The sequence below is a fragment of the Lactuca virosa genome, chromosome 4 (assembly GCF_052849685.1).
Source record: "Lactuca virosa cultivar CGN04683 chromosome 4, Lactuca_virosa_CGN04683_v6, whole genome shotgun sequence".
NCBI lineage: Eukaryota > Viridiplantae > Streptophyta > Magnoliopsida > Asterales > Asteraceae > Lactuca > Lactuca virosa.
Genome location: NC_136429.1, coordinates 11,776,876 through 11,840,477, shown reverse-complemented (window position 1 = coordinate 11,840,477; position 63,602 = coordinate 11,776,876). Strand labels below are relative to the sequence as shown.

Here is a 63,602-nt window from a genome sequence, read left to right as displayed (position 1 = left end):
ATATTATAAACAAGGGGAAAGAAAATATTTCCCAAATAGAAAACAATATAAACAAAAATATCAATCCAAAACAAATTATTGCCCATCGAATAAAAAAGACTGTAAATGTTGGATATGTCAAGAAGAAGGACACAAAGCTTATGAATGCCCGAAAAAGACTAAAAACGAAAAAGAAACAAATATATTAAAAATTGCATACGACCTTGGATACGAACCCATAGAAGATTCAGATATAAATTCAGATATAGATATTTATGCATATACAACTGATTCTGATTAAGATGCAGGTACATAATCCTATGGGAAAAGTATTATTGGGACTAGATAACGAGGGAAACCTCATATCTGACCCATCAAAAGTATACAGTGATATGAAAGTATCACCAAAAGCATACATTGGTATGAAAATACCATCTGAAGTAAACAATGATAAAGTATACAGTGATATGAAAATATCACCAAAAGCATACAGTGATATGAATATATCACCAAAAGCATACATTGATATGAAAATTTTCATATCAAACAATTTTCAGCAATTATTCAGGTACCCAAGAGACGCAGATATTCAATCCACAGATATATTGAAATGGAAGCAATCATGAAGCAAATCAAACACCAGTTCAAACAAAAAGAAGAGCAAGAAGCATCATTAGTCAGACAACTCGAAGCAGTCAGACGAGAAAAAGAACAACTACGACAAACAATACAAATTCTATCATCCCAATCAGTACCTAAAGAAGAAGCAGCTAGCAGTTCAACAACGAAGCAACCAAAAGAAGACATTCAAGAAATTTCATCCGATGATAGTCAGCCACAAACAATGCTCAAGTTAGAAAAACAACCTATAATACGAAATCCAGAAGAATATCCACCATTTCAAGCAGATCAAAATATAAAGAAATGATACGTAATTTTCAACGGAGAAAACAAAGGAGTATATGACAATTGGGGAATTGTCAGTTCATATATTCTTGGAAGAAATATTATTCACAAAAGTTACAAAACAAAAAATGAAGCAGAAGCCGCATACAACGAAGCATACAAAGCAGTAATAAAAGATAACGTAGAATGTTCAAAAACAGTTCTCCTAACACCACAAAAACCTATGACCAGCTTCACACCACAAAAACCTGTATCCATCCCAAGATCTCTTAACCAATTAAATGCAAAAATTGCCCTTGAATCCATTCTATCAACCAAAGAAAAGGAAGCCATGAAAAAACCATCTGCCAAAAAATTCGCTGAATTATGGGATAGCCTCGTTTCCTACACCGAGGTCCATTCTTTAATGGGTTTTTACCCAGTAGCCAGGCGCCCAGGCCCTAAAGCAGTTTTCCTAGCCGATTTATCAGATCCTATGACTTTATGGGATTATTTTATTCATGGGTTCATCGACACCATCTATCTAGAAGACACCAATCTACACTGCATCAGCGAATTCCCTTCTGCTGTGCAAACTATCATCAGAAATTATAAAATACGCTTTGCAAAACAAGAAAGAGGATTATTCATCAAAATGCATTCTAGCTACCCAATTTTTGATGAAGATTCTCAACTAATTGTCCCAAGTATTACTTTTGCAAACATGGGAATAAGCAACGGCTCAAAACCAACAAAAGATGATCTACCCCGTGAATCACCAACACAAGAACATCTAATCTTTGCACTTGCCGGTGTTTATTTAGCATCATCACGCATTGGCAACGGTAAAGATCAAAGGTCAAGAATCAGAGTAAATTATGCTAGTAAAACTTTCATTATCTACTCTTTAACAGACAATGAAATCACTCCGGAAGCAATGAAAGCAATTGAAACATTCGAACAACCCTTCGAAAAATTTTCTCATCAACTGGCTGAATTACCCGATGATATCAAGAAACAACTTTGCAAACATATTATGCATGCTCCAAGACACAATTGCAATCACTGTTCAGAAAACACAGAAGAAACACCATTCATGAAAGATTAACGTCAGCCATGACACAAGCAAACATTATTCAAAAACATGTCTTTTCGGAGGCGGGAGGAATGACGTAAGCAATGACATAAGAAGCCATTATTAAAGAAGACACATTATTGAAGACATGTGGCCTTTCAATATGGAAATGATTTGTTATTATGTGTCGGTAGAATAATAGAATAATTATTAAGTGTATTATTTGATGTAACATAAAGTATGTAAGTCCCTCAATAGTCTAGGGGGCTATAATGTAAATAGGTTTGTCATATTGCAATCAACCGATTGCAATTCTATTATTGTACTCGGCTCCTTTGAGCCTATAAATAGGGCATTTGCCCATATGGAATAAACAAGCTAAGTTTGAGTGTTTAAGATTTGAGTTGATCTCAATCTTCTTCTGTTGAAATAGCTCGTCTATTTCTGAATAGCAGAACCCTAATGACATAAGAAGTCATTATTAAAGAAGACACATTATTGAAGACATGTGGCCTTTCAATATGGAAAGGATTTGTTATTAAGAAAATGGTAAAGTACTATAAAAAAGAAATTAAAATGGAAAAATAGTATTTTTCAAGTTTTTTAGGGACCAAAACAATGAGAATTTTTTGATTTTGAACTTTCCAATTCCATGCAAATTGAAAACTTTTTGGATCCTATCCACAGTTTTTTTTTTTTGCTTTTGCAAACCACAGGGACCAATTATGCAGTTTTGTCTTTTTTTTTTTAAGATTAGTTGTATTAAAAGTTAGATACCGAAAAATAGATTATACTTTCATTTCATTCCATGATGAAATAAATAAATAAATAAAAACCAACCTAAAAATAACCAATTTTCTTCATTCCAAATAAAGGAGTCATTCCATTGATCATTTCTCATATCAAACACAACATTTGGCATATATTCTTTTGAAAGAATTGGAATTTATCAAGGAAATGTATTTGAGACTAAGATATTAGATACAAAATCAAAGCAACCTTAGTCATCATGTTAAATATGCTGAAAATATAATTCAAAAACAAAGGGTATACATAGTCATAAACAACTCTCAAGTTCTTATACTATTCTCAAAAGTGAAAAAGACTATCTCTCATCTCATATCATGATAACTGATGATAAAAACATTAACCTGACTCTAATCCAAAACCAGAAAGGATAAGAGAAACTTACAGTTTGCCATTTGATACAAGAACACATAGGCATGATCTCATCTCATTCAGTCATTCTTCAACAGTGATAAGTTCAAACTCAATAAGTGAAAGATTGCTGTCTTCCTTGACACTAAAAGCAGCTGCATCAGTAATTTCAACACGACCCCATTTGTCCACTGCAAGTCTCATTGACCCTTTGTACATATCAATCTTTGCATTCCTCAAAATCACACTGCTTCCCTCCTTCATAGCATCCACTGCCAATTGTGGATAAGAATCAAATTCCATACCAATATGTTAAGTGATATGATTCTCAAGATCAAAAAAAGAAAAAGATTAGATTTTTACCTTGATCATTTCTAGCAGTGAAGACAATAATTCCAGTTTCATCACCAACTAAACATTCAGCAAGACGCATGTTGTTGCGTCCTTGAGTCCCATTTCGACCTCCTCTTGTCATGATCATCTTTGAACTAACCACTTTTACAGTCAGGTTAAGACCAAAAGCACCAGGGCGAAGTTGGTCAATCTTAGTGAAAGCTGGTTGTTGCTTCGTTTGTTCAGCCATTTTCCCAACAAACCCTACAACAACAAACAAATCATCAATTCAGTTTCAACTTTCAACCTAACTATTGATTGTGGAAACAAGTACTAATGTACTATTAGTAATCGACATCATCAATTGAAAGATGTATGTATGGATACATGCATGAAGCATGAACTAGAAATCTAGAATTACAGCATTCTTTTCTAAATTTAAATGTAACAACCAAATCTTCTTCTTCTGTAATATGTATGTATATCATCACTACATAATAACAAGATTATGACTCTTGTTCGTATCAAAGTGCAATAGCAGACACAGGATAGCGATGAAACGTCAGATACAGCTTTACAAAAACAGATTTTTTGTTGACTTTTTCATGATCAGATTTAGGAGATAATGGAATAAGAATATTTGCAGCTTTAGGCATAACAATCGATTCAAAAGACCGTACACAAATACATGCATGAACTTCAAAACAAATTTAATTTGCTGTTTCAAACGAATTCAACTAGCAGCTTCAACCTCGTCGCTTTTTTAACTTGTGTAAGTCGATCACACAAGATCGGGACCCAATACCAACAGAATGTCAAGGGCGATCGACAACTCCATAGGAATTTGACGGAAAAAAAACAGTAAACTTAGCAATCATAAGTCGACTCTGATTGTACAAATTGCAAATTGGTAAATCATTGCAAGTCGATGAAATCTAATGCCTGTAATTGTACTATGAATCGATGGAAGAAAAGATCGACTGACCTGAGTTGCGAGTATGGATTTTCGTAGAACTTTTACGAGAAAGGGGGTGAAGATCTGTCTGGGGATCGAGATTAATGATCGTGCGAGTGCCAATCGCCTTTTATAATTAGGGTAAACGAACTGGGATCCCCAAATTTCACTTACCAAAAATAAATGCAATAATCTTTTTGATATTTTGTTTAAAACGAATATAATAAGCTTTCAATTTTATATTAACTTTCTATTATTGTCAATTCCTCTTATACAGTTTATTGTATCTATGATATTCCTCATTTGTGGGTAGTCTCTATGGAGAATTAGTGAATTAATTGTTTGGGACATATGTTTGAGAGTTGGTTGTCCATAGCAATGTCTCGGGTGTTTGGAAATGTTTTTTTGAACTCTAAAGTGTTTATTGGCTTATAGTGGTTGTAAAAAAGTTTTTTAAAAAGTATTTGGATTAACTTTTATGATGAAAAAACCAATAAATTAAAAAGTGTTTGGCTTAAAAAATATTTTTAAAGTTGTTTTGGTTAAAAAGCCAAAAACAGTTTCAAAAAACCAAGTTTTAAATGCTTTTTAAAAAGTGTTTTTTGAAGCTAAAGCTAAGCGGAGTGGAGGTCGTCACCGCCCTCGCTAGCGAGCTTGAAACACCGTCCCCTAGCACCCGCTAGGGGGTTGCTAAATGAAAGTCGCTAATTGCTTGGCGAGAGGAGAGAAGGAAGTTTGTTGGATCATGATTGGCTACATCCTCATTCAATGGATCCAACCAAATTTCATTTGAACAATCGATCCATTCAGAACTGGGTTCCAAGCGATATCGCCTTCAAAATCGCCTCATTGCTTCAGGTCTGTCGATTTCTTTCGCTTATCTTCTTCCTTTCATATCCCTAATTGTTCGATTTTTCAATATTTTGAGAAATTACGAATTGAGAATTGCATTCTGATTTTGGGAAATTTCTATGAATTCAATTTGGGGGTCTGAAGGAATTGGATTTGTGTGCGTAGGGTGGGTGCTCTCGGTTTTGACGGGAGCTTTGGGGATCTGATCATATATGGGTCGGTTTATGTAGAGACAAATGGATAGCCCTAGGTTTCGATAAAGAGCAATTTTCTTCTGTTCCCGAATTCAATCCCCATCAACTTTAGCAACAACATTTGGACTCTAATTTGAAGGTATATCCTTATTTTCTCTCTCCATAGATAGTCGTTTGTCTGACTGGAAATATGCTTGAATGTTTTTTCTTCCTCATACCGAGGGTTGATTAGGCTCTCTTCTACAGTGACAATTAAAGCATAAGTCTTTTGAGAAATTGGTAACTTAATGAGTTCTTAAAATGCAAACTCGTATTGTGCAAATGAAAGAAAAGTATGATGCTATATCAAACAAATGAAAGAAAGTATGTTGCTGTTTCTTGCATTTTCAACCTGGGGAGTTTCTATGTGTGAGTGTAGGGATGGAGGGGTTTTTATGTGAATAAACATCATGAAATGGTTAGTAAGGCGGATGCTATTATTGCCTTTTTTGAACAATGCATTTCATCAGAATCCGTTGAGGTTAACCATTATTTGGTTGCAATGCAAAAGATGAACTCAATGCAATTTGGGTTCAGAGACGCGGTGTTGTTCTTCTTCAAAGAAAATCTTCATGTCTTGCACAATTTGGCTGGTTTGCACTACTCTATTGCATGGCTTGGAGTGCCGGTATGCTTTCAATATCCAATCCTTTACAAATGGTAAATTGCTGGAAATAGCTATGTTTCAATTCTAATATGAATTGGGTTGTGTGGGGTTACTGGAAAAATAAACCTGTTATAGAAACATCACCAAATATATATTATTATATTTTTCAACGAAATATGGAAATATGTTGAATAAATGAGATTAATGGTATGGTTTGTAGGCGGATAATGTGATGGAAGCTTTAAATAGCTCGAAGATTTCCTAAATCCACATATAACCAAAAGATTTGGTTTGGCCTTCAAAAAATTTGATTGAGATGATATAAGTATTCAGGTTATGGAAATGTCGTCAGTTGGTGAAAACGAAAGGAAATTATGATTGATCAACAGTTTTGTGAAGCATGGGGCTATTTAGCTTAGTATTGTTTTGAAGGCATCAGTCCTTTGGTTATTTTTATTTCCATACTTTTATATCCATTTTAACTATCTTGAGGTATGATGTTAACAAAATTGTTATCGAATTGTAATTTAGTCGGTCATAAAAACTGATATTTTCTAACTGATATTTTCTAAACAATTCTTTGTATTTGTAAAGTATTCTTTGAATGTAATGGGAGATAGGAACCTACACGTTGTATCTCTGTTTTATTTTTATTATTTTATCTTATTTATACTTGTTAGATTTCTACATTTTGTAAATTGTTATGAACTGATTAAATGAAAAAAATGATTATTTTTATTATTTTATCTTAGTAATTGTTTGTGGTTTAAAAAAATTGTTTAATATTTATGTACAAAAAATATTTATAGATTAAAATAAAGTAATTTAATTAAATTAGAAAAAGAAAAAAAATGGAGTGCTAAGAGTGTTACCACTCCCTACCAAATGCTAAGATTAGGTGCTAAATAGTCAAAAATGATGTGACACTCTATAATCTAACGTGACAAGGTGTTAGGAATGTTACCACTCTTCTTAGTCTAATAGAAAAACTATTCGAAAAGTGCTTTTTAGTTTGAGGAATATTTTTTTTAACTTATTAGTTTTTCAAAAAAACAATAAGTCAATAAGCCTTTTGAAAAGCAATCGCAAACACCCCTTACTATATGTTGGTTTCACTTTAATAAATGACAAAATTACATAAATGGTCCTCGTGGTTGACAAAATCGACCAATTATGGTCCTTATGATGAATTCTTTACATAGATGGTCCCTTTGGTTTCAAAATCTTGCAAAGACAGTCCTTTTAACTAACGGTGTTATCTTTTTCAGTTAAGTTCTATGTGAATTGACATATTTGCCCTTCTTCCATAGGGACCATTTATGTAATTTGTTACTGCCATAGGGACCATTTATGTAATTTTCTATATTATTTATTATTGTTTTTGTTTAATTTAATTATATATTTAAGGATTTAGATTTTTTTTTAAGATTTGTTTAAATATATTGTTTAATGTTATATATATATATATATATATATATATATATATATATATATATACTAGATTATAGTCCGCGTTAAACGCGGGGAACGCATAAAAAAACATATAATTGTCTACAGATATTGCATAATGATTATAAAAAAATATATGGTTATTGGTATTATTGAAATGTGTAGAAAATACATTGAAAACGATAAATATCTATAATCATTGAAGGATCTCTTTGTAGACAACATTTTTTCTTTTATTAGTAGAACGACATTCGTCGTCTCATATAGTTATGATATTGTTATATAATTATAAGCATTTTAATTAGACGTTCCTTCCATAATAAGGTTACCTAATTTAAACATATATTGACAACGAATATACCGTTTTTCCACTACATTAAATATTGACAACTATTTCATTTATTCAAATAAAGTCATATGGTATAATTTATAGAATGTTAAATGTTATATTGATTTAATTTTAGTATATCATCAATGAAGATTTTTTTCTAAATCATGATTGGCTTATTTTAAATTGATTATGAATATAAGTGCTAGCTTTTATGTTTGTTCTTATTTATTTGGTGTTCGCAAAAACTTTGCATTAGTTTTCGCGCAACTTTGAATAATGTTAGTATATCATCAATGTAATTTGGTATATCTTTCAATTATATAAAATATCAAATAATGACATTTCATTACTATTGTGATAATTTAGTTTATATATTGTATTTTTACTAATCTTAACGGTCTTATTTTTTATAATAACCGTAACGCTTTTACTAATTGTACTTTTTACAAATCTCCTAATATCTTATAATTTTTATCTTACTTTATAATTTTTCATAACTATGTTATTTTCAAAATTGACTATCTTAATAGTTTTTTTTTCAATCTATTCAATTTTATATTTCATTGTACAACATCATCGTTTGTATGTATTCTGAAATTTCACTTTAAAAATGTTTAATGTTTACACATTGATATTAAATTTTTTTAATCAACCCGTGTAATAATTATGGAATATATATCTCGTTTTAATTAACATTTACTTCCTTCGTTAAATCAAATTCCTCATTAAACGTATATATTTTTGGAAAGTAATAATTATAATGGGGCAGCATTATCTAAGACGTAAATGCTTGATATACTTTTGGAGGAAAAAAATCAGGATCATTAAAAAAATTTATATAAAGAAAATACAAATTTAAATTTGGTGAAATTATAGATGAAATTACTGGCGAAAATTATTTTGGAGGGAGTTGTATTTTGTAAGGTATAATAATATTACGAAATTCAAAATATGTATATTTGTTGTGTAAATTTATAAATTTTATTGTTACTATATAAAGATAAAAAAGTAGGTTGGTATGATATATAAAAACATAATAATTTCAATGATATTTTAAAACCATGCCAAAATTAACCGGATTCTTATGACATAAAAATTTAAAAAAAAAATCATAATGATCTCTAATATATAAAAGTAACATATTTGTAATTAATGTCAGTTCCCAAGATAGTTAAATTTTGTTTTGTTAAAGGTACGTAATATATTTTCCTATTTATTTGAAAAGGTTCAGAAAAGTAGTTAACTGATTTCATGTAATTTGTGGCAAAGAAAATTGAAACATATGAATACATATATTTGATATAGGAACAAAAAATAATCGAAAAAAATATAAAAAGCAAAAGAAGGTACTGACATTCTAGTGCACAATAGCGAATGTTTGAAGCAGATAATGATGATGGACGTTATAAGCAATAAGAATGATGTTGTAGGAGAAGGTTTGAAGAAAATAAACGATTGAAAATAAGTGTGAGCCGCGGATTCAAGAATGAATCGTATATGTATGTGATAATTTGAATATGATTTTTTGGTATTAATGATTTCCTAATAAAAATAGATTTTATATTAATGGTTTACTAATACAAACAGATTTATATTAATGGTTGATATTAATGCCTTGATTGAAATGGTTTGTTAGTAATATGCTTTTAAAATTGACCATATTAAAATCGTCATAACCGGAAATTCAAGATTTAAAATATGGAAAACTTTTTTTGGAATTAAATACATTCCATTTCAATGAATGTAAGTTATTGTTTGACGATTGGAAAATATTTACTGTAATTAAATACATTCCATATGGGGAAGATGATGTCAACAATTTGATCTAAGGGTGGAAAAAATAAGATTGAAATACAATTAAGGATCCAGATTATCTAAGATGATGTCATAAAGTTTCTCTTTTAATAATATTTAAAGATATATATATATATATATATATATATATATATATATATATATATATATATATACATATTCGTTAACATTTTTTGACGTTTTGATAAAAAAAAAAATTTCTAATCTTTTTGACGTTTTCGTCAAGTATATTTATTAATGTTTTTTGACGTTTTATTGGAATAATTTTCTGTTTTTTTTACGTCATTGGATTTAAATGTAACGTTTTCGAGTTATCTTTTGTTTGTAGACATTTTGTGCATTTTTAAGTTATATAGATTTCGATTAGTCTATGTATAACATGACACCCGTTCAATTTCCGATTATCATATGTATTTCGATTAGTCTATCTATATTAATCCTATTCAAGTTTAACAAACCCTTTTACATTTTTTTTTTACAAAAAATAGTTATAAAAAACTTTACAAAAATAATACTCATACATCATTATATGCTTTATATAGTTAAATATATGAATTAAAAAATAATAATTATATAACCTTATCTATATTAAAATAGAAAGAAAGAAATGAAAACATGATTGTAAGTTAATTAAGTTGCGAATTATAATTACGGTGACTATAAATTCTTCAAAAAATATTAAAAAAGAAAACCTAATAAAAACTTTAAAAAAATATATTAGAACAAAACGTAAAAGAATTAGAAATAATTATTCCAATAGAACATCAAAAACATCAATAAATGTATTTGAAAAAATGTCAAAAAAAAAGGAAAAAAAGAAGAAAAAAAATATTTGAACAAAACGCTATAAAATATTTGTGAAAAAATATAAAGAAAAACATTAAACAACATATTCAAACAAAACTTTAAAAACATCTAAATCCTAAAATATATAAATAAATTAAGTAAAAATAAAAATAAATAATAGAGAAAATTACATAAATGGTCCCTGTGGTAGGAAACATAAATGGTCCCTATGCTGGAAGGGCAAATATGTCATTTCACATAGAACTTAACTGAAAAGGTTAACACCGTTAGCCTAAAGGACCGTCTCTGCAAGATTTTGAAACCACAAGGACCATCTATGTAAAGAATTCATCATAAAGACCGTGATTGGTCGATTTTGTCAACCACGAGGACCATTTTTGTAATTTTGTCTTAATAAATTTGTGTTAGTTTAGTAAGATGTAGTCAAAATAAAACAGAGAGTTATTTATTTGTTAGGAATAGAAAAGTAGATAAATATCTAGCAAAATGTGATGAGAACATAAGATTATTTGAACTTAACTCAAACCGGTATATAATTTGGTTTATCAAATCAAAGTTTATCTTTATCGGTGACAGATTTACAGTAGTGGACGTAGTATAGTTACTGCAGAAGAAAAATTATAAAACTTACGGTTACCCCATAAGACAAATTATAAAACTTAGTATGTTAATGTATGTACTATGTAGGATAAAACACCGAGTTGTCTTCAAAAGTTTTTGGATAAAACACCGAGTTGTCTTCAAAAGTTTTTGGAAAAGTGAAAGAAGATGACGTAGTGATAAGTGTCATTAAGGCTCTTCATTTATAGAAAGTTGAGACCCTTCAATTCGCTTCGGCTCGAGGGAGCGATGCCGCACTCCCTCATGGAACCGCAGTGACACGTAGGCGTCACCTTACTCATTAACACAAAAATGTGGTTTCATACCACATCCAAGGAGTGGTGTCACACTCCTTTAATTATTTTTATTTCTAAATAAATAAGATTTTTAGTTTTAATTAAAAACAAAAGATTTCATTAATTAAAAATAAAAACCATTACATTATTTAAAAAAATCCTAGGAAATTAGAAAATAAAAAACTAGAAAGCTTACAACTTTAAAAAGAAACACACACACATCAAATAATTAAAAATTTGGAAAACAACTACAAATTAATCACGATTAGCGTAACGTTTTTTCACGTCTCCCTTCATTAGCATACCCCCATAGTGACAGAAAGGAGACGAATAAACCGGTTGATCGAGTGAAGGTCTTGGAGTTGTGGTTTTTCTAGTGGGTGTTTTTTCGTTGGTCGGATTTTTGAAGGATGACATTTTTTGTGGGTTTGAAAATAGAGAAGATGGTAAAAAACATCAAATGTTTATGAGTGTTTTTGGTTAATTTGATAATGTATTTATAGTATTGATAAAAAAAATAAAAAATAAAATAATTTTTTTGAAAAATGACCGTTTGCAAACGGTAACCACGAGGACCAATAGGATTGAAGCAAGAAGCGCTTTCCTGGAAGGCCGTAATGCGGCCTAGAGCGCACCTGGACCGCACCCAGGGGGCGGTGTTCGTGATGATGTGCCGGATGGAGTGCGGCTTAGACCGCACCCACTCCGTATGGTCTTATCTTCACAAATACGAGATGAAAATACGTATTTTCCCAAAAAGATACCTACATTGATTGAAATTCAAAATCATGAGAAATGATATGACGATGAAAATTGGAACTCAAGACAAATTAAATCACATATCCACATCTAATTTAGCACCACATATGATTTATCTTAAACTTCAATCAAATTTATTATCTTTCATTATCTTTTTTTCAATGTATTTTTTTTAGGTTTATAAGTTTAAGATTTTTAGTTTTTTTTTCTAAGTGTTTAAGATTTTTTGTTAGACAAAATTGCAAAAATGGTTCCTGTGGTATGCATTTTTTTAAGGTTTTAGTTCAAACCTCGACTTTTTTGGATTGGTGGTCCTTTTAAACTAGTTTACATGCAGTTTTGGTTTTTGTCCAAACTAAAAAGATTATTATACCCTTAATGAATTTAGTTTTCATTTTTCTTTCACTTTTTAAAATTATCATTATTATTAAATATAAAACCGAGCCTACCTCCCTCTCCCTCTCCCCCTCTCTCTCTCTCTCTCTCTCTCTCTCTCTCTCTCTCTCTCTCAATTCGTCTTCCACCTCCACAGCCAAAATAAATTTGGCCTCCAATCAGAAATACGTTCCTCTCATCCCTCCTCTCGCTAGAAACCCCTACACATAAAAATCCGACAATATTGAACGCCTCCCTACTCCGCCACCATCACCTTCGTTTATACAGTCGAAGATGGAGGGGAATCTGCATCTGATTCAACTCAGCGACGACAAATCCACCGGTGACCTGTGTTTCTCCATCGATGGAGTTGAAGTTTGGTTTGGCTGATGAAGGATGAACGACTGATGTTTCAATCAATGGATGGTTATACTACTACGATTTTTGTGATGCTTCGTTCCTAATTTGTTTTGATCCAAAAATCACAAGATCCAAAAATCACACCAGCCACCAGCACCTTCATCCACCTCTATCTCCATACACACAAAATCAGAAAGCCCGATATAACCCATCTACCACTGACCTCAATGCAATCCAGATGAAATCAATGAAAATCCAGGTGAAATTGGACATAGAAATCGACTAAATCGAACATAGAAATCGACAAACTAGAGCCATCTTGACAGAAAACCTTACCCTCTTCAGTTTGCTGGAGGTGGAGGTGAGGATTCAGGTCTTTGAACGTTTGAGAAGAAAGTCTTGGATGCCCTTCTAGTGGCTTGGAATTTAAATAAACAGATAAGGGATTATTGACGAGGATTGTGGTTGGAAGATTGAACCAGGTGCTGAAATTGATTTTAGAGAAGGAGGAGGTTCACCAGCAGAGGGAAGGGAGAGGGACTTCTTGATAGTCACTAAAATGGGTCTTCTTCACCTCGATCTAGTATGTGTATGTGTGTTCATAGTGAAAGTGGGTGAAGATCTTTAAGTTTTTTGTGGGTTAATCCAAGTTGCTAGAATCTGATGTTTAAATGGATTATTTGGATCGTTGGTGGGTTTTCACAGGAGGGGGAGAGAGAGAGAATGTTGATTAATAATAAAACATTAAATTAAGTACAAAAAATATAAAAAAAAATATATCAGAAGGACATTTTAGTCTTTTTAATTTACCGAAGAACCAAAACCACAATCAAACTAGGCCAAAAGGACCATCAATCCAAAAAAGTCCTGGTTTGGACTAAAACCCCCAAAAAAATGCATACCACAGAGACTATTTTTGCAATTTTGTCTTTTTTTTAATGTCATATTATGTTCTTTTTTTCATTAATTCAATGTAATATTTTTTTTATTATTTTGAAGTAATGAGATTTTATGTTTTTTTTTAATTAAAAATGAAGTTTTTATTTAAATTTAATTATTAAAAAAAGTGTGGCACCACTTCTGGTGTGTGGCAAGAAAGCACATTTTTGTTGTAAAAAATGACATGGAGCCTTATATAGCAGTGAAGGAAGTATGGTAAAAATGACATCACTCTCTCGAGCCTTAAAACGTGAGTTTATTTATGAATTATATATCCTAAGTTTGAATCATATTAAGTATGTATATTGTTTTCTAAATCTTTAAAGGTGATAAAATCCCAAATCCAAATCAGTTTGAATCTTTCTTTTTTTGAATCATTGTATATCATTTAGTAAAAACGTTTATCTCCACGACATAACTAACAGTATTTATTTATAAAGATTATTGTAACGTTAACCATCTAGTTAAGTTTGTTGAATTAGCAAGTAAAATTTTTACGCTATATTTTTTCGTATCAAAGTTATTACAATATATTTGAATCATTATTGATAAGTTTCAATAAATGCATAATACTATTTGTGTACGATTCATGTTATGTTAGCGGATATATTTATTATATCTAATGTTGTATTGTTTTATATAATCGGCTCGTTGGCCTTATCTTGAATTAATTTTGTATATATACATTTAATGAATAGAAGATCACTTTTCTTGGAAAATACAAACAATTGCATGGTATCTGAGCTTATCCATCTCCCTATTATATTGCATCGACTAAAACCCTAGTCGACGGCTTCCTTCCCGCCGACCACTCTCTCGTTTCTCTTTTTTCATTACTCATCTGATCTTTTATTCTTCTTTTGATCTCTCAATGTCTGGAAACAATATCTCAGACAAAATCTCTCCCTCTATCAACATCAAACAAGCACTACCTTTAGTTCTTGATTTAGATGAGATAAACTATGATATTTGGCGAGAACTTTTCAAAATCCACTGTATAAGATATGGAGTAGATGATCACCTTCGTCAACCAACATATGCTGGTACACCGCCGACTGACAAGGAGAAAGACAAGGTTGCTACTGGTCGTGTGTACGTTCTTCATGTTCCTTCTTCGTCTCAGTATGATGTCATCTTTACGAAGAGTCTACCTTCTCTGTTGTTTCTTGATTTTAGATCCAGCTTGAACATTCGAGATCCTCCTCTTGTTCTCACTATGGGGTGATGTTAGCGAATATATTTACTATACCTTATGTTATATTGTTTTATATAATCGTCCCATTGGCCCTTATCTTTATGTAATTTTTTATACTCGTTTAATGAATTATTGATCACTTTTATGGGGAAATACAAACAATTGCAATGATCATGTTACACCTAAGTTACCTAATGAGATTACGAGCAACGGGCTCGGTGAAGAGAAATGTGCTATTAAACTATATATATATATATATATATATATATATATATATATATATATATATATATATATATATATATATATATATATATATTGAAAGTAAACTAACGTACTCCTAAATACTACATATGTCTCCTACAAAGACTTGAACCCATTAACCTCTAATTTGAGAGAAAGACAAGGTTGCTACTGGTCATGTGTGCGTTCTTCATGTTCCTTCTTCGTCTCAGTATGATGTCATCTTTACGAAGAGTCTGCCTTCTCTGTTGTTTCTTGATTTTAGATCCAGCTTGAACATTCGAGATCCTCCTCTTGTTCTCACTATGGGGTGATGTTAGCGAATATATTTACTATACCTTATGTTATATTGTTTTATATAATCGGCCCATTGGCCCTTATCTTTATGTAATTATATATATATATATATATATATATATATATATATATATATATATATATATATATATATATATATATATATATATATATATATATAGATATTGAAAGTAAACTAACGTACTCCTAAATACTACATATGTCTCCTACAAAGACTTGAACCCATTAACCTCTAATTTGAGAGAATCTCTCCTTACCGCTAAACCAAAAACATTTTGATGAAACTGTTTTGATGATATGTTCATTTTAGCAATAGAAAGGAGAAATAGAATTGTATCCCTACAATGTTTTGGAAATTGATCTAATCAGTCGTACACTTATTTTTTTGGATTTATAAGGACATAAAGAGACTTTTTTGTATTTAAATAGTCATTTTTGAGAATTCTGAAGGGGTATTCAGTTACTCCTTGACACGTGGACAACCTTTTTGACCCACTTCCTTGAACAACTCTACCTTCAATGCTTTTTTTAGTATTTATTTTATAACTCTGACGACTAGCAATGGATGAACTTGATTCGACATCCAAACTTTCCCACACCGTTTTCCAACAACCACAAGCTTCTTTTGCTTACCGGATGGTTTTGATTTTGTTGATTCAATCAACAAAGGAGAAATATGGCCGATTGAGTTATGGATATATGAGTTGTATGGCATCTGTTTGGTATAAAATGGGGGATCTAAGTCTGGCAATGTAAAAAATATTTAGCCCTAACCTAACCATCCAACCTTGGTTATTATGTTTTGTTTCATCGTTATCGAGAGCCAATCATAACTTCACCTTATCGTGTTCATTAATTTCTCGATATCCGATATCTGTCAAGATTTTATCGGTTCGTAATTCTTCCACCCACAATCTTGCTTCTTCGTCTATCATTGTATAATCCGAATACGATAAGAAACTAGTTTATAAATTTTGCAATTCCATAAAACCAATGGGTTGTGATTATCGGATACCTGGAGCAGCCTATGAACTCCACTTACTGACCAGAGATACAACTCGACTTCTCGACCATGATGATGACAAAGAATGCACATTCTCGAAGAGTGTGTCGGATTCATCAGAGATGAAGGTTTTGTGTTGAGTTGAGGCGCTTCAATATGATATTCAGATTAAACCATCGAACAATCTGATTTTGTGAAATATTTGCTCAATTATATCTAAAAGAATCATTTCCTTCCTCTAAATCAGAACAATCGTCATAAGCTAATGCCAAAAGCTTAGGAGTCGACTTGATTTCATGTGGTTTGGTAACTCAGGTTGTACCCGAGTCATCATCTTCATATTTGATCGGAACTTCAACAAGACGATCAAAATCGCCATTCAACACTCATCAATCTTCCACAAACTAATCAAAAAAAGTAACTCACAGATCATATGTTTATATTGAACAATTAAAGTTTGATTCATCATCTACATGACGATGATCCAAGATCCACCACATTTGTGTAATCATTGGCAGTAGCATATACATGTGGTACTTAGGTTAAAGGGACTAAAACGACGTGTCAAGACTCACTTTATGCCATCATAAAGCCAAAAAATAAGTTTAGGGACTGATTAGGACAATTTCAAAAACATTATAGGTGTACAATGTCATTTCCCTTAAAGAAATTATCCAAAAATACATGAATAAATTAAGTCATTGAAGTAGAGTTTATAAATCATTTTTTTTATGAATCATTATGTTTCTTATGAACCGTTTAGTTTTTACATTACATATAGTGTTTATGTTTTAATCCAATATGAAAATATAGTAATATCATTTGAAAAATTAATAAGACAAAACTGCAACATTGGTCCCTGTGGTATTCAAAAAACTTTGGATAGGGTTCAAACAGTTTCCAACTTTCACCAAATGTCCAAAATCAGGGTTTTTCTGGGTTTTTGGTCTCTGATACACTTGAAAAGTCGATTTACCCTTTTCATTTATTTTTTTTTCTATTTTCTTTATATATTTTGGTATTTAAATAATTAAAAATAAAAAATAAACTTTGGATCGGATCCACCCCTATCCCTCTATCTTTCTCACACACAACTTGTTCTTTAAACACCGTAAAAGGTCCATAAGATTGACTTTGACAAGTGAATATTGACCAATCGGGTATATGTTTTAATATCCTTTCCATCGGAGCTCAAACAGATAGATCTTTATTTCTTATGCATTTCATTATTCATAACATCACAATACCGTTCTCTGTATTCATCGTGTTTTTGAAACATTACAAATTCGTATTCTTCAAATTATTAGATCGCACAAACACACAGCCTCCATCTTTAGTTCATCATTTCAAATCAAATATAAAAAAAATCGGTATGTTCATTCATCGATGTTCTTCACAGAAAAAAAAATCTATTGTTCTTCATATGTTCATCGACTCGAATCCCAAAAATTCACCATCATCCATCATTGAAACCAAGAATAATCAGACTCAATAATACCAGATTCGATAGAGATATGTCATTTCATCTTCATCTTCTGTTTAAAACCTTTAAATCGGACCTTGAAAACCCTAAAACCGGGCCTTGAAATTTGAGAAACACATCGATCTGGTATGAGAAAGACAAGGGGAAAGGTATGGAATAAGAAAGAGACGTCAGGATGTGGGTTGAAATCACATGCGTCGTCGGAGAGGGGTCATTGGTGAGGGAGGCGTGACGGAGTGACTGCTGTTGAAATCGACATTGTTGATGTTACTGTATTAAAATCCTCGGTGGTGCTGGGTTTTTGTTGCAATGAATGTTTGTGTGGGTTTTTGTTATTTTGGATCACTCATTCTTAAATGTATAAGACGGAAATGAGAGACAGAGAGAAAAGGAAGTTGTTTTCCATCTGAGTTTTTTTCATCTGCAAATGATTTGCAGGTGAAAGGTGAAATGAAGAAGACGAGAGAAAGAGAACTAGAGTTAAAGAGAGAAGAAGGGTATAGTGGAGAGAGAAGTCTCTGTGTGTGTGTGTGTGTGAGAGAGAGAGAGAAAGAGAGAACGGTGGGGGGGGGTGGGGGATAATTATTTTTTACTTTTTATTTTTAAATTAAAATTGTATTTTAATAATTATAAAAAATACGAAAAAGAAAATAAAAGGGGATAATCGTCTTTTCAAGTTCTTTTGGACCAAAATCACTGGAATTTCTTGATTTTGGACCTTCTATGCAAATTAAATTTTTTTTGGATCATATTCAAAGTTTTTTGAGTACCACAAGAACAATCTTGCAGTGTTGTCGATAAGTAATTAATGTGAATATTGTGTTCATTCTTGTTTTGGGCCAATCTATATAAATTAAGAGCCCATTTATGATTATTAGTTTATTACATCAAATCAAACTTAAGTTCTTCTGTTGGCTGTAGGCGTGTGCAAAAAAACCGGTTCAGGAACCGAACCGGTCGCTGAACCGGAAACCGGTTTAGGCTTGAACCGGTTCACTTAAGAACCGAATCGCATATGAATCGAACCACCGAATCCGACCAATTCGCCTTTTTTACCCTTGAGACCGGTTTGGAACCGGTTTTTTTATCCGGTTTGCTGAACCGGTTTTCGAGAGTTACCGTTTTTTTGTCTTTTCCTAACGGCTATATAGCCGTTTGAGGCTGATAAGGACCCGATTTTGGCTCTTTTTTGACCATATTAACCATTCCTTATAGTATATATATGTATTAGATGTTTAGGTCTCCACTTTACCTTAACAATTCCTCAAAAAACCTCTCTTAGTTCAAAAAACACTCTTAATTCAAACAATGGATTCGGCTTCCATTGGTATTGGAGATTCATCAAACACTCTTACCGTTGTTAGCATCAAAGAAACAAATAGAAATCCGGCTATTTGGTGCAACTATGATTTGTGTGTAATGTCGAATGGTCTAAAAAAGGCGCGATGCAAGAAATGTGGTGCTTTTTTTAATGAAGAAGGGAATTCGACATTGAAAACTCATATGACCAAAAGATGCCCCGCGGTGAAATTTGGGTCGGGTCATAATCAAACAACAATGGCGAATGATGCAACATTGTGGAGTTACGATTTGGCTAAAGTTCGGGATAGGATGGCGAAGTTCGTGATTCAAGAATGCTTGCCTTTTGACCACTTCGACAACAAACGTTTGACTTCACTCATCCAAGATACTCTCCAACCACGATATTGCCATGTGAGTCGTACTTCTATTAGACGTGATTGTATTGAAATGTGGAAACTTGCAAAAAATGAAATGATTTTAGGATTTCAATCTTTAGAAACCGGTGTGAATTTAACTTGTGATGTTTGGACGGCTCCTCACGGTTCACCGGATGCGTACCTTTGTGTTACCGTTCATTGGATTAATCCAACTAATTGGGTAATGATGAAGCGTACGATTACGTTTGAATTGTTTGAGTACCCGCACACCGGTAGAAATTTATTTAAAATTTTAGATTGTGTGATCAAAACTTATAAAGTTGAAGGAAAGATTTTTTCTATATCTTTTGATAATGCTTCAAACAACACCGTCGCGGTTGGACAACTAAAACTAAAATATAAACCAATTTGCGATGGTGTTTTTTTTCATAGTCGATGTGTTGCACATATCATTAATTTGGTTGTGCAAGATGGACTAACTAGCATTGAAACTATAAAAGATGGTTTCAAAGACATGTTAAAAGATATTTTTAGTTCAAGTAACGCTCGATATCATAATTATATGCAATTTTGTGTCGATATGAATGCCCTCTTTTTAGGTCCGAATTGGGAAAATAATACCCGATGGAACTCCACTTGCAAAATGTTTGAATGTGTCTTACGTCAAAAAGATACTTTAAAAATGTTCCATGACAACCTTGCGGACTGTAACAAGGTTACGGCTTATCCGGAATCAAGTTGGGATACTATCAAACTTGTTACGGACATGTTTGATGTTTTTAAAAAAGCAACTACTTATTTATCGGGGGTTTATTACCCTACAAGTTGTTTAGTTTTAAACCAAATTTTTTTAATGAGTGCAAAAATAAATGAGTTTGAAATGAGGAGCGCAATGTTTGCTAATATGATGAAACCGATGAAAGCAAAGTTAAAAAAATATTTTCAAGAAATGCCTCCCATTATTACTTGTTCCGCCGCTTTGAATCCGACTCTAAATGTTGGGGGGGGGGGGGGGGGTTGAGACTTTAATTGAAAATATTTGTTACGATTTGGGTTTATTGGATGATGACATTGATTATGCATCAAATGAAGTTTCAAAATTTAACAAAGTTTTTCAAAATTTGTTTGAAGTTTATTTAACAAAATATGGTTCAACAAACATTCATGACATGATGCAAAATACGGGGGCATCCGGATCCACTTCTCACCAAAATAACGAAACAATTAGGCTTTATAATACTTTGAGGAATGAAAATTTCAAACTAGCTTGGTCTAACACCCCTAGTAGCGAGCTCGGAAGGTACATTGGTTCCGATTTCTTGTCTCAAATGAGTATTCAAGAGTTTGAAAATTTTGATATTTTGGCTTGGTGGAAAGGAAAGGAAACCCAATTTCCGATTCTAGCCGCTATGGCCCGTGATCTACTAAGCTCCCAAGCTTCTACGGTAGCTTCGGAATCGGCTTTTTCTGTTAGTGGCAGGGTTATATCACCAAGAAGAACAAAACTCACCCCTTTGTCGGTGGAAGTGTGCATTTGCTTGAAATGCTACCTTGATGGTGTGGAACAAATACAAGATGTTGAAGCACTAGAAGGCACATCGTTGCATGCCGAAGCACGAGTACATGAGGAAGAAGTAGCAATGGGAATGTCGGTGCCACTCACCCTAGAAGAGCTCGAGTATGAGAGAGGATTGCGCAACGACATGGCGGATGACGAATAAATACAATGACTACGGACTTGGAATGAAGACTACGACGACAACAATGTTCCCTTTCTGAAGATGTATTAGTATGACGACAACAATGTTTTATATTTGGATGTTTTGTGTTTTTATGTTTGAAGTTGTATTATGTATTTCTAATATAAAAAAAACGAAAAAAAAATGAAAAAAAAGGTTGAAAATTGCTCCAAAAAACGTGTTGATTCAAGTTGAACAATTTTTTTACATACATTATGTTTTTCTACATATACACAAACATAAAATTTAAAACCAAAAAAAAAGTTAATACATGAAAAGATATGTATATTATTGAACAAGAAAAAAAAAAAAAAAACCTTTTGGCAATATGGTCCATATGGACGTGTATGTGTATGTATATCAGTATATATGTAAGGCTTATAAGCCTTTGCCTTCCCAATCCCCCAAACCACCTACTGTGAAGCCAAAAATTTTTTTGGTTCAAGACAATCTAGTGCTTTATACTCTAAACAAAAAAAAAACCATTTCTATTTTACACTTATTAGCCCAAAAACAAAAAAAAAAAAATTAGAAAAGCTTATTTGCGTTGAACCGGTTTTGAACCGTTTTTGGACCGGTTTTTGAACCGGTTTTCTGAACCGGTTTTTGCTGAACCGGTTTCTATTAAACCGAACCGGTTTACATATGTTCGGATATTTTTGGGGCAGAACCGGTTTGGAACCGAACCGGTTTGGGGGTGAACCGGTTTTGACTACGGTGACCGGAACCGAACCGGTTTTCTGAACCGGTCCGGTTCAGAAAAAAAACCGGTTTTTGCATGCCTAGTTAGCTGGCAGTTTAGATTAATAGGCCTAAAAAAATGAAATAACCCAACAGGCAACAGCAACCCGCAACAGCAAATAGTTCATGCCTTCCTGGCTTCCTGGATTGTGTAATTTTTACAAAATAATATCTAGTTATATTAATATTTTTTTATCAATGATTAATATAGGCATAAAAATAAATTAAAAAAGAGAACATACTTAAAATTAATACGTTACATGTTATAGAAAATTTGAATAAGCTGTATTTTATTATTGAGTAGGTGGAGACCAAAATCGAAACAGAAAAGTAAGCAAATGATCATGGAGTTATTTTTAATGCACATGTTTAGACTGATTGCATGTTTTACAAAAAGACAAATGTTAAGAAATTTCTTGAACTCGTCATTTATTACGATGATTCCGAAAGTCGATAATCCTTTGGCGTTTAAAGATAGATTGGCATAAGAGAAAAAAAAAAAGAAGAAGCTGATAATATTAAGGTAGATTTTGATAAGGTGTATAATTCTGTCAACACTGAGATATTTTTTTTAAAAGCTTGGAGTGAGAAAAAGAAAAATCATAAATTTTCTCGCTTTAACATTAGTAACCGTGTCATAGTACAATATACAACAAAGACGCTACAGCTTGTTATGTGTAAGTGTAAGAAACAAGATTAAAGAGAAATATATATGGTATACTTCTAATATGAATAAAAAAGAGATAGCAGCATGTACTAAAGGAAAGGCGTACAAATATTTGTATTAAGCATGATAAATACATGTATGACAGTACAATGTTCCGATAAGAACAGAACTTTACATATAAAACAACGTTATTCAAAAAAGAAAAGTTAAAAACACAAATACAAACAAACAGAAAACAGAAGCACAACAAAATTTACAAATATCGATACAAGGCAAGACAAGAAAGACTCTTTTGAGTCTAGTTATTGAAAACATGTAGTAGTAGTAGTAGTGGTAAAAAGTCATTAAAATAGAGAGGATGTAATGCCAAAATCAAGATTCCAAAGGGTAAAACCTCCTCTCACAAAATCATAGTGTCCTCCTCTTAATGAAAGCTGCTTTTTCACCACAGCTTCTTTCACAAAAGGATATGTTAAAAGGTTCGCCAGAGATACATTCACAGCCTCCTGCAATATTTTCATTTTCATATTCATATTCATTTTTAACTAATAAAAAAAATATGTAACTCAAATCAACTTGTTTATATATATTTTATGAATTTAAGTTGGTGTGAAAATACCTTCTCACAGTTGGTACATTGATCAAGAAAATCCAAATCGGTGCAATCGGATTTGACCTTGCTCTTTGCAGATAAACCGATTTTCACCCATTGCTCTATGAAATCACTGTTCATTCAATATGCAAAAAAATAAATAAATAAAAGAATAAAAAAAAAAGTTATTTTTATAACGAAAACATGAATATGATATATTCGTCAGGTTTAATGTTGAATGAGAAAGTGGCGACTTACGTGGCAGTGGTTCCATCCTCAGGAAGGGACATTAACCCTTTGATCCCACCACAACAGCTGTGTCCAATGACTACAATATTCTCCACCTGAAGGTACAACATCAACAGCGTAAGGGTAATATTGTCAATACATTATATATATAAAACGAAACTAATTGAATATTTTATTATTATCCCTCTCCCAGTTGATAGGATATGAGAAAATAAATAGATTAAATAAGTGGTCCATGACAGATTAGAAAAGAAAGAAAAGGATATATGTAAAAGAAGTGGCCTCCACCTCGCTCGATTGATTATCGTAACGCCACCGTTTTTTAACGCAAACTTTCTACTTTCTTTTTCTTTTTAGATAAGTAAAAAGAAAATTAAAGATGGAATATGCTAAACTTCCGTGAAGTCGTGAAGGAAAAAAGAAATTTAATCTATGCTTTTTGTTCTAATTAGTTCGATTTTAAAGGATTATTGTTTTTATAATAAAAATATATCATTAAAATAATAATCTTTCAGTTTGGAGTAAAATAATTTAAAAAGTTATATGCATTTAAATGAATGTTACATGGCCTTAATTCATTCGTCTTGACCCATTCAATATATGTTTTCTTTTTAATTAACATTTACACTTTAGATCAAATATAATTTAATACCAATTTTATGAACGAGTTGAAATTGCTAACCGAGGACACATGTAACGACTTTATTACATGTGGGAGACATGAAAATGAAATGAATGATATCCAAAATTTTGAAATTTGATCATGTTAAGTTAGGTTGAAAGGTTTTCAAGGTAGGCCTTCTTTTAAATAATGAGATTTTCAAACACAATCAAATCTTTTTAACATGATATGTTTGATAAACACGTTGACCTTAAGACTGAATTCACGGGGTAATATAGGTGGAGTCATTTTATATTAAAATAAGTTTAGAGTTAGTTAAATAAGTTAAAACCTTAAATGATTGTTGAAATTTTAATAGTAAGATGCTTTGACCTCCAATTTTATAGGCAATGAGCATGAGAAATGAGACATGATCAATAATCTAGAATCTAGATACTTTTTAATCAATAAGTTCTTTTTGACAAAAGGGCATATTGTTAAACCGTATGAAGGGCATATTCCAAGGGTTGAGATAGAGATATGGGCCACAAAAGATGCAATACAAAGTAAGAGTTGAGTTGGTCAAATTGCATCCACTCCAACACATTTAGGCATTTACCACCACAGATAATTGCTTCCTTTTACAAAAGGAGAAAACCAAGTACCACTAAATAGAATAAAGTCCGGTATGGTACATAGGGTCCATAACTCACACAACATTTTCCTATCATATTTAATGTTCTTTTTCTCTCACTTTCTAGAATTAAAAATAAGCTAGTTTTTTTTTCTTTAAGAAAACAATAATTTCCATTTTTGAAAAAAGAAAATTTCATATATTATCAAAATTTTATCTGAAAAGTCATTACTTTGTTTTTTTTTAAGAAAAACCATTGATATTTCTAAATGTTTTGAGAAAAAAGATTATTTACCTGCCATAACCGATTAGAATGTCACCATTAAATGTAAAACATAATTTATTATATTTTTCTGAAACTAGATACACAACTTAGTGGTTTTATTGACATAATTATATTTTACATTTAATGGTGACCTGTTAATAGGCTACAATAGTTGAAGAATGGTGTTTTTTTTAGAACATTATTAAATGTCAAATGACTTTTCTAGAAAAAGAAAAAAAATAAAGTAGTGACTTTTTTAAATAAAATGTTGAAAATACATTATTTTTTTGAAATTAAGTATTGTATGTTATCAAATGGCTTTTAATCCAACGGTATCTCCTTAAGGTTGAGGGTTTGTGGAATTAAGAAGTAATTTAAAAGTAGATTAGATTTATTGTTTAAAAAAAAAAAAAAACGGGGTTTCAATTTTCACCTGTAGATGCACCACTGCATATTCGACGGCCGCTCCTACACCGGAGTGTTTAACCTGTACCAGATAATGTTTTTAATAAGTCAACTAATCAATAAGTAATCCATCAATTATTGAACCACGTATCCACTATCATTGAAAGCAACCACATCCAAATATCGAATAACAAGATAACGAAAGAAAGAAGAATTTTATTTAATAAACATCGCTAACCAATCATAAATTTTATAATAGTTTATGTTAGTTAATTTGATTTATATAAAACAAACGTAAAATGATATAATTAGAGTAGATAGATATTTTTGTTTCAATATATAACTGAAGACCATGTGCTAGCTTAGACAACATGTTAGCAATTATGCTTTGAAAGATGCTTATGGGTTTGACTTCATTTAGTCTACTTGGATGAATAGAAAATGCTTATAAAATTTCTCGATTTTCTAAATGTTGAAATTAATTAATTATTGAGTTTGAACTTGAAGGATCACCGTGTCATAAGGGGGAACCATGTTAGCAATGTTTCTGACAACAAATGCTTCGCCTGGTTGGAAGTCTAGGATGTGTGATGGGCAAACTCTAGAATCCGAGCATGCAAATACCAAGAACTGTATTTATTATAGTTCAAACAAAAAACCCAAATCAGAACATCAATTCTGTTTATGTTATATATAAAGAATTTAAAGGAGATTCAATTAATTAATGTAAAATCAAATCATTTACTGTATTTATTGGTTAGTTTTTTAGTGTGAAATTACCTTTGGGCTCTGCCCTTTGGCAAGCTCACCATACAAAGCGGGATTTGTTCTGGAAGAAGAAAAAATATGAGGAAACAGTTAGACATTGTCAAACCGACAGATAGTGCATGAAAGATGAAGTGTGAGATAATTCAACTCATAAAAATAATGTAAATCGTATAATAATATCACCGAGTTAAGTTTTTTTTTTTCTTCTTTAAAGTCAAATTTGAGGACGAGTAATGCCTAAAGGAGAAATAATAGTGTCGGCTGGTGGGTCAATCATCTAATTATCTAAAGAATTTGGAGCTTTATCAAGAAATATTCAAATATTTTTCTAACAAAAGAAAAGGTAAGTGGATGATGATTTGTGTATAAAATATGAACAATAATTCGTGATTTTTAATGGCATAATATATAATCTGCTTCTTCCCATTTTATAGGATAAATTAATGAATTTTTAAAGCTTTCAACGAAAGTGACAAAATGGAAACAATAAATGGCAGAATGGTTAAATCCCACTACATAAAAATGAGCAGAAATGATTTGAGTAAATCCAAAAGGCTGTACAGACAGACGTACTCATATTTCTCTTTCTTAAACCGAGCGAATCCGTCCTTGATCCTTTCCACCGGATTAAACTCGTCGCCACCTGCTGCCTCCAACTCCGCCGTCAACTCTTTGATCTTAGCGGCGGCAACGGCTTGAAGCTCACCTTTCTCACTGCAAAACCGTTAAATTTTACGGCGTTAGCATTGCCGGTAAATACGCCGGAGAAAAAAAAATAGAATTGTAATAAACTATGGGACCCGCCAGATGACGGCCGGCTGACGGCAGCTGTATTAGTCAATTGTATGGTGAGAAAATCAATGCATTTAATCGAATTAACAATGCCAAAATTCTAGAGAGGACAACTCTGATCCATTTGTTTAAAAGTGTGAAAACAGCCGGCCAACGGTAATCATCAGAGAGCTGATCAGTCGTATATTAAAAAAAACACGGTTACCTCAGCAGCTTCTTCAATCCTTCAATGGCGTCTTCGCATGTATAACCATTAGTTGCCATGTCTTCTACAACCTGAAAATTTCACGAAATCCAGTAAGAAAAAAAGAAGAAGCAAATTCTATCAAATTCTACCGCTAACATATAAAAACTGCTGATTATACATCTATGAATCGGATCAGATTCATAAAATTAAACACATGTTTGTGATTAGATCATATCTGGATCAATGAATGATCGGCCAATTCAAAGAAGGTGAGACATAAATCTAAACAATCGATGATCGGAGTATATATAAAAAGTTAAAAACTATCGAATCGATGAACTCTGATGATGATTTGGTTGATAATGGAGTAGCCATAAACCTTGTTAATGGTGTGACGATTATAAGCGTGTTGAAGCAAAATCTGCTGCGGATTAAGAGGAGAGAGAGATATCAGGCCACACACGTTTGTGTGACGATAAAGTGGGGGCGACTCTATTTATAGACTGCCCAACAAACCTTAGTTGGACTTTTTAATATAAATTTTTGTGTTTATTTATGTTCCTTAAAACATTTACATATGTAACATATGTGGCTGACTAAAAATGAGATTCTATTTTACATATGGACATAGTTATTATAATTTGTTGGTTGAAATTGATTTATTTTTCAAAAAAACTAGTTTTAAGCAGTTAATCATAGGTTGATTTTTGATAAAGAATATTCATGAGATGTCTATTTAACAACACTTGTTAAAGAATAAGTAATATATATATATATATATATATATATATATATATATATATATATATATATATATTCTTTATCAAAAATCAACCTATGATTAATTATTTAAATAAGTAATATATAAAAAATATATTATTGTGTTAAAGGTGTTTACAAAATGGGATTAAAGTTCAAATTTGGGATAAAAAAATTCGTAAATATATGTTTTTTATTTAGTTTTTGTCAATCATAATTGTTCACCACTTAAATAACCTCATATATACAACAACATAAAAAAAATCTAATATTTAAATTAGTTTCTATAATTTTGAGTTTTAAATTAATTTCAAAACCCAAATTGAGATACCCGTTTTGGCCGTTGATGTTGATTTGTTAGTTGATGGTTTGGAATGTTTATTAAGTGTTTTTTCAGATATTGTTCTAGTTAATATTATCTGGTATTATTGTAATAATAGTTATATCACATTAATGGTTTGTACTGTGTTAAAGACAATGACATAAATATTACAATACTATTTTTTCAAATGATAATAATATAATATATTATATTTTAGTATGATTTGTAAACAACCTGATCAAACAAGGCCGAAAACTGGCAAATTTTTGGGACTTGGTTTAGAGAATTTTTACGCTAAGAGGAATTGCGTTATTTGGAATTAAAATTTAAGGTTTAGTTATTTATATTCTATTATTTACCTTATTTTAGTAGACACTAGTTGTGAGATCTATGTTTATTCAAAAAATAAAAACAAAAATAAAAAGAAAATTGTAATTTTTTTTTGAACTGCCAACTTGAACTTTTGGCCTCAAAGAAGGAGAGCGTCACCTGTCACCGCTGGGTTAGAAGCTCTTTGGTAAGTAACTGTAAATTTGATTCATATGGTTTGTCGAAAAATGTGGACGGAGGTTCAAAAAGTTTCCGACTTGCATCACTGGTCCAAAATTGAATATTTTTTTTGTGATTTTGGTCTCTGATAAATGGGATAATGACTTGATAGAGTAAGATATTTTTTGAAATGTACATATTTAGTCATTATTTTTTTTTTGTAAAATAAACCCTTATACTTTATTAATATGTACACATTAGGTCTTTTTCACCGGATTCTACAGGTTTTGCTGACGTGGAAGAGTTTATTTTACAAAAAAAAAAGAATAAGGACTAAATGTGTACATTTCAAAAAGTATCTTACCCCATCAAGTCATTTTCCCTTTCTTTTATTTTGTTGAAATGAAATACCCAGGTGGCATCCACATATCCACAACGAGATTTTTCCAACTTTTATTCATCATGAAAAAGAGGGAGAACCCCGATCTCCGGCGACTCCTTTGTGTGTTCCTACACATCACTGGTAGCAAGGAGGAATGATGGCAAAAACAACAAGGTCGAAGGGGGAGGCAGGAGGAAGTAGAGACGGTAGTTGGCGGCGAGGAGCTGCTCTGGTAGCCCCCTCGTCGATTCTTTCTTCTTTTTCTGGCAACATATCTCAAAGATGGAGGCAAAGAGAGACAGATCGGAGAAACATAACAGGTAAAGGGTGTTTGGCTGTTGCTGTTCGACCGGAAGGAAGAGAGACGAGAAAGAGAAGGGTCGCCGCCCTTTTCTTGTTGCTGGAGGATCACCCACCTCCGGTGACTAAGCTAATTAATTGCTATTTAGTGCCACTTATGCTTCCACATCAGCAAAACCTGTAGAATCCGGTGAAAAGGACCTAATGTGTACATATTAATAAAGTATAAGGGTTTATTTTACAAAAAAAAAAAGAATAAGGACTAAATGTGTACAATTCAAAAAGAATATTACCCTATCAAGTCATTTTCCCTAAAAGAAAATTCGTATATGACCGGTATACCGGGTATAGCCGGTCACAAGGATTGCATTGTTACAAAAAATAAAGTATAAGGGTTTATTTTACAAAAAAAAAATAATAAGGACTAAATGTGTACATTTCAAAAAGTATCTTACCCTATCAAGTTATTATCCCCTGATAAATTTAAAAAGACTTATAACACCCTTCTTCTTTTTACATTTTTTAACATAAATTTTAATATTTTAAAAATTAGAAAACAAAAAAGAACCACCGAACCACCCACCCCCTCCATCCTCTAACCCCCCCTCCCCCCTCACACACACACACACTCTCTCTCTCAACAAAAAGACAAAAAAATACTTTTAGCCATCGTCATTTTCACAACATCAAGTTCATCATCTTCACACCCATCTCCACCACTTTTCACGTGAAGAGCTCTACAATGAGGTTGGGCTTAAAATTGATACAAATTTGACAAACACCTGTATCCTTACCCACTCACCGTACACCCATCTCTCCATCGTTCCCCTTCGACCTGATAAGCAAGGGGTTGTGAAACACTAGAAGTTGAAGGAGTTAGATGAAGGTCATGAGTGTTTGTTGATGAAGGCAGATCTAGGAAAACGAAAACCCAGAGTGGCGGCTGATGAAGGTCACCAGACGGAGGCACATTCACGGTGTCCATGAGTACGGACGACGTAGATTAGAGATCCAGAAAACCCCAACCTTCGAAAAATCCTAGAACTCGATTTTCCGAAACCCACATCCCATCAATTTTCAGAAATATTTCCTTTCTTCTACCATCAGCACAAGGATTTCATTGAAGAACTCACATCTGGATCGAGATTCGCATGTGTACGTGTTCTTTATTTTGTGTTTTTCACCACCAGTTTCAAGATTTTTATTTATCAGTTTCTACATTTGGAGCGATTTCTACATCTGGGTCGACTTTTGGTTTTGCATCTGAATCATTTTTCTGGGTTTTTCATCAATAATTTATGGGTTTTTGAGTTTTTCCATATGGATTCTCTATGTATGTTCATCCTTGTGTGTGTTGAAGAAGATAAATTTAGAAAACCCATATTTTCATATGGTTCTAGCTCGATACTAGAGAGAGAGAGAGAGAGAGAGAGAGAGAGAGAGAGTGTGTGTGTGTGTGTGTGTGTGTGTGTGTCTGTGAGTGAGTGAACAGTGGAATGGGTGGGTGAGTTATTTATTTATTTTTTTGTTATAAAAATATTAAAGTGAATATTCAAAAACTTAAAAGAGAAATTAAAAGGGTATTATAGTCTCTTAAAGTCATTTTAAATTTACCAGGGACCAAAACCACAAAAAAATTCAACTTTGGAACAGTGATATAAGTCGGTAACTTTTTGGACCTCATCCATTTTTTTGACAAACACAAGGACCAAATATGCAATTTATTCAAAAATAAATATGAAGAACTAAAATTTTAGAAAGTTTTGAATTTGACAAAACTGTAAAATTAGTTACTGTGGTTTTCAAAAAACTATAGATAGAGTCCAAAAAATTTTCAACTTGCATGAAAGGAACAAAATCAGAAACTTTTCGCGGTTTTAGCCACTGTAAGACTTGAAATGACCTTTATGCCCTTTAATTTCTTTTTTAATTTTTCTTTATTTATTTTAATTGTTTTATAATTTAGAAAAAAAAAAGAAATGGGCCCTATAACACCCCAGCTCATCTTATATTTCTTGCTCCCTCTCTCGCTCATCAAAAAGTCGTAGGTTTCAATTACTCTCCATTCTCACCTGCTTTTCCCGTTGAGAAGCCCTAATGTCATCGCCCTAATATCGCCAGCCGTCATCGCCGATAAGTATCTTACTTCTCAACGCCTCTATTCCTCTTCTCCTTCTTGAACCACTGGATTCACGTCTTGAAGCTTGAAACCTGCCATCACGAAACCTCGATGGTAGAACCTCATTGTCGAACATCTACACATTTTCTGTCGTTTCATCTTCAAGAATCTACCTTCCAACCCCATTGTCGGCATCCTCCTGTCATTTCCACAACCTCCTGATGATTGAACCCCACTGTAGGTTTCCTAAACACAACTCCGATAAAAACCTTTTCCCCCTCGGGAGGTCAAATTGAACTTTGATCTATGTATCACCTTTCTATAGAAGTTGGTCAGGTTCAGTGAAACTCTAATTTGTATAGAGAATTGAGATGTTCACATTGGATCAAAAGAAAAAGAAAGTCGATGTGTGTGTAACAGAGAAAAAGATATGAGGTTGGATTTGAAATCAGATGCAATGTGTTTTGGGTTTTGTAGATTCCAAATTTGGAACTAGATAATATATATTCCAGGTGGGGGGATTCAACAGTGAAGAGAGAGGGAAGCAAAGATCAGGTCGGTGGTGCTCGACTTTTGATGAGTTACAAGATGTGGGTTATGTTCTCTGGTGTCGAAAACCACTAAACCCTGTGTTCTAATACCATACAAGTCAACTAAGTAGATATTCTAATTTCTCAGGCGTTGTACGAGATCATGAATTATGTGTGTGTGTGTGTGTCTTTGAGTTGCAGGTATTGAATCATCAACTATATATATATATATATATATATATATATATATATATATATATATATATATTGTTTTTAATGTATTTATGTATATGATTTGGTTTGGAGGAAAATAATATTGAAGAAGACGACTAGAGAAAAATGGGGGGGGGGGATACCAATGGAGAGGGTGGGGTAGGGTGTAATTTTACTTTTTATTTTTTTCTGATCATTTAAATACTAAAATAAATAAATTAAATGGAAAATATAAATGAAAATGGAAAAGTTGACATTTCAAGTGAACCAAAGACTAAAATCATGAAAAATTATTGATTTTGGTCATTTCATGCAAGTTGAAAACTTTTTGGATCATATCTACAGTTTTTTGAAAACCACAATGACTAAATTTTGCAGTTTTGTCTTTGAATTTATAAGGAAAAAAAGAAAAATGTTTGATTATTAAAATTGAAATGTTCATTTCTCTTTTAAATTTAAATAAATAAACATTTAAAATAATTTGACTTAATTTATAAATTTAGAAATTATTAGGAAAGTTACATTAATGAATTTAATATGCATTTATTTTTACATTTAAATATTATATGAAATTTAATAAAATAGAAAAAAAAAACACAAAATGACATGTAGATATAATTTAATCTAAAATTACCACAAATAATATGTGGCTAATGCATGAGAGGATGATAAAAGATAAAAATGGTTTTATTTATTAAAGTATGAATATTTTTTTTTCAATCTTAAGAGTTTAACAAGGGTTCTCTTACTATAAATAGAACTAGCTGTCATATAATTATTTTGTGAATTGAGATTTTGATAAACTTTTCAGAAAATAAGAGATAATTGTTAGAAAAACAAAGATTGTTTATTGTGGGTTTTGTTAGATTATGGATCTAAGAATATCAATATATACTTGAATCGTAATTGCAATAATTTTTTAAAATCTGTGATTTCGACCCATGCGAAATCAAATTTGGGATAATCCAATAATGATAATTTAAAAGCCAGTCACTTCTAAATATGAAACACATCAAAGTAACTTTGTTTTGAATTTTTTTTTCTAATACATATGGAAACAAATGATCAATGAGGATTAAAAGCGTTAACCATTTTCTGGAACATTAATATTTCTTATATGCTAGGAAGATGACAGTTAGAAGTTGGTTACATACAAATATGTCACAACCTGTTTTGGGAAGAAAATGCATGTCCGTGCTCCTTCTTATTATAGAAATCTATTTAGGTTTCGGGAAGTTGCCAACGGATCCACGGGCGCTGCTCGCAAACCCCAGTATTCTCGAGTTCATATTTATCACTCCAAGTGTGCATCATGCACCTCCGGTCTCGGTGAGTAAATAGAATTTAGTCTATATCAATATTAATAATAACTACTAAAATATGTCGATAACACTAAAATCTTCAACAAGTTTTATGACGTGTTTGTTTGACAAACTTGTTGGTAGTTGGTAGATGAAAATTATAGTTTTTATTTATCTATAAATGTTCGATAAAAATAGTTATTAGCTTTTAAAGTTGTAAAATTAAATAAAAGCTAAAAGCTTAAATATCAAAGTTTCAAAAAATTACTCAAAGTATTTTTTTTGGATTATGAGTTTTTTTATTTAAAACAAAAACTAAAAGCTCCTATTAAGAAACGATTTTTCTTTTCGAATTATATTTGTAAAAGCAAAAACAAAAGTTTCAAGCATGGACGTTCTAATCTAACTACTAACTAGGAGGTCTTGGGTTCAATTTTAGGCAGATGAGATTTATATTTATTTGTCGTTCAAAAAAAAAATATTAATTTATCATATATCATGTTGCCAATATGTAGATGTATTGATTTCAGATAAGCTCTAATAAATTAGTTAGCTTATTATATCCTTTTTCCGTAACATGTAAAATAAAAAACAATCAAAATAAAATATTAGAATATTGCAGATCGTCTTTTAACAAAAATATAAAATTAAGTTATTAGCATAATAGTATAATTTTTTATCATCATATTCAACAGGCTAACTATTTATAAGATAGAAAATTAGGCATGTATCTTTTCACCTATATGAATGTGTATATACTTGAAGTTGGATTGAATTTTTTTTAAAATTATATTTTTAAAATGTCTAAAATTATCATTAGGGTGAGGGTTGTATTATTGACTCTTTCTAAATACGGTAATTTGTGACGAATGGAAGCATGACATACATATATTTATATTTATGTATGTATATGTATATATGTATATAATATAAAATATATGTATATTCAACGCGCGATATAAATTTAACATGGGAAGGGAATAAAAGAAGCTTCAGTGAAATGCCGGGCCACTAATCGCGCGAGGGAGGGGTCTATTTCTACTCTAAAGACGATTAAACTGCAATTAAATTAAAATATAATTTTCCTAAAAGATGTGGCTAGAGTGGAAACTCTAAAGACGATTAGCGGCCAATTCTCACGGGTTTCTTGTATGGCTATTTCTACCAAAAGATTGGATTAGGTAATAGATTTTTTTTTACGTCAATTATTTATGTTTCTTGGTTTTTGAATTTGTATGTCTTTATCTTGCAAAGAATATCAAAGAGTGGATAAGGTTGGCAATTACAAAGTATTAGCAAACGATTTGAATGCAATGAGAAGCAAGAATTTAAGAAGGAAAGTGACTATAAAACTACAATGCGAAACATCCATAATGTGGGGGTGCAATGTGTTACTGTGGGGCAAATGTAGTGTCGGGGAATCATGTGATTTTGTGGTCAATCATACTTCACTATCTTGTATTTGCCTTCGGAGTTGGGAAGGAATTTTCTTCGATTTCCTAATTTATAAGCCTTACGTAGAAATGAAGGGTTTAAAAAGTTTACTAATCATGTACAGTATATTAGAGAGATTTATGGGTGATGTTGGAATTTCCAACGAGAATGGCGTGTACTAAATTTCAATTTCACAATGGTGTTTGGGAATTGTTTATTGTTTTGATACCATGGAAACATGAATTTATGTTGAATGTGTGACTTGTGTGTTTGGGAATGATAGGTATGCCATTTAGAGCTTGGTGTACAAATTCATTTACCAAGATAGTTTTGTTTTTATGTACTCACATTTATTTATTTATATATTATTATTTTTTAATCTTGTATTTTTTTCAGTCCTGTACTTTTTCTAATTAATCAAATATTATTTTAAATTAGTTTTATATTTTAAATTAGTTATTATTAATTTAAATTATTTTATTAGAAAATGGTTGTGGAAAATTTAGGAATAGAAAAATGATAATTTTCTTGTGTTTTAGTAAGTTTAAGAAAAAAAAAATGGAAGAGAAGAAGTTGTCTCAAGTTGATGTGAAATAAGAAGTGTGAAAAGGATACCCACCACCTCACAATGGACACCTGTTATTATTGAATGTGCAACACTATTAAATACACGAAACGAAAGAGTCCCTAAACATAAATAAAAGAGGACTGTTTTATCAAATTGTATGTTTATGTGTGAAATTATATATATATATATATATATATATATATATATATATGTTAAAAATTTTAGTAAAAATATATATATATTACTAACTTTGGGCATATATAAATATATAAATATGTTGTATATATAATTAACTTTCAGTGAGTTTGTGTTCTTCTACGTTAGAGTTTCGAAACAATATATCGTATGTCCAAAATTGAGTATATGTGAATGAGATATCGATACTCAAAGTTGGGTATTTGAGAATAGAAGTTGGCAAAAGAGGTGAGTGTAGGAATAAGTCTCACATCGGTAGAAAGACCATAATCAAGTGAATTTATAAACTTGAATGTATGATAGGCTTACAGGCTTGTGTCTATGGTCATGACAAGGGTTGTTTCAACACATACAAGCATGGGCGGATCTATAGTGGTGCATGGGATTGCACGTGCAACTACTCAATTTTTTTGTATTAGTATAAAAAAGTTTAATATTTTTATATAAATGTGCACCCATAAAAATATTTAATATTAACATCGTAGTTTAAAAGTTTAATCAAAAGTTGAGGTGATTGAGTTGGTTAAAGAGCGCAAGTTAAGTTTCTTGTTTTAATGAGTGCTCGAGTTCAATTCTTGCTCAAAACAATTTTCTATTTTAATTTTACCGTCAATTTTCCTTTTAATGCACCTTTTGTTATTGGGCTCCAAAAATTTTATAGCCAACAAAATCATATATATGTAAAGTAATTACCTTAGTCTCCTGTAGTCGGGGTCCTATCTTTTAAATTTTCTTCCATATACGAGTTACACATATACATGGATGCATTACATTTGTTTCAAACTAAACAAGGGATTTTCTTCACAATTACATCTTTAAGTTGTTCAACTCAATTTATGTTTCATTCTACATTTTGAATTGATTTGTTTGTTCTGTCAAGCAAAAAAAAATATCGAAATGATAAAAATGCATTAATTAGTTGGCATTTGTGTATTATATTTTGCTCTAAACAATGGAATATGTCGAATTATTTTGCATTCGTAGCTTTTATAGTATCTTGGGCAAGCAACATTTTGTGATGATGGTACCAACACGGAAATAAACTCCCACGAGGCCAACAACATGCCAATGAAATGACCAATTTGTCATTCAGAAAGTTTGTCTACACTAGTTTGTTATATTTAATGCGCTCGTAATTTTTTTAACATTATTACATTTGATCGAAACTTTTTTTTGGTGCACCTACTCCTACATATTTCTGCATCCGCCCCTGCATACAAGGAAGTTGAAGATGGTGAAAATATCTACATGGGAAATGCAGCTACCGCAAACATCAAAGGTGTTGGTGATGTTGTTCTTAAAATAACATCGGGGAAAGATGTGAAACTTAAGGATGCTTTGTATATTCTTGAACTTCGTAAGAATATAGTGTCGGGTGGTTTGTTGAATATGCCTTGAATGACATGTTCAAAATGAATGTAATGGTGTCAAATGAAATTAATAAAGCAAGTTCCAGTTCTGATTATGACTGAGTGTTCAAATGTTTGGCATGGTCGTTTAGGACATGTAAATTACAATTCTATTAAACGTCTAGTTAAAGTAGACTACATACCTAAATTTGATGTTGACTCAAATCACAAATGCCCCACATGTGTTGAAGCCAAACAAACTATATTACTTTCCAAACAATCAAAAGAAACACCGAACCTCTTGATTTAATTCACACTAATGTGTGTGATTTAAAATCAATTCCTACTCAAGGTGGGAACAAATACTTCATTACGTTCATCGATGATATCACGAAATATTTCTACATATATTTACTTAAGAGTAAAGATGAAGCAATGGACAAGTTTGTTTTGTATAAAAAGGAAGTTTAGAATCAACTTAACAAGAAAATTAAAGTAGTTAGAAGTGATAGAGGTGGATAATATGTTTCTCCATATGCTGAATTTTGTGCGCAAAATGGAATTCGTCATGAATTCACACACCCTGTTCACCTCAATCTAATGGCATTGTTGAAAGAAAAGAATTGTACTTTGAAAGAGATGGTTAATGCCATGCTAATTAGTTCTGGTGTAAACCAGTCAATGTGGGGGGAAGCTATTTTGTCTGCTAACAATCTTTTAAATAAGATACCTCGCAAAGAAAAGGATGAAACACCGTATGAATTTTGGATGGGAAGAAAGCCATCATATAAGTACTTATGAGTATGGGGGTGTCTAGCCAAAGTTATTGTACCACCACCTAAGATATAAAAGTTAGGCCCTAAGACAGTGGATTGTGTATTCATTGGGCATGCACAAAATAGTAGTGTTTATCGATTTCGTGTGCACGATTCTAAGAATCCTGAGATACACAAGACTACAATAATGTAATCAAGGAATGCTTCATTCTTTGAAGATGTATTTTCTTATTTAAAAAAGGAGGTTGAAAGCCCATATTGACCAAACAGTGAAGTTGTTCGAGAGTATGAACAAGCTCAATCCAAGGAAGAAGAGATAGAACTCAGAAGAAGTAAGAGGGCTAGAGTTGAAAAATCATTTGGTGATGATTTTTTTCACCTATGTGATGGAAAGTGAACCTAAAACCTATCATGAGGCAGTTACTTCTTCTAAGGGGCCTCAATGGAATGAAACCATCAAAAATGAGGTAAAATCTATCTTACAAAATCATACGTGGGAGCTAGTGGATCTACCTCCAAGTAGCAAGCCACTTGGTTACCGTTGGATCTTTAAGAGAAAAATGAAAGCCGATGGTAGAATTGATAAATACAAGACAAGGTTAGTAATCAAAGGGTATAGACAAAAGGAAAGCCTAGATTAATTTGATACGTATTCGCCAATAATGCAAATAACATCCATTAGACTAGTGCTTGCCATTGCAACAATTAGAAACCTGCAAGTTCATAAAATGGATGTGAAAACTGCTTTTCTAAATGGGGAGTTGGAAGAAGAAACTTATATGGAGCAACCCGAGGGATTCATTGCCTCGAGATAGGAGAAAAAGGTTTGTAAACTTGTTAAGTCTCTATATGGATTAAAACAAGCTCCAAAACAATGGCATCAAAAGTTTGATCAAGTCATGATGGAAAATGGTTTTAGAATTAATGAGTGTGACAAGTGTATCTATGTGAAAAACACAACTCATGGTTATGTCATCTTGTGTTTATATGTAGATGATATGCTTATCATTGGTAGTGATGACAAGATGATAAGATCCACAAATGATATGTTGAAATCCAAGTTCGACATGAAAGATATGGGTTTAGCGGATGTGGTTCTTGGAGTCAAGATCACAAGAACCCAAAATGGTTTGATTTTAAGTCAAACACACTACGTGGATAAGATTCTTGAAATATATGCTAAGGGAGATACTAGCATAGCTAGAACTCCAATTGATCATAGTCAACATCTACGTAAAAATAGAGGTGATAATGTTAATCAAGTGAATTATTCAAGAATCATTAGCAGTCTGATGTATTTAATGAGTTGTACAAGACCTGACTTAGCATATGCTGTAAGAAAACTAAGTAGATTTACTAGTAAACCCAGTTCTGAAAACTGGAAGAGTATTACTAGGCTACTAAGGTATGTGAGATACACGTGAAAATATGGGCTGCATTATGGCAGACATCCAGCAGTTATCGAAGGATACACTGATGCAAATTGGATATCTGACATAAAAGATTCTAGATCTACAAGTGGATATGTGTTTACAGTTGGAGGTGCAGCTATAGCTTGGAAATCGTCTAAGCAAACAGTTATATCCATATCTATTATGGAATCTGAATTTATCGCCTTAGATAGTTGTGCTGAAGCAGCGGAGTGGCTACGTTAATTTGTAGAGGACATTCCTGACAGGCCAAAGCCGATAACGGCCATATGTATATATTGTGATAACCAATCGACAATTGGTAGAGCTCAAAAGTACAATGTATAATGGGAAATCAAGGAACATTAGACGTAGACATAAAACGATACGACAACTAATCTCTACGGGGGTTATCACGGTTAACTGGGTGAAGTCATAGGATAACATTGCGGATCCACTTATAAAAGGCTTGAGTAGAGATGTGGTTTATAAGTCGTCAAGAGGAATGAGACTAAATCCCTTGAATGAATAAATTCATACGAAGGAAACCTTACCCAGAAGACTGGAGATCCCAAGATCTGGGTTCAAAAGGACAACCTAGTTGTATGAGTGAGGCAGGTCACTGGGGAGGGGGTGTTAAAATACGTCCTAGTCCATTCCTATATGTAGTGAAAAATAAGGCTAAACATATGGTTTTTAATGATTTTTGGAATCAGCTATGTGAGAGAGAAGTGAGGTCGCTTCGAAGGGAATTATGAGGGCACAATTACTAAAGCTCTTGCAGAACCAAGTTAGTGTTCATGACCAAAACGAACACGTCTATGAGGATATGACCTTCAGGGAGAGTCCTGTGAGAATTATATTGTCATCAACACAAATGGAAGCTCAGTTCAAAGACATCGAGATCTACTGACTGCTAGGAGATTAAGTATAATTCTTAATGGATGGTTCAAAGGGTAATACCTACCTGGCTACCCATCCTATGTAGGATTCAACTGTTGAAAATTCCGTTTGGAATTTTGATGCATATAGGGGATTGTTGGAAATTTTAGTAAAAATATGTATATTTTTACTAACTTTGGACATATATAAATATACACATATGTTGTATATATAATTAACTCTAAGTGTGTTTGTGTTCTTCTCCGTGAGAGTTTTGAAACGATATATCGTATGTCCAAAATGGAGTATATGTAAATGAGATATCGATACTCAAAGTTGGGTATTTGAAAATAGAAGTTTGCAAAAGAGGTGGATGTGGGAATGAGCCCCACATTGATAGAGAGACTATACTCAAGTAAGTTTATAAGTTTGAATGTATGATAAACTTAGAAGCTTGTGTCTATGGTTTTACTCTAACTCCTATCCACATGCAGGGATTACGAAACAATCATATTGATAACATGCATGAGGTCATGAAGATCAACTTTTATTTGAATCGAAATGAAAATTTACTTTCTGAATATCTTTCTAAATGTGTTCACATTTATATTTCATTCGACCAAAAAAAAAAGGTAACAAATTCAGAGATTAATAAAGTATTATGCGTGCGACGGTGCGAGTCTTACTCTTATGGCTGTGAGTAGTTGTCCATTCTAGCTATTTAAAAGCCATCATAATTGTCATAGGCCACATTTGGAAAGTGCCATTTGAATAACAATTGACTCTTTAGAATTATTTTTCTTATAAAAATAGAAATAATCGAGTGTATGACATAAGGAAAGATAGATATACTTGTATTTTAATAAATACTGATTACTTTAATTATAAAAGATAAATATATTCTCTTTAATCATTTAAAATGTAAAAAAAAAAAAAAAGGTTAAGAATCAACTTATCTAAGTATTAACAAATATTACACGATCTTACACTATTACTCTATTAGTTATGGCCAACAAATTATCTTAATGTTATCTTGTTAATGGTATTTTACATATTTTAATATTTATTAAATAACTTATTATATTGTGTGAAAATTAACTATATTATATTTTTTAAATCATTGACTTAGTTTTGAACGATTCAGTTGTTGACTAACCCAATTTTGCTTTGTTTAGGCGCCTTGTGTGACCTCCCAAGGGACTAGCTTGGAAAAGTAAAGATATAACGATATTTATGAATATATCATTACTAGTCGAATACCCGCGCGTTGCGCAGAAACACCTATATAGTTGAAGTCTTTATAAATATATGTTTTTTTAAAATATAGCAATAACGTTGTTGTTAAATTTGATATAATAATTTGTATACTAAATTGATATAATATATTGATTATTTTGAATTATATGATAATATATACATCTATTATAACTATATAATCTTAATAGTTTGAATGACTTCTATCCGCGAGTTACACATGAATAAAATTAAATATAATATATGGTTTAATGTTATTTATAGTTGTTGTTATTGTTAATTTTTAAAATTTATTTTCTTAATGTTTTAATTTCTATCATTATAATTATTTAAAACAACAAATATTGTTTTTTTGATTTTAAAGGTAACAATATAATCATTTATATAAAGTTATTTTTAACTATTGTTATTGCAAATTATTTTAAACTACTTATTTGAAATTTTTTAACGATTATAAAAATATATTTAGGAAATAGTTTAGTTAAATTGATATTACAATTTAGTTTTTGCATTTATCACTACAATTTATCACTTTTAACTATTTACAAAATATTCTTTGGTTTTTTTTAAGTGGAACTGAAATTTATTTTAAGTTGACATTGTAATATTATATTTAAATTAACAATTTAAATATTCTGTCAAAACTGTTCAAAAGTTGTAGCTTTAAACTGATAATGGTTTACATACAACGATATATTAAATCTAATAAATTAAGTATAATATGTTAAAAGTTAAAGACATAACTTTATAAGTAAAATTAAAGATATTATTTTAAAACTGAAATTTAGTATATTTATGATTACACTTTAGGTTTGATATTTATTTAACCTTATTAACCAACTTATAATTATTATTAGAAATACACTACAATTAATCACTTCTATCTATTTACAAAATATTCTTTGGGTTGTTTAAGTTCAACTAAAATTTATATTTAAGTTGACCATGTAATGTTATATTCAAATTAATAATTTAAATATTTTATACAAATTGTTCCAAAATTGTATCCAACAATATATTAAAAATAATAAATTAAGTATAATATTTTAAAAGTAAAAAAAAACATAACTTTATAAATGAAAGTAAATATATTATTTTAATATTGAAATTTAGTTTATATATTATTACATTTTAGGTTTGATATTTATTTAACCTTATTAACTAACTTATAATTATTATTAGAAAGAAATTGAAAAGTTATGAGAGTTTCAAATGAATGTGGTGAAAAGAAAAATGCATAGAGTTTCAAATGAATATGATGAAAGGAAAAATGTTTCATTTATAATATAGTATGATATGATAGTTATAATCATATTCATATTTATTTAATTTAAATATTGTTTGATTGTGGTTTGTCAAAAGTATATCAGTTGTGACTCATTTATATGTGAATCCATTGTTTTAGCTTGCACATTATTTTTGACGGGCCAAATTAAGAATTATTCAGCTAATATGAAGGCGAATCTAATTAAAGTGTACATCTCATAAATTGTTTTATTATAATAATAAAGTTTTTATTTTTCAATCATATGTAACACATTAACTATTTATAAAACTCAAATAATTTAACAGTAGACTACTAATAACTTTATATCACAATGTCAATAATACCAAAGCTCTTACCAATGGCTGTTTGGCACAACATAGCGCGATGCAACTCTTGAATTTCCCAGCCATATATTAGACTTTTATGCTCATTCACTCCTGTTGCAAATCACTTTTAATCTATGGTAAATGTCATCAAACATTGACAAACGCTGTAAAAAAATACTCTATCAACATGGTCCATTTGAGTTTCTAATGTCTATCATGCAATCATAAAGTGATGTTTTTTTTAGAAAAATACACTGTAACTTAAACATTAATGGTTAAAACATTATCATATCCCATTTAATTCATGTATAATGACATTAGTACTTATACATTACACTTGTAGCTTTTATAAACTATACATTAAGAATATGAAAACCTCATATTTCATATACACACTTCGATTTTTTGGAGGAAAAAGTATTTAACATATGGTATATATAACTAGGCTCTTTATATATAAGATATAAGAAAGAAAAAAAAAACCTTAGAAAGCAGTTTGTTTCTCCAAACGAAGCAAGTGTGCTTTTCTCCCGAGATAAGTCTTTCATGGGGATATGGTGCTTAAATTGGGAGAAACAAAGAAAGGGGTCGAAGAGCCCAGAACAAAAATTGCTATGATGACTTGTACTTTTTGTAGTAAGAACTTGTACATTTGTGGTGTTCGATAACTTCGTATCTATGAAGAAATGGTTATAAAAATTCTAGTAGACAAAATTAAGGAATGAAGACAATTTGGATAAAGAAAGTGATGGGGGAATTCACGTAGGCTTCTGAATGTGTTATCTTCTTGAAATGAGAGAATGTTACACATTTAGAAATCTGCTCCATATATCCATACATTCACTTATGCCAAAAAATGGGCCATAAAATCCTAAATCCTAACAACATTTTCGAATTCTTCAAAGAAAATACAACAAATTCTACGTATTTTAAGATACAAATCTATTAACTTTAAAAAAAATCATAAGTCATGAATTATTGTTAGAAAGAAATGAGTTTAACCATCTACAACTAACTCTATATATTAAGTAGCTTTTTTTTGGTGTAAAAATGAGTTTAACCATCTACAACTAATTCTATTTTTTATTTTACAGAAAGTAGTGTTATAAAAAATATTATTCTACATTTGGAGTAGCACTATTATTTACTGGGAGTGAGTAAACCGAAACCAAAAACTGAAAAACCGATAAAACCCGATGGTTCGGGTTTAAGTCTTTTAAAACCAAAATATTGGGTTCGTTTTGGTTTTAGGAAATTCAAAAGCTGATGAAAACCGAAACCGGACCAAATTTAATATATATATATATATATATATATATATATATATATATATATATATATATATATATACATAATATGGGTCAATTGAGGACTTAGAGAGATCAAAAGTGAGATTTTTGGAAAAAATATAGTGTCACGACGTGATGATTGGAGTACCACAACGTGGCATGCCAAATGCATGAAACGCGCGCGTGTTGAATGACCGCCACAACATGGCAAGAGGAAGGCCACGATGTGGCAACTGTTGCAACCCAAACCCATGATTTTTTAGAGTTTCTTCGATATTTAAGCACCTAATCTCAAGGATTATAACATCCTCTTCAGCCTCCAACCCCTCCACTCGAAACCCTAGCCTCCATGGATGATTAGGAGCTTGTTTGATTGATTGAAGGCCTTGTTCTTGAATTTTGGTGAAGCTTGAGGAAGGAGGAAGTTCACTTTGGATCAAGGAGCTAGTTTGGATCCATCATTCCCTTTTGATTTATGAGCTACGTGAGGTATAAAGTTCATACTTTGGCATTTCTTCTTCTAGCTTCAAGTTTAGGGTCATTTTGGGTGGTTTTGGTCCCTTCTATGGATGTTCTTGGAGTTTGAGGAACTCCAGAGCTTGTTATGGTCCACTTGTGGTCTCTAAGCTTCTGATAATTAAGAAAAGATTCATGGTTGGAGTTACTTTGTGTCAATGCTCAAGATTTGGCTTCATTAAGGACTTATTGGATTTAGAAGTGTAGATATTGTCTTGTGGTGGAGTCCTATTGGATAAAGTTGGAAACTTTATCCATTAAGTCATTGAAAATGACTAGATCTAAAGTTTTTCGTGGTTTTGGTCCCTTCCATAGATGCTCTTGGAGTTTGAGGAACTCTAGAGCTTGTTATGGTCCACTTGTGGTATCTAAGCTTCTGATAATTGAGAAAAGAGTCATGGTTGGAGTTACTTTGTGTCCATGTTCAATATTTGGCCTCATTAAGGACATATTGGATTTAGAAGTGTATATATTGCCTTGTGGTGGAGTCCTAATGGATAAAGTCAGAAACTTTATCCATTAAGTCATTAAAAAGGACTAGCTCTGAAGTTATGGGTTTATATATGCAAGGATTAAGTTCTTAATGAAGAATATGACAATCTGCTAGTTCCCACGATGTGTCAGTGGTCTTGTTACGACGTGGTGGTTCTCTGCTTCACGACTATCTTATCTTGGCATGCCCACAACATGGCCAAGAGATCTCCACGTCGTGGTGAGACTTGACTTGGTTGAACGTTGACTTTTGTTGACCACTGATTGTTGACTTTTGACCAGTTTGACTTTGGGTCAAACTTTAAGGACTTGGGTTATTAATTAAGGATCTATCTATGTTTGGTGCTAGTCGTTTTGCAGGTGCGATCGGTGCAGGGAGTGAGGGTGTTGTTGTGTTTCCTTGGGTCTTAGATTCATGTGAGTTTCCTCACTATATTATGTCTTACACTATATATCCTTGTATGGTAGGATATAGGACTAGTGGTATGATGGTTAGAATACCAAGAGGTCGGTGATCGTCTAGTTAGGTGCCCAAGGGGTTGTATGTTGTAACATCGTGATTTTTCACCAAAAAGTTTTCTTTTATTGTAACAATTTATTATTAGAAAAAAAAACGTTAGCGGAAGTCTTATAAAAACATCATCAATAGTTAATTTGAAAATCATTCAAAAACAACCCATCAAAATCTATAGTTGTAAAATCCAACCAAAACAAACACCCAAACCAAGTGTAAATGAAACATCACAAGGAGTCTCAAACTGGTATCATAACTATTATTCAAAGGACTATAACTACCCATAAGAACCCAACCTCACCAGGCCATCAATAATCAAACTACATGTAAAAATACAAAGCCACAACAAGAGGCAAGAAACAAGTGTCGTCATCAGCACAGTGAGTCAATATCAAGTATGTAAGCATGGAAACAAAGCATACACATACATCATGTCAAGTCATGTAATCACATCATACATCGATAAATATTAATATATAAGTATATACATTAATCCAGACATTCTTTCATCGCAATAATTATTTATTTATTTACTTCGCTATAATTATTTTTAATGTCCCTTGATAACTAGGGACTATTTCATCGCTAACACTCCCCAAATAAAGAACATGTTCGCTACTAATATGACTTGGTGACCCAATGCACCAAGTGGGGCGTGAATCCCACCCGTAACATTGCCCCTCGTTCGACGTCTTCACTACTCCGACCAAGCACATACAACACAATGCGTTGTCGTTCGAGAGTGGTTCAAGGTTACTTCAAAACGCTTCCCCCCCACCCAAACGTGATGCTTGATCTGGTGTCTTTGAGTAGCCAACATCACTCCAGTTCCTGTACATCAAGTGCACCAGAACCGTGCCTCGATATGGTCAACTAGAAAACCATTTGATGTCAACTTAGCTTAAGCTCTTTTTCTTCCATCGATATCCTTTCGCCACGATATCCTGTAAGGGCACGTACCTAAGTTAGGTTACTACCCTTTAACATCACTATGTGTACTTCCCCTTTTATTTAATCAATCAGGTAATTAATTAATTTTCTCTCACATGGGTAAAACACACAACTCACCAATATCATTATGTAATCATGCAAGTGAATTATTAGTATTAATCCATGGCATACTACATCTACCAAACACACATCCAAGGCATATCAACACAAAGTATACATAACAATATGTCATGGCATATAATGAGATACACCTTTTAATCACACAACATCTAGCATGGATTTCCTAGTTTCATTTAAGAGTGACAAAACATAAAATATAACATGCATAACATCACAATATAACCAGAAAAAAGTCCTCACCTCTAACATGGAGCTAACAATCACATGTTTCACCAATTGATTGGTTCACGGATTCTAACATGCATTAATTACCTAAGTTTAATTGCATCATCAATAACATTATATGTCCAGCTTTTATTCTACCTTTGACATTTAGTTTCTAACTTCACATAACATCAAAATACAAGAACACAACATAGGTGTATGCTATCCTTCCAAACTAGTGCTAAAACCACACAAGAATATTATATGTCCAGGTTTTATTCTACCTTTGACATTCAGTTTCTAACTTCATATCACATCAGAATACAAGAACACAACATGGGTGTATGTTATCCTTCCAAACTAGTGCTAAAACCACACAAGAAATGGATCACCTCTTGTCCAAGTTTTGTGAAGCTAAGTGATGTGTGTAAAATGCACTGGTTTTATTCCTACTTTAAAAATATAGATTTAGCACACAAAGGCAATGAACCTGTCTTTTAGTGGTATAGTTGGATAAGTAGGGTGTCGAACTCAGGGAACGAAGATTAAACTAATAACTAATTTTAACTAAACAAATAATAAAAGTAAAGGGTTTTTTTCTAGTTTTACAAGACTAGAAACTTAAACACACCACCTAACAAGTAATTAACTAATCAACTAAAACAAATAAAAATTCACCAAATTTAATAAAGGGTTTCTGTTTAGATCCAACCAATTCACTCCTATGGTTAATTTTATGATAAAGTGATAAATTAATTGTTATTGGTTACCAACTATAGTGGTTAAATTGGCATTCACTATTATTAACCCTTAGAAAATTAATCAATTCAAGCAGTGGCCAATTGTTTAAACTAATTAACTCCCTAGTTCAATTATTTGGATTAAATAAGATTTGTAATTGGTTAATCAAATTAGTAATTCAACTAACCTCTTGTTTGTTGGTTTCTCAAACAAGCTCACACATTAATTTACCCATTCTCTAGTTAATCCTAGTTTCATATTCACCTCTTGTTTGGGTATCTTCAATTTTTGAATCTTCAGAATTTTGATCTTCATACTTTGACTTTGATGCTCCAAAAATTCTTCAAACTTTTTCTTGTAATTCCTTCTTTTTTTTCACATGTAACTCACTTATATCTTTTTTTTTCTCTTTCAAAACCCTACATGCTTAAGCAGGGGCGCTCAACTTCAACCTTTATTGGTTAAAAATAATAATTTTCCTGGATCCATTTCTGGTACACGATGCTAAACATATTGCATCCTTTGGACTAAGCAAGGTCGTGTTTTTGTCCCATGATTTCACTGGAATAAGGAGGCCACAAATGCACTAGAACGTATATAGGCTCAACTAAACATTTGGGTCTTCATGGAATCATCAACATAATTCTAACATGGAATCCTAATTACTTTTACCAAAATTTCCTAATTAAACCCTAGCAATTTTTTATGCAATATTTTTGAAAAAATTAAACCTAAATTAGGATTCTAAGTTGACTAAAATGTAACCAACCCCCTACCCCACACTTAATTTATGCAATGTCCCCATTGCATGTTATGCATGAAAAGGAGAAATATAAAATATAGAGGGAATTGGAACAAACTCCCCTGGGATAGCAGTGGCGAGGCTGATCATCTTCAATTAAGCTCCTACTTCGAATGTCTTTAGACATGGGAACAGCTCATACATGCCTTGGGTGTCATGTCACGTGTGGTAAACATCTAAATAACTCCAAATGCTTAGGAAAAAGCTCTCAGAAATCTTCCAGGAATGAATCTTCACGAAATTATGGACAAAAGCTGCAGTGAATGTGCCCAAAACAGATTTCGAGAGTATAAAATGTTAAGGGACTCGACGAGTCAAGCTTGAACTCGGCGAGTAAATCGGCCCCCAGCAGAAAATCGTGGATTTGCACATGAACTCGGCGAGTACCGTGGATGCACTCGGCGAGTAAACGCTGAGTCAAAAATAAATGTTTCTGCTGTCTATCCTTGGCTGAGGTGCTGAAACAGGACACTTCAGTGACTCTTCTTTTATTTTCTTCAGTAATAACGTATTTGGTCACTCTTATTCCTAACGGACTCAACCTTAAATGTAACATTTCACATTCTCATCTAAACCAATCCTCTCTTTAGCCTTGACCAATGAGACTCCTAAATGCATCCTAATCTTCAAACCTGAAAAACAAATAACCACAAGTGAAAGCAAACAAACAAAGTCCTAATAAAAATCCGAGTACATAAAAGTTCAACATCAAACAAAATAAAACACATCCAAATAAAAACAAATTTCATGCTTCTTCTTCCACGTCCGCCCCTCCTGCTCCACTTACACTTGCTTGGTTGTTTCCCCTCTGCATCCGCTCATCCCAACTCATGATGTAAGGATATCCGGGCCCAGGCCTTGGGGCGATGTTCATTTGCTGAAAGAGATAATTGAATGACTCATTGTTATAATTAACACCTTGACCAATGTCATCCAAATACCTCCTATATTCCACTTGATTCCATCCCTCATTCTCATCTTCCATCGGAATAACCGGTGGGTCTTCTTGGGCCCGTTCGTTCCTTTGCCTAACTCTTCTTCCCGGCCTCTCGGGAGCAACCACCTCATCTACATGTGGAATTGCAAATGAATCCCCAAATTTTTCCACAATCCTTGCCCTCCGGAATAATGTAATGCTAAACGGAGGAGGAGAAATTACGGTCAACGCCCTGGCCTCTTGCATGTCCAAAATGCCATACGACCTTGCGAGTCTTGTCACAAACATACCCCCTTTAATTTTGGAGGTAATCTTCTCTTTAACCGCTCCATCCGCATGGTATTTTGCCAAACAATAAGGCAAGTTGCAAAAGACGTCCGGGGTAATGATGCTCCACAAATAGAAAATGTCGAGGGTAGGAACTTTGTCATCATCCTTCCTCATATTTATGGTACTAGCGATGAGGCGGTGGATGAGACGATGGATCGGAGAACGAATATGGCCCTCTTGAGCAGAAGAGGGAATATAGACCCGGTTTGCAATAGTATTCCACCAAGTGGAGGCAACAACTTCCTCGGGAAGATCCTTGTGGCATTGCTCTAGAAATGCTTCAAAATCCTCCGTCATGATGACATTTTGGTCATAGAGACCAACCCTCCAGGCGATTTCCGCTATGCTGCAGTGGTGCAGCTCCCCTCCGAGGCAAAAAGTGATAATGTTGGCGTTATAATATTCACTACCACCCCGGAATGAGAGAGTAGCGAAGAATTCCCAACATAGTTCTGCAAACACAGGCTCTTGTATTTTGAACAGCTGCAACCATCCATCACAAATTATTGTTGATCCACCCACGTCAAAAGATTTCACCAAATAAGGTGTCAATTCCTCTTCCAACCCAGTTTTACCCAACCAATCCCAATTAATTGCATTGGGTAGATGAATCTCTTTCTGCTTCAAGACCTCCAACCTGTTCTTCGCCCTAACTTGCGAAGATTTTGAAGTAATTTGTGGAAAAGTAAGCCATGGAATGTCTCCTTGACCTCCTCCTCTTGAACTCTGGCCTCTTCTGGACATGATTTCTGCATAAAAACATCAAGAAAACAACAACAAACAAAACCCATCAATTAAAGTTAACCATAACAGGTCCATCATAGCATCTACTCGCCGAGTCCACGAACTACTCGGCGAGTAGGATGAACTGCGAGTACAGATTTCAATCGGTCCATATTAGGTCAATCAAAATACATATATTTGCATAGGGGTTTGCTGTTCTAAGTCCTTTAAGCATAAATCCACAAGAAATTTTGTCCAAATCCCCCTAATTTATCCTAAAATCGAAACCCTAGAATTGGAGTAAACCCCCAAATCCGGATTTTAGCAAAATAAGAACCAATAACTGATAAAGTTGTGACCTTTAGCAAGAATTCAAAGGAAAAATCATACCTTTTTCTCTGTGGATGAAGATTCAACAAGAAATCAAAGGAATGGCATGAGAGAAAACTGAATGCTCGGCGAGTATGAACGGGAGGCGGCTGGTGAAAATGAGTAGGGTAAAAGAAACCCTTATTTACAGATTGTGAAAACCCGTTTAAATGCTTGTACTCGTCGAGTAGAAATATCTACTCGCCGAGTAGGAACGCGTGTTCGCGATGTGTCGTGGATTTCAGAAAGTACTCGCCGAGTAATCTTATGAACTCGGCGAGTTCATTTGTCAGTTTGAAAAAATAACTCAATTTTTTAAACCACCACCCCACACGTCGAGCATTGCTTGCCCTCAAGCAATCATTTTAAGCATAATTTCAGAAGAAGAATGAAAAGAAAACAGATCCTAAAAGTGAAAAAGAAAAATAAAAGGACAGAAATGCAAACTCTAAACTCGGGTTGCCTCCCGGAAGCGCTTCTTTTTAAGGAGTCGTTAGCTGGACTCCTTCCGCTCTACGTTTCTGTCATGCCTTCCAGCAACAGCCCTTCTTCTATGTCTTCATTCCTCGGGATTCCTTCTTCATATTTTTGAAAGGAGTGCCATCTCTTGATAATAACTCGATAGCTCCATGTGGAAAAACCTTCTTCACTAGAAATGGACCATCCCATCTTGACTTTAGTTTGCCCGGAAAGAGTTTGAGCCTTGAATTAAAAAGTAACACTTTTTGCCCTTCATGAAAGTCTTTATTACCCTTGATTCTTTTGTCATGCCAACTCTTGGTTTTTTCTTTATAAATCAAGGAGCTAGTATAAGCCTCATTCCTAAGTTCTTCAAGAGCATTCATTTGCATCAACCAGTTTTTTCTAAGTTCAGCTATATCAAAGTTGCACATTTTTAAAGCCCAAAAAGCTTTATGCTCTATTTCCACCGGTAAATGACATTGCTTCCCATAAACTAGCCTATATGGTGTAGTACCAATAGGTGTTTTGAAAGCTGTTCGGAAGGCCCAAAGTGCATCATCTAACCTATCCGACCATTCCTTTCGATTACTACCCACCGATCTCTCCAAAATTCTTTTTAATGCTCTATTCGTCACTTCAGTTTGCCCACTAGTTTGTGGATGGTAAGATGTAGAGAATTTATGGGTTACCCCATATTTTCTTAACACTTTTTCTTAATCATTAGCAAAATGAGTGCCCCGGTCACTAATAAGAGCTTTAGGAACTCCAAATCTTGAGAATAACTTCTTTAGAAAACGCACGACCACCCGAGCATCATTAGTTGGTAAAGCTTGTGCTTCCGCCCATTTGGATACATAATCAACCACCACCAAAATATATTTGTTCCCTTTTGACATTGGAAACGGTCCCATGAAATCGATCCCCTACACATCAAACACTTCACAGACTTGAATACTATGTTGTGGCATCTCGTTTCGGGATGATATGTTTCCCGCTCTTTGGCATGCATCACACTCTTTGACATATTGGGTAGCATCTTTAAAAATTGTGGGCCAATAAAACCCAATATCAAATATCTTCTTTGCCGTGTAATGTGCTCCATGATGTCCACCGGTGGGCCCGCTATGGCAATGCTCCAAAATTTCTCGGCTTTCATTCCCGAATACGCATCTCCTTATGATCCCATCCGCGCAGCTTCGGAAAAGATATGGCTCATCCCAAAAGTAGTATTTTATTTCTGAAAAGAATTTCTTCTTTTGTTGGCGGGTAAAGTCTTTTGGGATGTACTTGGTAGCTAAATAATTAGCTATATCTGCAAACCATGGCTCTTCCCCCGTGGTCACCAAAATATACTCGTCCGGAAAATCATCTCCAATTTTATCTTCTTCCAATGATTCCAAATGCGGGTTTTCTAGCCTTGATAAGTGGTCGGCTGCTACATTCTCCATTCCCTTCTTATCGCGTATCTCGATATCAAATTCTTGTAGAAGTAGAAACCAACGTATCAATCTTGGCTTTGCGTCCTGCTTGGCAAACAAGTACTTAATAGCAGAGTGGTCAGTAAAAACAGTGGTTTTAGATAAAACAAGATAAGGGCGGAATTTGTCAAAAGCATACACCACTACTAGTAATTCTTTTTCAGTTGTGGTGTAATTTTCTTGGGCCGGATTCAAAGTCTTACTTGCATAATAAATGGGTCGAAAGTGCTTATCAACCCTTTGACCAAGGACAGCTCCTAATGCAAAATCACTTGCATCACACATTATTTCAAAAGGTAAGTTCCAATTCGGGGCAATAATGATCGGGGCATTAGTTAGTTTTTCTTTCAAAAATTCAAAGGCCTCTAGACATTCTTTAGTGAAATTAAATGGTGCATCTTTTAAAAGCAATTGTGTTAGAGGTCTAGCTATTTTAGAAAAATCTTTTATGAAACGGCGGTAAAAACCCGCGTGTCCTAAAAAACTCCTAATGCCCTTTACATTAGTTGGTGGAGGTAATTTAGCAATTGTATCTATTTTTGCCCGATCAACCTCTATCCCCGATTTGGATACCTTATGGCCCAAAACTATACCCTCTTTAACCATAAAGTGACATTTTTCCCAATTAAGGACTAAATCGGTTTTTTCACACCTTGCAAGCATTAAATCAAGGTTAGCAAGACAATCATGGAAGGAAGATCCAAAAACAGAAAAATCGTCCATAAATACTTCCATGAATTTTTCCACCATGTCGTGGAATATGGCCGTCATGCACCTTTGAAATGTCGCAGGTGCATTGCATAACCCAAAGGGCATGCGGCGATAGGCAAAAGTCCCACTCGGGCAAGTGAAAGTGGTCTTTTCTTGGTCCATTGGGTGTATGGGTATTTGGAAGTAGCCCGAAAATCCGTCTAAGAAACAATAATAACTATGGCCGGACAATCTTTCAAGCATTTGATCAATAAAAGGTAAAGGAAAATGGTCTTTACGAGTGACATCGTTTAGCTTTCGATAATCGATGCACACTCGCCAACCGGTTACCGTTCGGGTCGGAATAAGCTCGTTCTTCTCGTTTGTTACGACCGTCATCCCTCCTTTCTTGGGCACCACTTGAACAGGACTAACCCATGGACTATCGGAAATAGAATAAATGATCCCCGCATCTAAAAGCTTGACTACTTCCTTCTTGACCACTTATTGCATGTTTGGGTTCAATCTTCTTTGGTGTTACACTACCGACTTTGCTGCTTCTTCCAGGTTGATCTTGTGAGAGCAATAAGAGGGGCTTATTCCCTTGATATCGGTGATACTCCATGCAATGGCACTCTTCCTCTTCTTCAAGACTTGAAGTAATTCTTCTTTTTCAGATTTGGAGAGGTCAGAAGCTATTATAACAGGTTTTTGTTGACCTTCTTCAAGGAATGCATACTCCAAGTGATCTGGTAGTGCCTTCAGCTCAGTTTTTACATTCTGCATGCTGAACATGTCGAGTACAGTTAAGGGACTCGTCGAGTCCTGTGTAGAATTCGCGATTCCTCGGGATTCTTCAAATGAACTCAGCGAGTAGGTCGAGTCTACTCGGCGAGTAGGATGTTCAATGGTCTTCATTAACTCATCATAATCAGCTTCTTCCAGCAGTCTCTCTATTTCCAGTAGGTCTTTTTCAGCATCAAGTTCTTCAGTAAAGGTGATGGTGGACTTTTTTGGATCTTCATTATGCCATTCCTCCATCAATTCATCCAACATATCAATTGAAAATTCCGTGTCATCACTATGCCTTGCATGCTTCATGGCGTGATCAACCCCGAAAGTGACTGAGTCATCCCCCACCCATAGAGTAAGTTTTGAATCTCGCATGTCAACTATAGCGCTTGTTGTGTTAAGGAAAGGTCTTCCAAGGATGATCAGGACTTGAGGATCCGCTTCCATGTCTAGAATTATAAAGTCCGCGGGAAACACGAACTTATCTACCTTCACCAATAGATCTTCACATATTCCTCTTGGAAAGGTGACCGTTTTATTTGCTAAGTGGATTGCCATTCGAATTGGCCTTGGTTCTGGGAGATCTAATTTCTTGAAAAATGAATAAGTCATGAGTTTTACACTTGCTCCTGAATCGGCCAAAGCATGAATGGTGGCCAAATTCCCAAATTGACAAGGCAATGTTAAGCTTCCCGGGTCACCCTTCTTCTTCGGTAGCTTGTTCAACATGGCAGCTGAGCAATTCTCATTAAGAACTACTTCACTCACTTCTTCCATCTTCCTTCTATTAGTTAGAAGCTCTTTGAGAAACTTGGCGTATTTTGGCATTTGGGCAACCGCTTCTATGAATGGTATGTTGATTTGAAGAGCCTTTATGTGTTCTAGAAACTTCTGATAGTCTTCTTCATTCTTTTCTTTCTTAGCTCTGGCTGGATATGGAAATGGAGGCTGAATTGGCTTTGCAGGAATCTGACTTTTCTGATTAGGCAATGGACTCGTCGAGTCCATATTCTGGACTCGGCGAGTAGGGTCTGTGTCCAGCAGATTTTGACTTTGGCTCGGTTTTTCTGCATCCTCCTTTTGTGACTGCTTGGGCTCTTCATTCTGAATATGTGACAGGGGGGTAATTATCTTCCCACTTCTAGTTGTCACAATATTTATATGTGCGCCTAGTGGGTTGTTTTCGGTTTTACTAGGAAGTTCTCCCGGTGATCTTTGATTAATTTGTTGAGCAAGTTGCCCCAGCTGTGTCTCAATGTTGTGGATAGATGCTTGCTGATTCCTAAGCATTGTTCTTGTCTCTTGTATTGCAGCATCATGGTCATTGTGTCTCTTTTCTGAAGCAACTACAAACTTGGTAAGCATCTCCTCCAAACTTGGTTTTCTTTCTTGCACCGGCTCCTCCTTTTGGTAAAAACCTCTTCCTTGTTGTTTATATTTCTCCTCCTTAGCCTTCTTGTACTCATCATAAGGAAACCATTCTTTCTTGGGTTTTCGCCAATCTTCATCATATCGGTCACCACTTGAGTAGCATACTTGCACCTTCTTATTCCCGTTCTCGTCCAAGTCACAATCTCTAGTAAGATGAGGTACATGGCAATTCTCACAACCCACCCGCATAGCATGTATCGTTTGATCCATTTTATCCATCCTCCTATCCATGGTTTTCAACAAAGCCATAACTGCTGACAAATCTTCTGAAGCTGCATAAGCTGATCCCCTTGTCACATCATTCCTTGGGTTGTGGTTTTCTCTAGAATGCTTAGAGAATTCTTCAATTAATTGCTTTATCACCGGGGGTGCCTTCTTTGTTAGTGGACCTTGCGAGTCAAGTAATTGCCTTGTTGTAACATTTACTCCATCATAAAAAATGGAGACCTCTTGTTGACTATTAAGGTCATGATGTGGGCAATTCCTTAGCAAACTCTTATACCTCTCCCAAGCTTCATAAAGTGACTCTCCAGCTTGTTGTTCAAAGTTGGCTATGGCTTTCTTCAACTTAGATATCTTGGAGGGTGGGCAAAATTGATCAATAAACTCTTCTTTCATCTTGGCCCATGTAGTGATGGATCCGGGGGGAAGTGACTTGAGCCAATCCTTTGCAGCACCCTTCAATGTAACCGGAAGCATGCGAAGTAGCTGAGTTTCGCGAGGCATGTTTGGAACATTAAAATAGTCAACTACATCATTGACTTCATCCAAGTGTTTGTAAGCATCTTCATGGTCTTTTCCTTGGAAGGGGATCTCTTTGAGTAGAGCAAGGATGTGACCCTTAAGCTCAAAAGTGGCAGTTGCAGGAATTGCGGGTTGCACAAGTCCCGGCCCGGTATCATCGCATATCCTCTTCTTCCATTCCCCCATGGGGACTTCATCGATGTTAGCCATAGGGATAGCTAATTCGTCGTCGGAATCGGAAACGTGCCCGAATGTAGGGTCTTCTTCTCCTTCGGTTTCGTACTCGGTATCCTCTCTGATTGGGTCTTCGCTTGCTAAAGAGGCGCTGGATGCTCCTGATTTGCTGCTCTTCTTCTTCCCAAAAACCGTCTTCAAGCCAGACAAAGGCGACTTCTTAGGTGTATTCGAGCTTTCAACGTCTTTGCCTTTGTTTTTCCTCAACGCGGGTTCCGGGTCTTCAAAAGGGGGAACCAGTGGAGTGTTGGATCCTCTGGTCATGAAAATCCTGCAACAAAACAAGAAAAATGAGTAAAAAGAACAAAAATGAAACTGAACAAAAATAAAAATTAAATTGTCAAACAGCAGGGTACTCGCCGAGTAGGGTCGAGTGCACTCGGCGAGTAGACTGTCTAAAACTCAAAAATAAATAAAATTAAATAAAAACGACTAAAAACTAATAAAAACTAATAAAAACTAAAACTTAACCTACTTACTGAATTACTGAAAAAAATAACTTTGTGTAAGATAAACTTACACAAAGGATCGATAAAACTAGGAATTAGATTTAATTTTTGAACCGCTCCCCGGCAATGGCGCCAAAAACTTGATGTGTGTAAAATACACTGGTTCTATTCCTACTTTAAAAATATAGATTTAGCACACAAAGGCAGTGAACCTGTCTTTTAGTGGTATAGTTGGATAAGTAGGGTGTCGAACTCAGGGAACGGAGATTAAACTAATAACTAATTTTAACTAAACAAATAATAAAAGTAAAGGGTTTTTCTCTAGTTTTACAAGACTAGAAACTTAAACACACCACCTAACAAGTAATTAACAAATCAACTAAAACAAATAAAAATTCACCAAATTTAATAAAGGGTTTCTGTTTAGGTCCAACCAATTCACTCCTATGGTTAATTTTATGATAAAGTGATAAATTAATTGTTATTGGTTACCAACTATAGTGGTTAAATTGGCATTCACTATTATTAACCCTTAGAAAATTAATCAATTCAAGCAGTGGCCAATTGTTTAAACTAATTAACTCCCTAGTTCAATTATTTGGATTAAATAAGATTTGTAATTGGTTAATCAAATTAGTAATTCAACTAACCTCTTGTTTGTTGGTTTCTCAAACAAGCTCACACATTAATTTACCCATTCTCTAGTTAATCCTAGATTCATATTCACTAATCCTAGGCATATAATGAAGTGTTCACATAAATCATATGAGGTTAACAATTAAGAGATGTTCATGCAGCCTAATTGTCTTCCAATTAACAGATAATAGTTATGGTTAATGCATAAGGTTCTTTAACAAACTTAATTTAATAAAATCATCAATAATCAATCAATAAAAGTATAAATCAAACCATAGGAGTAACTTGATTTTTCCTAAACAGAAACTACGAAAATTCAGCTCATGATTACAGTAAGAACAAGCTCAAAAACGAATTTAGTTAATCTAAACATGATTTACTTCTAAGATTAAGTGGAAAATTTAACCTAATTCGCCTTGAGTCTTCAAAAGATCAAAGATTAGGGTTCTTCAGGTCTCCAAGGGTTTCTTCAATTGTAGGTTATCCTCCCAAAAAGCCATTAAAAGTCCCCCAATTCGGAATAAGATCCTTTATTTATACTTATCTCAAAACAGGGGCAACTCGACGAGTAGCTCTCCAACTCGCCGAGTACCTTTGTTAAATCCGTGTGCGGTAAGGATTCTGGACATTACTTCGCGAACATTCTTCGGAACTCGCCGAGTAGCTTCGTGGACTCGCCGAGTATCTCTAGGTTTTCTATTCTTTCTTCATTCTCCAGCTTCTAATTGCTTCTCCTTCTTCCTTTTTGCTTCCAAGCATGTCTTCTGGACTGAAAATATAATTTAGACCTTATTAAGTACCTTTTGTCCATATTATGCAAATAATTAGATAAAAATTAATAAAAATCTATACTAAACATATGGCTAATTATGCACATATCACTAAGAATAGAGGAAAACCACCTTCTTACAAGCACTCTAATGCCCCTAAAGGAATACCCAAAGAACTTATCATAAACCGCTCACAAAAATCGAATTGGTTCTGTACAGACGAGTATCACTTAGTGACCAAGGGGGTGTTATGTCGTGACCTCAGGCTTCTTCGCGTTTCAGGACCGATCAGTTCCCTTTTCACGTCGTGACACTTAGGGTGTTCACATCTTGACATCAAGCGACCGTTAAGGTTTAACCAGTCAAGTCCACGTCATCACGATGTGAAAAAGGGTTTGATCACGTCAGGACTAATTAAACAGTCGCGAATTTAATCATTCTAGATTCAACCTCGTGACGTGACATGGCAGTGCTCACGTCGTGAGAAATGGCAGTTACAGCTTCTTGATCATCGATTGATCCCTTCTTTCTGCTCCATTTGGGTTCGATAAAAGCCTTTATTGGGGTGTTCTTAACCCCTAAAGACCCTTATTAGGTGACCTCAATGATAGGGACTTGAGTGGGACAATCAAACACACCAAAACCAAGAATTTTGCATCATTCATGGCTTATCCTTGTATGTGACTTGAAGGAGAACAAATGATAAACTTAAGATAGCTGTCTTACCTTCAGGAAATCTATAAATGAACTACCAAAAGGATGCTAAGGGATAAGCTCTATGAGTCCCACCACAAGTTCACAAAGTACACCAAATATTATACCTTTCTTCTTCACTTTAACACAACTCTGATGGCAAGAACCCTTGGACACTCTGTGACAACCGTCAATTTCTGGTCAAGTCAAAGTCAACGAGTCAAACCGGTAAACTCAACTAGTTCTTGTATGTTAGGGCTTACTTTATGTTTACTAATGTACAACTCTCTATCTTAATACAAAGTATCACTCGGAAGTTTCATATGTTCAGAAATTTTAAACCCTAACCAGGGTGAGTGATGTAACGAATCTATAAAGCACTATTATGTACCCTTCGGGGGCGTAAAATACTCATAACAAGGTATAGTGGGGTTTACAAACCTCGAATTATGGGGCCAAACACTAACAAAGGCTACAAACAAAGTCTCTCTCAATCTCTCCCACTCGATCTCTCTCTCTCTCTCCCAAAATCTCTCTCAATCTCCCTCGAACCTTTTGGTAATAAAAATCACATTTTCCAACGTTTATATGAACATCCATAGCATCCCGAACCTTCCCTTGGTCGATAACAGCTCAAAACAGAAGAAGGAAAGCAAAAAGGGCTTGGAGGTTCGCATGTTACTGTTCATACTGCGAACCTTCGCATGTATTCGCGTGGGGCAGAAGCATTTCAGGCTACGAACCTCACCCTCGCAGCTAGGGATGAGAGTGGGTCCAAACCCGGACCGGTAGACCCGGACCCGGAAAACTCGGGAACCGGTTAACGAGATTTTTTAGGACCGGAAACCGGACTGGTATATAGGTACCGGTTCCGGTTCGGTTCCGGGTGAGGTACCGGGTAAAGTGGGTATAGAACCGGAAAACCCGGAAATATCAAAGTGGGTCGAATGGAACCGGGTAAAGTGGGTCTAAAACCGAAAAACCCGGGGAACTGAGTAAAGTGGGTCGAATGCATGTTTTAAAATTTCACAAAATACAAAAATAAAGCTGAGAAAAAAAAAATTCGCAGCTTTGATATCCCAACTTTGGGAGACTATAAATCAATGAATATGAAACCAAAAATGACAAAATTATAGGTTAAAATCATGAACAAACTCTATACTACACTTTGGAAAAAACCGAATGCTATTCCGACTTCAAACGAATTAGATATGCATGTTTTAAATCTATCACAAAATACAAAGAAAGCTGAAAAACATAAAATTTTCAGCTTTGATATCCCAACTTTGAGAGACTATAAGTCAATGAATAAACACCCAACAATAACAAAATTATAGTCTAAAATCATTTACAAACTATAAACTACACTCTGGAAAAAACCTCATGTCAATCCGACTTCAAACGAATGAGATATGCATGTTTTAAAACTATCACAGAATATAAAAAAAAGCTGAAAAACATAAAATCTCGAGCTTTGATATCCCGACTTTGAGAGACTATAAGTCAATGAATATAAACCCAAATATAACGCCCCGTTCCTGGTATGCATTTTTATTATTATTATTATACTTCTTGTTTTAGAAGCTACTCGACGAGTCAGTAGCCCTAACTCGTCGAGTAGAAGCGGGTCTGCATGTGGATTTAGCCTGGCGACTCGACGGGTCTGTTATTCCCGACTCGGCGAGTCCGCCAGTCTGGATGGAACCCTAATTCTAAGGGTTTGTACCCTATTTAAACGTCTTTATAGCCCCATCCCAGCGCCCAGCACCTCTAGAACGTTCCCCCTCGAAACCCTAACCCTCCATTGATGAGTTTGAGTGATTCCATCATATTTTGAGTGATTTGTGTGCTCTCTTGAAGTGGTAGAGAAGAAGGAAAGAGTCAAGGTTCAAAGGAGAAGAAGTAGATCCAGAAGCTAGCCCTCTTTTGCTACACTTTCTGGTAATCAAGCTTAACACTTGACTTATAGTTCTCTAGATCTTCTTTTTGTCCTTTCTATGGAGTTTTGGGTCCAACAAGCTTAATCCTTAAGACCTGTCGTCCCAAGTCGATTCACCTTCAGATTTAGGTTTTGGAATCGAGTACATGGCATAAGGATGCAAGCTTTATGGCCATGATAGCCCATGCACCCCTTTAGACCTCATTTTTGGGTCCTTTAAGCAAATACTCCCATGCATGCACGTAAAATTCGTAACTTTACGTGCTAGATCGGTCTTAGAAGCCCATATCTACCTTTTGGATGAGTGTTGTACATCAGAAATTGATTTATGAGCATGGACAATAACCGAATCGGCGAGTCGTTCATGGGACTCGACGAGTCAAGGACTTAGTTTCCCCATTCTGTTATGGTTCCAAAGGAACCCAATTGAGTGTTAGCAGAAGATTGGAAATGTCCCAAGGAGTGTGGTGACGTTCTGCGTTAGAGCCATGATCTGGAAATCATAGGACTCGGCGAGTGCAAGAACACACTCGGCGAGTCCAAGACAATCTCCTTACCCGCAAGAACAGACTCGACGAGTTGTTCATACAACTCGGATAGTCGTATATTGGACGTGTTCATACTATGAAGGAGAACTCGAAGAGTTGTTCATACAACTCAGCGAGTCAGATGATGGATGACTTGATGTTATTATAGAAGGGAACTCGTTGAGTTGTTGCTAAACTCGACGAGTGGATTCGGGTTAAGGAATAGAAGAAAGGATAGGGACTCGGCGAGTTGGTGGACCAACTCGGCGAGTCAGTTTAACTGGAAGTTGACTTTGACCAGTATGTTAACTTTGTCCGGGGGGTAAAATAGTCATTTTACCCTAAGAATAGTTATCAGTGTTTTGACTAAGTGTCTTTATGGGAATTGTAGCCGGGGAGTTACCGGAGCAGCAATCAAACATTTCCCGCTCAGTACTTCAGCAGTCAGCTTTACGAGGTGAGTTTCCTTCCAGTAGGAACGGGTCTACGACCATAATGCCGGCCCGTATAGATATCGGTAGTTCCGGACTGCGGTCCGATGCCGGGGTGGTCCCGAGAAGTAGTTCAGTATGCTTGGTGTCTTTGTGATTCAGGCATGTCTATGTGTTATGTGTTCCGGACTGCGATCCGATGTAGTATGCAGTATATGTGTTATTGTTATATGTTATGATTATGCTATGCTATGTTCACTCAATTCCGGACTTCGGTCCGATGCAGAGGGCAAGGCCCTAGTTAGTTCCGGACATCGGTCCGATGCAGAGGGCAAGGCCCTAGTTAGTTCCGGACTTCGGTACGCTGCAGTGGGCAAGGCCCTAATTAGTTCCGGACTTCGGTCGGATGCAGTGGGCGAGGCCCAGTATGTGCTTTATATGCTATTGTATGGTATGTGGTAGTTTGGGGGAGCTCACTAAGCTTCGTGCTTACAGTTTCAGTTTTGGTTTTAGGTACTTCAGCTAGCAAGGGAAAGGGGTCAGGATGATCGCATGGCACACACCACAGTTTCAGCCTGGGAGTTTCACTATGATATTTTGTTACGAGGTTTATATATGAGACATATTTTGTGAGGTGTTATGATACATGACTTATGATTTTACTTATGATACTGGATGGTTTATGATTTTTATTATGATTGGAAAACGAAATTTTTGGGCCGTATTTTTGGGATGTTTTAAGTTGGTATCAGAGCCTTGGTTTGAGGGATTCGGGCACACTCTCGGGTGTGTCTGAACTCAAACTAAGGAAGTGGTATGAAATTTTCAAAAGAAAATCATTTTTACAAAAAGGATTTTGAAAATGCAAAAAGAACTTTGAAAAGAGAAAAGGGTGTGGTGCATGCAATCAACCGAGCTCAAGTAAGTACTCCCGAATTACCCATGCATGTTTATGCTATGATATGATTATCAGCTTTATTAGAACAACATGCTAGATTAGGACTAAGGATCTAGGAAGGATGCCTTATGTGTCTGTTATATGTGTTAAGCTTTATGAGAACTGCATGCTAGTACAGATTAGTCAGTATGATAGC

General features: G+C 33.8%; 2 protein-coding genes and 1 non-coding gene across 4 annotated transcripts; 1 reads left to right on the top strand and 2 right to left on the bottom strand.

Annotated features, from left to right (window-relative positions):
• Window positions 1–2,928: 2,928 nt before the first annotated feature.
• Window positions 2,929–4,553, bottom strand: LOC145169340 (uncharacterized protein At4g28440-like). Its single transcript, XM_079087918.1, has 3 exons — window positions 4,416–4,553; window positions 3,461–3,694; window positions 2,929–3,369 (listed from the first exon to the last, which is right to left on the bottom strand). The coding sequence occupies exons 2-3, from the start codon at window positions 3,678–3,680 to the stop codon at window positions 3,182–3,184; spliced, it is 408 nt and encodes a 135-aa protein (XP_078944044.1). The 5' UTR covers window positions 3,681–3,694; window positions 4,416–4,553; the 3' UTR covers window positions 2,929–3,181.
• Window positions 4,554–22,963: 18,410 nt separating this feature from the next.
• On the bottom strand, window positions 22,964–43,926 carry LOC145169339 (carbonic anhydrase 2-like). 2 transcript variants are annotated; one of them, XM_079087916.1, is made up of 10 exons: window positions 43,728–43,926; window positions 43,275–43,355; window positions 27,388–27,458; window positions 26,964–27,104; window positions 26,403–26,451; window positions 26,136–26,252; window positions 25,651–25,704; window positions 23,727–23,812; window positions 23,496–23,601; window positions 22,964–23,382 (listed from the first exon to the last, which is right to left on the bottom strand). In XM_079087916.1, exons 2-10 carry the CDS (start codon window positions 43,326–43,328, stop codon window positions 23,221–23,223), a joined length of 840 nt encoding a protein of 279 aa, XP_078944042.1. In that variant the 5' UTR covers window positions 43,329–43,355; window positions 43,728–43,926; the 3' UTR covers window positions 22,964–23,220. The 2 variants fall into 2 exon arrangements, with proteins under 2 accessions (XP_078944042.1, XP_078944043.1); XM_079087917.1 differs by lacking the exons at window positions 43,275–43,355; window positions 43,728–43,926 and adding an exon at window positions 27,749–27,878.
• A 12,622-nt stretch (window positions 43,927–56,548) lies between these two features.
• On the top strand, window positions 56,549–56,655 carry LOC145110296 (small nucleolar RNA R71). The gene has a single exon (XR_013709680.1). It is a non-coding gene; the product is annotated as a small nucleolar RNA R71 (small nucleolar RNA).
• The last annotated feature ends 6,947 nt before the right edge of the window (window positions 56,656–63,602 follow it).

Excerpts from the sequence above, each read along its gene's own strand:
- LOC145169340 (XM_079087918.1), bottom strand. The coding sequence starts at position 3,680 with ATGGCTGAACAAACGAAGCAACAACCAGCTTTCACTAAGATTGACCAA. Across the intron at positions 3,370-3,460 it reads CACTGCTAGAAATGATCAAG|TGGATGCTATGAAGGAGGGA; the intron begins GTAAAAATCTAA and ends CACAATTGGCAG.
- LOC145169339 (XM_079087916.1), bottom strand. The coding sequence starts at position 43,328 with ATGGCTGGGAAATTCAAGAGTTGCATCGCGCTATGTTGTGCCAAACAG. Across the intron at positions 27,459-43,274 it reads GTTGTGCCAAACAGCCATTG|GTTGTAGAAGACATGGCAAC; the intron begins GTAAGAGCTTTG and ends TGAAATTTTCAG. Across the intron at positions 26,452-26,963 it reads TTTAAGAAAGAGAAATATGA|AACAAATCCCGCTTTGTATG; the intron begins GTACGTCTGTCT and ends TTCTTCTTCCAG.